General features: G+C 40.1%; 2 protein-coding genes and 1 long non-coding RNA gene across 6 annotated transcripts in view; 1 reads left to right on the forward strand and 2 right to left on the reverse strand.

The window, feature by feature from the left end:
- Nucleotides 1-8,345: 8,345 nt before the first annotated feature.
- On the reverse strand, nt 8,346-15,909 carry LOC133551102 (uncharacterized). 4 transcript variants are annotated; one of them, XR_009806422.1, is made up of 6 exons: nt 15,449-15,909; nt 11,685-11,895; nt 11,013-11,188; nt 10,694-10,935; nt 10,315-10,418; nt 8,346-8,596 (listed from the first exon to the last, which is right to left on the reverse strand). It is a non-coding gene; the product is annotated as an uncharacterized LOC133551102 (long non-coding RNA). The 4 variants fall into 4 exon arrangements; XR_009806420.1 differs by having other exon boundaries at nt 10,315-10,461; nt 10,556-10,935; XR_009806421.1 differs by lacking the exon at nt 10,694-10,935 and having other exon boundaries at nt 10,315-10,461; nt 15,449-15,904.
- Nucleotides 15,108-15,932, forward strand: LOC133551101 (dolichol-phosphate mannosyltransferase subunit 3-like). Its single transcript, XM_061897435.1, has 2 exons — nt 15,108-15,250; nt 15,467-15,932. Exon 2 carries the CDS (start codon nt 15,483-15,485, stop codon nt 15,759-15,761), a length of 279 nt encoding a protein of 92 aa, XP_061753419.1. The 5' UTR covers nt 15,108-15,250; nt 15,467-15,482; the 3' UTR covers nt 15,762-15,932.
- A 40,199-nt stretch (nt 15,933-56,131) lies between these two features.
- Nucleotides 56,132-60,855, reverse strand: part of LOC133551104 (ephrin-A1-like) — a 41,822-nt gene continuing 37,098 nt past the window's right edge. Inside the window, exon 5 of the mRNA XM_061897436.1 lies at nt 56,132-57,057. Coding sequence (XP_061753420.1) covers nt 56,927-57,057 — 131 coding nt within the window. The 3' untranslated portion in view covers nt 56,132-56,926. The remainder of the gene's footprint in view (nt 57,058-60,855) is intronic.

Consider the following 60,855-nt stretch of genomic DNA (forward strand, 5'->3'; position numbering starts at 1 on the left):
CAAATTGTTGTCTTTATTACTCAGTATTTACTATATTATTTGTATTTATTTATTGGGACTTAATTTATATTAAATCTAAACAAATTTAATGCACCATAATTTAATGTAATTTAATTAATGGCAGTAAGTTATAAACTTAAAAGTATGAGGAAAATGAAAGGGTTAGTTAGTGGGTCCTAAATAAAATAAAAAATAACATCTTCACACTATTCAAAGTGTTGTCTTTATTACTCAGTATTTACTATTTTATTTGTATTTATTTATTGGGACATCATTTATATTAAATCTAAACAAATTGAATGTACCATAATTTAATGTAATTTAATTCATGTCAGTAAGTTATACACTTAAAATCATGAGAAAAATTAAAAGGTTAGTGGGTCCTAAATAAAACAAAAAATAATATCTTCACACTATTCAAAGTGTTGTCTGTATTACTCAGTATTTACTATATTATTTGTATTTATTTATTGGGACTTAAATTAAATATTATATCTAAACAAATTTAATGTACCATAATTTAATGTCGTTTAATTTATGACAGTAAGTTAGAAACTTCAAATTATGAGAACAATGAAAAGGTTAGTTAGTGGGTCCTAAATAAAATATAAATAACATCCTCAAACTATTCAAATTTTTGTCTTTATTACTCAGTATTTATTTATTGGGACTTAATTTATATTAAATCTAAACAAATTCAATGTGCCATAATTTAACGTAATTTAATTTATGACAGCAAGTTAAGTCTTTATTACTCAGTATTTACTATATTATTTGTATTTATTTATATTAGATGTGAACAAATTTAATGTAATTTAAATGATTGTATAAAGTTAATATGATAGATGAAATAATCTATTCTAATTTTGATTAAAAAATCTTATGAATTGCAATAGGTAAATGTCAAAAGCATTTAAAGTTGAACAGAAAATGACAACAAGTCACATATTTAATAACAACGTTTCTTTTTGTCTCTCCCCCCCCCCACACACTGCACTTCCACCTGAACCCTGCACAGACACGGTGATGCATTTTTAGTCACCCTTTCCTCTTCCAGAAACACGTCTAATGAACAGCACCGCTCAGGAAACAGAGGCTTCCTGTTTTGGAGTCTTTTGTTATCTCTCTCTCTGGCTGCACGGACTTGAGACTTAATATGTGTCTCCACACTGACAGCGTTCATATTGACACAGGGAATATAAGATGGAAAGTCTTTACTGCTACACACAACCCCTAAAGTCACTTCACGGTCCTTTGCGGGTTCTTGCTGCTACAACTCCGGGCCCCTCTTGTGGGACCGCCTGTGATGCATTTGCGAGTTTGAAGGTGTTAGGGGGATTGAGAAAAAGTCTGGAGAAGCAACAGCTGGATTTAATGCACGATTAAGGTCACTGCTTGTTCAAACTGCACCTGCAAATCCCCCAAATGTCACCCCGTCTCTCTCTTTTCTCTGTAGTCCTCTCCTCTTTCCTCCTTTTTTCTTTCATTCCTGACCTCTGAACTAACTAACCCACATGTCCTCCTTACATCTTGTTCTCTACGTCTCTATATCAAGGTCTTGAGCCCGGCCGCCTGCCCGCCCGGCCGCCCGCTCCGCTTGCAGGCTGCTTGGCTGTGCCTGCCAAGCCCTCTCGGCTGGAGCGCAGGTTTCCTGAGAACTGGAACGGAACCCGAGCTGGCAGCAGCAGACCTGCGCCATGGGGAGGCCAGTGCCACTCCACTCAGTGCGGGACAGGCTGGTCCACATAATAAGACATGCAGGACGATATGATGCGTGTCATGACAGAGTGAAGGGGACTCCACTTGTATAAATATTACTCACAGCAGATGCAGAATACGATGCATGCAGGACACCGAAAAAGGAAAAAAAATTACCCTTAAAGGGGAACATTATCACCAGACCTATGTAAGCGTCAATATATACCTTGATGTTGCAGAAAAAAGACCATATGTTTTTTTAACCGATTTCCGAACTCTAAAATGGTGATTTTGGCGATTTAAACGCCTTTCAATTGTTCGCTGTCGGAGTGATGACCTTTCACCCGTGACGTCACAATGGGAAGCAATCCACCATTTCCTCAAACACATTACACACACAAGTCAAATCAGCTCTGTTATTTTCCGTTTTTTCGACTGTTTTCCGTACCTTGGAGACATCATGCCTCGTCGGTGTGTTGTCGGAGGGTGTAACAACACGATCAGGGACGGATTCGAGTTGTCTTACGTGGAGTGTGCATCGATTAGCACGGCATGCTAATCGATGCTAACATGGCAGAAATGGCAAGAATGTGTGGATATCCTGCGACACTCAAAGCAGATGCATTTCCAACAATAAAGTCAACAAAATCCCAAAGGTGAGTTTTGTTGATGTTATTGACTTATGTGCTAATCAGACATATTTGGTCACGGCATGACTGCCAGCTAATCGATGCTAACTCTATTTAGGCTAACTGTATGTACATTTGTAGCTATATTTGCATCGAGCCTTTCCCTCCACCCACATTTAATGCCAAACAAACACTTACCAATCGACAGATTTAAGTTGCTCCAGTGGTCAAAAGATGCAATCGTTGGTTAGAAGGCGATCGCCGAATAGCTTCAATAGCTATTCGCTCAACAGCTTCAGTTTCTTCTTCAGTTTCGTTTTCGCTATCTGCCTCCACACTCCAACCATCCGTTTCAATACATGCGTAATCTGTTGAATCGCTTAAGCCGCTAAAATCCGAGTCTGAATCCGAGCTAATGTCGCTATATCTTGCTGTTCTATCCGCCATGTTTGTTTGTATTGGTGTCACTATGTGACGTCACAGGAAAATGGACGGGTGGATTTACAGATAGCGAAAATCAGGTACTTCAAAGCCTTTTTTCGGGATATTCCATAATGGGTAAAATTTTTAAAAAAAACTTCGAAAAATAAAAAAAGCCACTTGGAACTGATTTTTATTGGTTTTAACCCTTCTGAAATTGTGATAATGTTCCCCTTTAAGAGTTCTCTAAAGTGAGAAAAACCCAAGTATTATACAAATCATACATTCCATCCATCCATCCATTTACTACCGTTTGTCCGTTTCAGGTTCGCGGGGGGCGCTGGAGCCTATCTCAGCTACATTCGGGCAGAAGGCGTCTTACACCCCGGACAAGTCGCCACCTCAGGGCCAACTCAGATAGACAGACAACATTCAGGGTCACATTCACACACTAGGGACCATTTAGTTTTCCCATTTTTGAGTTAATATATTTTTTTAAACTTTAAACAGAATCATATTGATCAATTAATTAATTAATTAATATTAGACCAGTTGATCTGCCGTTTCTTTTCTTTTTCTCCACTGTCCCACTCTCCCTTGTGGAGGGGGTCCGGTCCCGTGGCCATGGATGAAGTACTGGTTGTCCAGTGTCGGGACCCAGGATGGACCGCTCGTCCAGAGTCGGGACCAAGGATGGACCGCTCGTCCAGAGTCGGGACCCAGGATGGACTGCTCGCCTGTGTATCGACTGGGGACATCTCTGCGCTGCTGATCCGCCTCTGCTTGGGATGGTTTCCTGTTGGCTCCACTATGGCCGGGACTCTCGCTACTGTGTTGGATCCACTTCGGACTGGACTCTCACGGTTGTGTTGGATCTACTATGGATTGAACTTTCACAGTATCATGTTAGACCCGGTCGACATCCATTGCTTTCGGTCCCCTAGAGAGGGGTGGGGGGGAGGGGTGCCCACATATGCGGTCCTTTCCAAGGTTTCTCATAGTCATCATTGTCACTGTCACCAACGTCCCACTGGGTGTGAGTTTTCCTTGCCCTTATGTGGGCTCTACCGAGCATGTCGTTGTGGTTTGTGCAGCCCTTTGAGACACTAGTGATTTGGGGCTATATAAATAAACATTGATTGATTAATTGATAAATTATTTTTTTACGACCAAAATGTTGCCGGTTTAAAAATAAATAAATAATGCCCATAAAAAAAAAAACTTAAAAAAATGATTTGCTTATTGTGTGAATGCTCCAAAACATTCACACGTATGCTTTTTATTGTTATAATCAAACCCTGAGGTTTGACGATGACTGGCAGCAAAGTTGACTTTTTTCTTCTTATAGTGTCAGATATAGAACAGAAACGCACAGTCAAAAAATGTCAGCATCCTGAAAACTTCCCTGACACTATTGTTAAAGCCGTATGTGTGAATGCTCCAAAGCATTCACACATATGGTTTTCTACACCATCCATCCATCCATTTTCTACCGCTTATTCCCTTTTGGGGTCGCAGGGGGCGCTGGCGTCTATCTCAGCTACAATCGGGCGGAAGGTGCGGTACACCCTGGACAAGTCGCCACCTCATCACAGGGCCAACACAGATAGACAGACAACATTCACACTCACATTCACACACTAGGGCCAATTTAGTGTTGCCAATCAACCTATCCCCAGGTGCATGTCTTTGGAAGTGGGAGGAAGCCTGAGTACCCGGAGGGAACCCACGCATTCACGGGGAGAACATGACCTAAAAACTAAAATTAATAAAACAATTTGTGTTGATTTTTTAAAATCTGAATTCAAGAGAATCAGCACCTCCAAGTCCAAGTTCATGGTTCTCGCCCGGAAAAGGGTGGAGCGCCATCTCCAGGTTTGGGAGGACACCCTGCCCCAATTGGAGGAGTTCAAGTACCTAGGGGTCTTGTTCACGAGTGAGGGAAGAGTGAATCATGAGATCGACAGCCGGATCGGTGCGGCGTCTTCAGTAATGCGGACGCTGTATTGATCCATTGTGGTGAAGAAGGAGCTGAGCCGGAAGGCAAAGCTATCAGTTTACCGGTCGATCTACGTTCCCATCCTCACCTATGGGCATGAGCTTTGGGTTTTGACCGAAAAGGACAAGATCACAGGTACAAGCGGCCGAAATGAGTTTCCTCCGTCGGGTGGCGGAGCTCTCCCTTAGAGATAGGGTGAGAAGCTCTGCCATCCGGGAGGAGTTCAAAGTAAAGCTGCGGCTCCTCCACATCGAGAGGAGCCAGATGAGTTGGTTCGGGCATCTGGTCAGGATGCCACCCGAACGCCTCTATAGGGAGGTGTTTAGGGCACATCCAACCGGTTGGAGGCCACCGGGAAGACCCAGGACACGTTGGGAAGACTGTGTCTCTCGGCTGGCCTGGGAACGCCTCGGGATTCCTTGGGAAGAGCTGGACGAAGGGGCTGGGGAGAGGAAAGTTTGGGCTTCCCTGTTTAGGCTGCTGCCCCGGTGACCCGACCTCAGATAAGCGGAAGAAGATGGATGGATGGATGAATTCAGGATTAACAGCTACAATGAGCACGTTTTGTAGTGCACAGCTTTTCGAAGTTGGGTTTGAAGCATGATACTGATGCGTGATACTGATTAAGCACATACCCACGCAGCATCGCACCACGTCCCACCAGGGCCCGCCCCACTACTTGTGAAGGACTGGTTCATGTTAAGATGATCAAAAAAATGGCATTTTCAAGGGTTTTAATAGGACTTTTTAGTCACCAAGAATAAATGTGTCAGCTTTTGTGCAGCGTTGCCAATTTGAGCTAACTGAAAGAAAGATAGAGGAAAATTGCCCTATTTTTTTAAACTATATTCTTATAACCTATATTAATTTGACACAGTCAAAACTTCTTGAAAATAGAAGACTGAACAGGATCTTTTCAGGGTTAAAAACAAAAAAACAGCTGCACCACTTTGTCAAGTGCAGAGACGGAGACTTGCACTAATAACTCTGGTGCCGACATACGTAAACACTAACATCCTAAGAATAACTTTCCATGTTCCCCAAAGCATCACCATTATTTCTGCTTGGCACTTTGCTGCTCCCTATCCCCAACTAAATCAACCATGTTTATGTCTCCTACCACTCCTTATGTCACCCTGTGCCCCCAGCACCTGGACCGTTTAACACCACCAAGATCTGATTTGAACTGTGCTCCTGATGACCCCTGATGGAATTTCTTGTCGGATTTCTCTCTGGGGAATCGCATTAGGAACGGTTCAAACCTGGGTTTAATGGTAAACACTTTTCTAAATGATTTCCCTAAATGGAGGGGATAATGCGGAGACCATGTTAGAGGTGCTAATAGATGAGGGCGGGGTAATTAGAATAAATGGTTTTCTCTGTCTAACAGTTATTATGACCATACGATAATCTAGTGCAGTAATCATAGTTTTGCAGGTCTAATCATCATAACATTAGCCATATGGCAAACAGTATTATAGTTATTCAGTCACGACATCATTCTTTTATTGTTCACAACAAAAAGAAAACACTGTTGCATGTATAAAACAAACAGCTTGGGTCCACTTTGAAGCATTAAAGATGCTAAACGAATCCAATGGCTCAATATATGCAAAGCTAATATCCACATTTTAGCTTTCGGTTATAGATATAATGCAAATTAGCGTAATATCTTGTAACAGGGGGTGTCCAAACCTTTTCCACTGAGGTCTGCACTCTAAAAAAATGAAAGCATGCGTGGGCCATTTTAACATTTTTCATCTGCAAAGCTATTAGCGCCCCCCTCAACTTTGGTGAATGTTAAAGGTCCCTGGGAACCAAAAAGGGTGTCAGTCAATGAAGTGTTAAAATAAGTAATTCAAGTATTTTTTGATTTTTTTTAACACATATATATTTAAAATACAGGTTAAACGTTGGGACACACCTTTCTCATTCACAACACAACTGATGGGCCCAACCCCATTAATAAACCACGAAATTCCACTAATCAACCCTGATAGGGCACACCTGTGAAGTAAAAAACATTTAAGGTGAATAAGTCTTGAAGCTCATCAAGAGAATGCCAAGATTGTGCAAAGCAGTAATCAGAGCAAAGGATGGCTATTTTAAAGAAACTATATTATAAAACGAGTTTTCAGTTATTTCACCTTTTTTGTTAAGTACATAACTCAGCATGTTTTTGATGCTTTCAGTGACAATCTACAAGGTAAATAGTCATGAAAATAAAGAAAACGCATTGAATGAGATAGTGTGTCCAACATTTTGGCCTGTACTGTGTGTGTGTGTATATATATATATATATATATATATATATATATATATATATATATATATATATATATATATATATATATATATATATATATATATATATATATATATATATATTACACTCCTGGCCATGCACCATGTCATACATGTATTTAAATTCAACTGACCCACTTTCTTTTTTGCAGGCAACATACTTTAAGTTAAGAGTTCCAATAACACTGACTATTATCATGTTAAAGGCCTAATGAAATGAGATTTTCTTATTTAAACGGGGATTGCAGGTCCATTCTATGTGTCATACTTGATCATTTCACGATATTGCCATATTTTTGCTGAAAGGATTTAGTAGAGAACATTCACGATAAAGTTCGCAACTTTTGGTCGCTAAAAAAAAAGCCCTGCCTTTACCGGAAGTCGCAGACGATGACGTCACCCGTTAAGGGCTCCTCACATCCTCACATTGTTTTGAATGGGAGCCTCTAACAAAAAGAGCTATTCGGATCGAGAAAACGACAATTTCCCCATTAATTTGAGCGAGGATGAAAGATTCGTGTTGGAGGACATTGATAGTGACGGACTAGAAAAAATAAAAATAAAATAAGAAATCAAGTTAAAAAAAAGTGATTGCATTGGGACGGATTCAGATGTTTTTAGACACATTTACTAGGATAATTCTGTGAAATCCCTTATCTTTCTATTGTGTTTTTAGTGTTTTAGTGAGTTTAATAGTACCTGATAGTCGGAAGGGTGTATCCACGGGTGTCTTGAAGCCAGTGTCTGATGGAAGTCGACGGCAGCTGTATGTACGGCTCAAGCTCAGCTGATCTCTGGTAAGTGGCGACTTTTTACCACAATTTTCTCACCAAAAACTGCTGGTTGACATTTGGTCGGGATCCATGTTTGCTTGACCGCTCTGATCCATAGGAAAGCTTCACCTACAGGAAATTTAAACAAGCAATCACCGTGTGTTTGTGTGGCTAAAGGCTAAAGCTTCCCAACTAGATCTTTCTACTTTGACTTCTCCAATATTAATTGAACTAATTGCAAAAGACTCAGCAACACAGATGTCCAAAATACTGTGTAATTATGCGGTTAAAGCAGACGACTTTTAGCTGTGTGTGTGCGCAGCGCTAATATTTGCTTACAGTCCGTGACGTCACGCGTACACGTCATCATTCCGCAGCGTTTTCGACAAGAAACTCCCGGGAAATTTAAAATTGCAATTTAGTAAACTAAAAAGGCCGTATTGGCATGTGTTGCAATGTTAATATTTCATCATTGATATATAAACTATCCGACTGCGTGGTCGGTAGTAGTGGGTTTCAGTAGGCATTTAAAGCTTTCATTTATTAAAACTATACATACACAAATCAGGTGCCAACTTTAAATTGAAAGTACACTTTATCCACACATCTCGCAACCAGATAGAGAACATATTAGTGTCCTTCTTTTTCATTCTGTATAATCCCCTCATGCACTCCTTGTAGTCCAAGGCCTCCTGGTCTGGTCCATCAATGGCCACCTTACAACGGACATCCAAGTGCCTCTCCTTCAGTCTGTTGCGCAGAAGTGTCTTCACCTTAAACAAAACAAGTGATCATGCATTAAGTATTTTTGTATTTGTTCTAATACAGACATGAAGAATGATAGTGTTTTCAATCATATACAAACCCTGTTTCCATATGAGTTGGGAAATTGTGTTAGATGTAAATATAAACGGAATACAATGATTTGCAAATCCTTTTCAACCCATATTCAATTGAATGCACTACAAATACAAAATATTTGATGTTCAAACTCAAACATTATATATTATTTTGCAAATAATAATTAACTTAGAATTTCATGGCTGCAACACGTGCCAAAGTAGTTGGGAAAGGGCATGTTCACCACTGTGTTACATAACCTTTTCTTTTAACAACACTCAATAAACGTTTGGGAACTGAGGAAACTAATTGTTGAGCTTTGAAAGTGGAATTATTTTCCATTCTTGTTTTATGTAGAGCTTCAGTCGTTCAACAGTCCGGAGTCTCCGCTGTCGTATTTTACGCTTCATAATGCGCAACACATTTTTGATGGGAGACAGGTCTGGACTGCAGGCGGGCCAGGAAAGTACCTGCACTCTTTTTTTTTTTTTTTACAAAGTGACACGTGCTGAATGTGGCTTGGCATTGTCTTGCTGAAATAAGCAGGGGCGTCCATGAAAAAGACGGCGCTTAGATGGCAGCATATGTTGTTCAAAAACCTGTATGTACCTTTCAGCATTAATAGTGCCTTCACAGGTGTGTAAGTTACCCATGCCTTGGCCACTAATGCACCCCCATACCATCACAGATGTTGGCTTTTGAACTTTGCGTCGATAACAGTCTGGAAGGTTCGCTTCCCCTTTGGTCCGGATGACACGATGTTGAACATTTCCAAAAACAATTTCAAATGTGGACTCGTCAGACAACAGAACACTTTTCCACTTTGCATCAGTCCATCTTAGATGATCTCGGGCCCAGAAAAGCCGGAGGCGTTTCTGGATGTTGTTGATAAATGACTTTCGCTTTGCAGAGTAGAGCTTTGACTTGCACTTACAGGTGTAGCGACAAACAATATTTAGTGACAGTGGTTTTATGAAGTGTTCCTGAGCCCATGTGGTGATATCCTTTAGAGATTGATGTTGGTTTTTGATACAGTGTCGTCTGAGGAATCGAAGGTCACGGTCAATCAATGTTGGTTTCCGGCCATGCTGCTTTCGTGGAGTTATTTCTCCGGATTCTCTGAACATTTTGATGATATTATGGACCGTAGATGTTGAAATCCCTATATTTCATGCAATTTCACTTTGAGAAACGTTGTTCTTAAACTGTTTGACTATTTGCTCACACAGTTGTGGACAAAGGGGTGTACCTCGCCCCATCCTTTCTTGTGAAAGACTGAGCATTTTTTGGGAAGCTGTTTTTTTTATACCCAATCATGGCACCCGCCTGTTCCCAATTAGCCTGCACACCTGTGGGATGTTCCAAATAAGTGTTTGATGAGCATTCCTCAACTTTATCAGTATTTATTGCCACCTTTCCCAACTTCTTTGTCACGTGTTGCTGGCCTCAAATTCTAAAGTTAATGATTATTTGCAAAAATATCAGTTTGAACATCAAATATGTTGTCTTTGAAGCATATTCAACTGAATATGGGTTGAAAAGGATTTGCAAATCATTGTATTCCGTTTATATTTACATCCAACACAATTTCCCAACTCATATGGAAACGGGGTAAACATGAAGAATGATAGTGTTTTCAATCATATATTACAATTTTGAATGCAGAAAAGAGCCTCTCCATATCTGCAGTCTGGACAGAGGCTGTGAAGGCAATAGCAGCTGCAAGGCTATGGGTGGGATACGGCTCAGCAGATTCTGCAGATACAAGCCACAGAAGCACCTCTTTCAGGGATTTGGTCTGAATAAAAGTAGTGAAAACAAAGATGAATGCAAAATTATTCAGTAGAACCAAACTGTTGTGGTGGTGATACAGTTTATGTAAACTAATATACCGGTACTTGCAGTTTGATTTGGGAGAGTTCAAAAAGCCTCTCCATGTCCTTGAGACTGCTGATCCTACTACTGGAGGCCTGGTAGAACCAGAATATAGTTCCAAAAAGTCTGGCATATTTAGTGAGGTATTAAACTACCTTCAGCCCCTTAAAGCAGTCTGACACTGCCAGATTGAGACTGTGTGCCACGCAGTGGACAGTTATCAGCAGCGCCATCACTTGCAAAGGAGGCTAGCTTGTCGGTTGGCAGCATTTAGGCATCTTTGATGAGTCGCAGGATGCTGTCATACAGAGTTGCACCATCCCCAACAGACACTCTACCCAAATGTAGCACCCTGGTTTAGACTACAGTGCTTTCCACGTGGTTGGGTCATAAAAAGCTAAATATTTAGAAAAAAATCTTTCTTAGTTGAAGGAATTTTTAATACAATACATTTATAGTACAAAGTACTGTTACCTCACAACAAGACCCAGTTGCTTTGTGACAGAGATGTCGGTGGTCTTGTCACCCATTAATCCCTACACTGGGGATTTGGAGAACTCTGCCACCAACTGATCATCCAAAATGTAGCCAATGACCTCTACCATCTCATCAATTGTATGGCTGCTTGTGTATTTGGTGTTGGCACTGACCTTGGGGAAAACAGACAGTAATTAAGTTGGCCTACTTCATTTTTAAAACAATTGTGAAAAACATTGATTATACAAATATATAATAATATAACTAAATGAAAAATGTACATTCAAACCATCAAAATCCTGTCCTGCCTCTGATCCTCGCTATCACCAGTCCCTTGTGAACTACTTTCAGACCTGACAAAAATATCCTCATGTTGTCACCACCATGAATTATTACATTTTAACTGCCTGTTACATTAATTACTCTGCTCTGAAAAAACATAAACGTTACTTTGACACGGAGGAAACTTTTTTTTTTAAATAAACACAACATGCTTGTAATGTTCTCTTGGGATAACTCCTTTTAGTTGACCTTGCACCAGTCAATCCGTACCGTCATGAAACTCTACCTGATCCTATGTAAACCTCTAAGAAATTCTTCAATCAATCTATTATAATTAGTCAGTAAAGGTTGAAAACGAAGCTGACACTACTAGCTGTGTTCACTTACCAGAGACAAAATGTTCACAGCACAGTCTGTAGTTTTCTGTAGGAGTCGAGTGATCCCTCCGTATCATGCTCCGTATGGCAGAAATCCACTTGTCACTTATGCACAAAGTAGCGGGAAAAAACCCGATTTGATCCGTTTCTTCTTTGGTAGTTGCTTCAAGTCTTTATGGTGCACTGATGTCGATATAGCGCCTCCACAGTAGCCACTGCAACTGCAGTTAAAATACGTAGCTGTTAAAGAGGGACATCAATCGCTCAATCAACTTTACGCTGTGTTGAGCGATATCAATCGTTCTGGCTGGGGGGGCGGCACAAAATTAGCTGGAGGCGGCCGTCACGCAATCTTAAACGCAGGAAAAACCCCGTATATATACATACATATATACAGTCGCGATCAAAAGTTTGCATACACTTGTAAAGAAGATAATGTCATGTCTGTCTTGAGTTTCCAATGATTTATACAACTCTGTGATTGGAGCACATATTCATTCATGAAGTTTGATTCTTTTATGAACTTATTATGGGTCTACTGAAAATGTGACCAAATCTGCTGGGTCAAAAGTATACATACAGCAATGTTAATATTTGGTTACATGTCCCTTGGCAAGTTTCATTGCAATAAGGCACTTTTGGTAGCCACGCACAAGCTTCTGGTTGAATTTTTGGCCACTCCTCTAGGCAAAATTGGTTCAGTTAAGCTACATTTGTTGGTTTTCTGACATGGACTTGTTTCTTCAGCATTGTCCACACGTTTAAGTCAGGACTTTGGGAAGGCCATTCTAAAACCTTAATTTTAGCCTGATTTAGCCATTCCTTTACCACTTTTGACGTGTGTTTGGGGTCAAACACACGTCTGATGATTTTAGGTTGTCCTGAAAAATTTGGAGGTAATCCTAATTTTTCATTGCTCCATTTAAAGCACCAGTTCCATTGGCAGCAAAACAGGCCCAGAGCATAATACTACCACCACCATGCTTGACAGTGGGAAAGGTGTTCCTGGGATTAAAGGCTTCCCTTTTTGTCCTCCAAACATATTGCTGGGTATTGTGGTCAAACAGATACATTTTTATTTCATCTGACCACAGAAGTTTCCTCCAAAAGGTCTTATCTTTGTCCATGTGATGTCAGATGAAACAAAAATTAAGCTATTTGGCCACAATATCCAGCAATATGTTTGGAGGAGAAAAGTGTATGTAAACTTTTGATCGCGACTGTATATTTAGCGAGTATTCCGAGCCCAAGCGTCCACAAAGCACAAACATCATCTTAAAGCTCAGCTAAGCCAGGATGAAATGAAATGCAAATTTCCATCTTCATTTCCATTTCCCCAGTAGAATAAATGAGTACACTTGCAGCTTTGCACTTTTTTAAAGTATCCAACTCAACCACATAGACCTTGTAGAGGCGGTGAATTTTTATATTTATTTTGTAAAAGAAAGATCACCTGAATTTTATTTAAAAAATTATTCCAAGGTCAAATGAATCACAGTTTTTCATGCCTTAAGTTAAAAAGATGAGAAATTACTCATGTCGGTTCAATAAGGTCACACCAAACTTTCTGGAAATCCAGTTTAGATTTACCAACATGGAATTTATGAGTAAACCGACGAAAAAAGGCCTCAAAAAAGCAATTGAGCAAAAACACGCCTGAAGTCGGATGAAACAAAATTTGAGCTATTTTACCACAATACCCAGCAATATGTTTGGAGGATAAAAGGTAAGGCCTTCAATCCCAGGAACACCATTCCCACTGTCAAGCATGGTGGTGATAGTATTATGCTCTGGGCCTGTTTTGCAGCCAATAAAACTTCTGCTTTAAATGGGACAATGAAAAAGGAGGATTACCTCCAAATTCTTCAGGACAACCTAAAATCATCAGCCTGGAGGTTGGGTCTTAGGCGCAGTTGGGTGTTCCATCAGAACAATGAACCCAAACACATGTCAAAAGTGGTAAAGGAATGGCTAAATCAGGCTACAATGAAGGTTTTAGAATGGCCGTTCCGAAGTCCTGACTTAAAGGTGTGGACAATGCTGAAGAAACAAGTCCATGTCAGAAAAACAACAAATTTAGCTGAACTGCACCAACTTTGTCAAGAGGAGAGGTCAAAATGTAAGCAGACACTTGCCAAAAGCTTGTGGATGGCTACCAAAAGCCCCTTATTGCAGTAAAACTTGCCAAGGGACATGAAACCAAATATTAACTTTGCTGTATGTATCCTTTTGACCCAGCAGATTTGGTCACATTTTCAATAGAGCCGTAATAAATTCATAAAAGAACCAAACTTCATGAATGTTTTTTGTGACCAACAAGTATGTCCTCCAATCACTCTATCACAAAAAAAAATAAGAGTTGTAGAAATTATTGGAAACTCAAAACAGACATGACATTATGTTCTTTACAAGTGTATGTAAACTTTTGATCACGACTGTATATACATACATACACACAAACACACATATATATATATATATATTTATATATATATATGTGTGTGTATATATATAGATGTATATATATATATATACACATATTTATACATTGTATATATATATATGTATGTGTGTATATATATATATAGATGTATATATATATATATAGATATATATATATATATCTATATATATATATATATACATACATACATACATACACACATATTTATACATATATACATTTATATTTATACATATATACACACACACACACACACGCACGCACACACACACACACACACACACGCACGCACACACACACTATATCTGTTACATTCATGTTTTTGTTTTTGTTTTTTTGTTGTTGTTTGTTTTAAGCCCCCCCCACCACTTTTTTTTCAACCCTGCTTTTATGGCAAAAACACAAAAAAATTTAATATAAAATAAATGTGTTTTATTTTTTAGAATATGCTAAAGACCAGTAAAAAAAAAAAAAACTAGCTGCGGGAAGAAAAAGGTCTGACATTGACTTGTTTCTTCAGCATTGTCCACACGTTTAAGTCAGGACTTTGGGAAAGCCATTCTAAAACCTTAATTTTAGACTGATTTCGCCATTCCTTTACCACTTTTGACATGTGTTTGACCCCAAACACACGTCTGATGATTTCTGATGATTTATTTCATATTTTAACATTTGTCATTCTCTTTAGTTACCAATCATCAGTTGACTCCTGGTGTTTTGCATGTTGTGAATGTTGTCTGTCTATCTGTGTTGGCCCTGCGATGAAGTGGCGACTTGTCCAGGGTGTATCCCGCCTTCCACACGATTGTAGCTGAGATAGGCGCCAGCACCCCCCGCGACCCCAACAGGGAAAATGGATGGATGGTTATAAATGTGTATTAACAGCTGTGGGACTAAGGGGAAGGACATCTGTAAAATGCCTTGAGGCATTTATTCACTTCCCCCAATAAGCATCGTGTTCAAACTAATGTTAACTCTAGTGAATTTCTCCTCAAAAAGCTCCAATCTACGCCGGAACAGTCACACAGCACATTTAACTACATTCCCCATGATGCCTTTCTGTCTCTGACTTCATCTGTCCGCGCTAAACTGAGTTGGCCATCAGCAAAAAGGTAAACACATCGGTTTGTATTACTCCTTTTTTTTTAAAACCAACAACGAAATTTAACGCTAATTCAATTTTTTATTTTTGGTTTGTGGAGTTTTTTTTTGTTGTGCCATCGTCTATTGTTGCTGTTCCGCGTTTAAACGGATGTCCCCCGTCGCTATGCTAAGAGCTAAGCTAACTGTACTATGTGATTATGTGATACCTTTTTTGTGGACTTCAGGCCGGCTGCTGCCATCATGACCAAACTTCTGGAGTGGTTGTTCGGCGTTTCGGTCGTCTTGGCCGTCTGGGCGGTGGTGGCCTTCGACCTGTTGGACTTGGAAGTGCCGCGTCCTTACCGAGAGGTGGCTTGGCCCATGCCGCTGTACCTGCTTGTGTCCTTCGGCTGCTACTCCCTGGCCACGGTGGGCTTCCGGGTGGCCACTTTTAATGACTGTGACCAGGCTGCCGAGGAGCTCCAGAAGCAAATAAGAGAAGCTAAAGAGGACCTGAAGAGGAAAGGATTAAAGATGTAGAATAAAACAAACTATATATTTTTTGCAGACATCTGGACATGTACAGGACATGAGACTCTAAACAGCAATTTCAAATGTGATGTTGTTACCCATTTATCCATGAAATACCAAGTTATCTCATCCGAACATTCTTCTATCCTGATTCAGACATGATTAAATTATTTTTCTTGACCTTTTTTTTTTTTTTTAACTCCAGGCATGTAATTTTTCCGTCTAAAGTCGGAATTCCGTCTTTAAAGGCCTACTGAAATGAGATTTTCTTATTTAAACGGGGATAGCAAGTCCATTCTATGTGTCGTACTTGATCATTTCGCAATATTGCCATATTTTTGCTGAAATGATTTAGTAGAGAACATCGACGATAAAGTCCGCAACTTTTGGTGCTGACAAAAAAGCCCTGCCTTTACCGGAAGTCGCAGACGATGACGTCACAAGTGGGATGATTCCTCACATATTCACATTGATTTTAATGGGGGCCTCCAACAAAAAGTGTTATTCGGATCGAGAAAACGACAATTTCCCCATTAATTTGAGCGAGGATGAAAGATTTGTGTTCGAGGATATTGATAGCGACGGACTAGAAAAAAAAAAAATAAGTAAAAAAAAAAAACACGATTGCATTGGGATGGATTTGGATGTTTTTAGACACATTTACTAGGATAATTTTGGGAAATTCCTTATCTTTCTATTGTGTTGCTAGTGTTTTAGTGAGTTTAACAGTATCTGATAGTCAGAGGGGTGTCTTGACGCCAGTCTCTGAGGGAATTAGTCACGACAGAAGTTCCGCTGATCTCCGGTAAGAGGCGACTTTTTACCACAATTTTCTCACCTAAAACTGCCGGTCGACATGTAGTCGGGATCCATGTTCGCTTGACCGCTCTGATCCATAGTAAAGCTTCACCTCTGGGAATTTTAAACAATGAAACACCGTGTGTTTGTGTGGCTAAAGGCTACAGCTTCCCAACTCCATCTTTCTACTTTGACTTCTCCATTATTAATTGAACAAATTCCAAAATATTCAGCAACACAGATGTCCAGAATACTGTGTAATTATGCGATGAAAAGAAAAGACTTTTAGGCGCTATTGGTGCTGCGCTAATATGTCCCCTCCAACTCGGGATGTCACACGCACGCGTCATCATTCTGCGACGTTTTCAACCAGAAACTCCGCAGGAAATTTAAAATTGTAATTTAGTAAACTAAAAAGGCCGTATTGGCATGTGTTGCAATGTTAATATTTCAGCATTGATTTATAAACTATCAGACTGCGTGGTGGATAGTAGTGGGTTTCAGTAGGCCTTTAATTCTTCATTTTAGCTTCTGTTTTTTCGACGAAGAATATTTGTGAAATATTTCTTCAAACTTAAAATTCAAAAAAATTATTCTGGCAAATCTAGAAAATTTTTAGAATCAAATTTAAATCTTATTTCAAAGTCTTTTGATTTTTTTTTAAAAATTTTTGTTCTGGAAAATCTAGAAAAAATAATGATTTGTCTTTTTTAGAAATATAGCTTGGTCCAATTTGTTATATATTCTAACAAAATACAGATTGGATTTTAACCTATTTAAAACATGTCATCAAAATTTTAAAATTAATGTTAATCAGGAAAAATTACTAATGATGTTCCATTAATTATTTTATTTATTTTTTTCTAAAAGATTCGAATTAGCTAGTTTTTTTCTTCTTTTTTTCCGGTTGAATTTTGAATTTTAAAGAGTCAAAATTGAAGATAAACTATGTTTCAAAATGTAATTTTCTTTTTTTTTTCCTGTTTTCTCTCCTTTTAAACAGTTCAATTAAGTGTTTTTTCATCATTTATTCTCTACAAAAAACCTTCCGTAAAAGGAAAAAAAATGTACGACGGAATGACAGACAGAAATATCCATTGATATATATATATATATATATATATATATATATATATATATATATATATATATATATATATATATATATATTTTATCAAAGGTAAATTGAGCAAATTGGCTATTTCTGGCAATTTATTTAATTGTGTATCAAACTGGTAGCCCTCGGCATTAATCAATACCCAAGAAGTAGCTCTTGGTTTCAAAAAGGTTGGTTTTCCCTGGCGTAAAGTATAAAAGTATGGACATACACAGGTTACGTGGCATCATGCATGGTACATTCTGTCCACATTCCTACATATTACACCCACCTGGAAACATAACTTTCCACCTATGGAGTGGAACGAAGTTACGCAATTGCAACAGAAAAAAAGTGATTTAGTGGATGGGAATCAGATAGACTTCAGTAAAATTTGACAAGTCGGTTGCATAACCAATGTTGGGAAAGTTACTCAATACATACTACAGTCTATGGTTATCATTTTTAAGACAATTCTAATATGGACTCTTGTGGTATGCTACTACTGTGAAGTGGACTGAAGCAATATTTATTTATTTTTTTACTAACTCAAATACTTGCATATTAAACTCACAAAAAAAAGACAAGAATGCATGCAAATGGGGCGGCATAGCTCGGTTGGTAGAGTGGCCGTGCCAGCAACTTGAGGGTTGCAGGTTCGATTCCCGCTTCCGCCATCCTAGTCACTGCCGTTGTGTCCTTGGGCAAGGCACTTTACCCACCTGCTTCCAGTGCCACCCACACTGGTTTAGATGCAACATAGATATTGGGTTTCACTATGTAAAGCGCTTTGAGTCACTAGAAAAAAGCGCTATATAAATATAATACAATTCACATGTATTTTTTACTGTCTTTGACACAATTTTGTCAGCTTCCCAAAAACCGCAAACAAAAAAAGATCATAAATTCATATTTTTCGCCACTTTGAACAAGTCCATTAAAAATACTTCAGGCTGAAATATACTAAATATGATAGATCAAATATATTTTGCAAGATTTTAGGCTTTAAATGCCTACTGAAACCCACTACTACCCACCACGCAGTCTGATAGTTTATATATCAATGATGAAATATTAACATTGCAACACATGCCAATACGGCCTTTTTAGTTTACTAAATTGCAATTTTAAATTTCCAGGGAGTTTCTTATTGAAAACGTCGCGTAATGATGACGTGTACGCGTGACGTCACGGACTGTAAGGAAATATGAGCGCTGCACACACACACAGCTAAAAGTCATCTGCTTTAACGGCATAATTACACAGTATTTTGGAGATCTGTGTTGCTGAATCTTTTGCAATTTGTTCAATTAATATTGGAGAAGTCAAAGTAGAAAGATGGAGTTGGGAAGCTTTAGCCTTTAGCCACACAAACACACGGTGATTCCTTGTTTAAAATTCCCGGAGGTGAAACTTTACTATGGATCAGAGCGGTCAAGCGAACATAGATTTTTTTGTAGTCCGTCGCTATCAATATCCTCAAACACTAATCTTTCATCCTCGCTCAAATTAATGGGGAAATTGTTGTTTTCTCGGTCCGAATAGCTGGTTTTTTTTTAGGCTCCCATTAAAAACAATGTGAGGATGTGAGGAGCCATCAACGGGTGACGTCATCGTCTGCGACTTCCGGTAAAGGCAGAGCTTTTCTGTTAGCGACCAAAAGTTGCGAACTTTATCGTGGATGTTCTCTACTAAATCCTTTCAGCAAAAATATGGCAATATCGAGAAATGATCAAGTATGACAATTCTAATCTCATTTCAGTAGGCCTTTAAAGACAAGGATGACTACATATGTATGTAAAATGTTCATGTTTCAACTGCTATTTTATTTTTTCCACAGTGTTGGATGTTTTTTTTTTTAAACTGCAAACAAAATAAAAATCCCACTTTCAATGCATCCATCTAAACTTCTTCAGGCTTAAATATACTTTAATATATTTTGGAGGGTTAAGCCTAGCTGGGATATTAACATACATAACGCATACCAACCACATTGGGTTGAGTTTTTTTCTTGCCCTGATGTGGCTTGTGCAGCCCTTTGAGACACTCGTGATTTAGGGCTATATAAATAAGCTTTGATTGATTAATTGACAATTAATTGACGATTTATATCAAGCATTTTTAAATATTTTCTAAAACGTCAGTTTTTTTAAAAGACAAAATTGATCAGCTTTTTAAAAACTGCAATTACAAAAAACATTACATTTGACAATTTATTTCTACACTGTCAGATTTTTTTATTTTTTTTTCCAAGTCTAAACATATTAGCTTTCCAAAAAAAATCAGGAAAATATAGTAATTTTTTTCATTATATTAAATATTTAATTACAACTGAAAATGGATGTGGAGCATTTTTAAGTTATCTAGAGTTTCAGTGTTTTGTAAAGACAAAAAGATCAGTTTTCCAAAAACTGCAACAAAAAATGATGATGAGTCCATCTTTTAAAATGACTTTAGTCTGAAACACACACACATATAAATATATATATATATATATATATATATATATATATATATATATATATATATATATATATAAAATATATTTTTGAGGGTTTTAGCCCTTTCAGACTAAGATGTTTACATAACTCATAACTATTCAAAATGAGCTCTCCAAATATTTCAGGAAAAAATATAATCGTTTTTGTTCTTAATTTTATTAAATTTTTTAACTACAATTGACAATGAATTTAATGCATTTATATTTTTTCTACACAGTCATACTTTTTCAAACAGCAACATAAAAACCGACTAAACGAGATCATCTTTAACAATTACCAAATTGCTAAAGTGTACAAAGCTTTCCAAAAACGTTTCAGGAATACTTTCTTTATGTAATTAAATATTCAGTAACAATAGACAATTTATGTAATGCATTTTTTTTCCAACTGTGTGATTTTGTTGTCACAGAAAAATGTCAGCTTCCCAAAAACTGCAACACAAAAAGACTTAACTGAACAAGTAAACGTTTTAAAACTACTTAATGCTGAAATGTTCAAATTTAAATTTCTACATATACAATTTGCTTTAGGCCATTTATTCTATTTTTTATTAATGTTTTACAGTGTTATATTTGGTCTTTTTTTTTTTAATTTTTCCAAATTTTTGGGAATTTTTTTATTTATTTATTGTATTAAACAGACTATTAATTTAATGCTTTTTTTTTCTACAGATTTTTTTTTTAAAGAAAAAAATTATTGATTCCAAAAACCGCAACACCAAAAAAAAAAAATAACTAAACGAGCGCATCTTTTAAAACGACTTAATTCGGAGAAATATAAATATCAAAATTTATACAGATAGTTTATTTCAGGCTTTTTATTTCCTTTGTTTTAAATTTATATTTCACACCATCAGATTGGATTTAAGAACAAAAAAAATGTAATACTTCCAAAAATTTCAGGAAAAATATAACTTTTTTTGTTTGATTGAATTGACAATTGATTTAATGTTTGTTTTTTGTTTTTAAATTCTGTGTCAGATTTTTGTTGTTTTAAGACGAAAATATGAGCTTCCCAAAAACTGAAAAAATAAAATAAAATAAATAAAAATAAAAAACGACTAAATGAGTCCATCTTGCGTGGCGCAGTGGGAGAGTGGCCGTGCGCAACCCGAGGGGCCCTGGTTCAAATCCCACCTAGTACCAACCTCGTCACGTCCGTTGTGTCCTGAGCAAGACACTTCACCCTTGCTCCTGATGGGTGCTGGTTGGCGCCTTGCATGGCAGCTCCCTCCATCAGTGTGTGAATGTGTGTGTGAATGGGTAAATGTGGAAGTAGTGTCAAAGCGCTTTGAGTACCTTGAAGGTAGAAAAGCGCTATACAAGTACAACCCATTTATCATTTATCTTTCAAAACTACTTCAGACTGACGTATCCCTACCTAAATGTATACATATGGAATTTATTTCAGGCTTTTTAATTTATTCATTTAAACTATATTTTACACTGCTAAGATTAGGAAAAAAAAAAGCTTTTTTCTAATTGTAAAAATTTTTAAACGCTTTCCCCCCCCCCTACAGTTTTTTGGAGTAAAAATATTATCTCCTCAAAAACTGGAACAACAAAAACTAGTCCGTCTTTTAAAAGTACTTCATACTGATGTATCCGTACCTCAATTTATACATATAGAATATATTTCAGGCTTTTTAATGTATTCCTTTAAATTATATTTTACACTCTTGTGATTAGAAATAAAAAAGGAAACAATGTCAGTGTTTTTTTTTTCTAATTAATTATTTTTTTAATGAAAATTGATATAATGTTTTTTTTTTTTTCTACAGTGTCAGATTTTTGGGGAAACAAAAATATTTGCTCCCAAAAACATGCAACAAAAAAAATGAGTCCGTCTTTTATGAGTGCGTCTTTTAAAACTACTTCAAACGCATGTTTCCGCACCATATGGAATTTATTTCAGGCTTTTTAATTTATTCCTTTAAATTACATTTTACACTGTTATTATTGAGGGGGGGAAGCAAACAATGTTAGCTTTCCAAAAATTTCAGGAAAAATCCAGTGTTTTTATTTTATTTTATTTTTTAAATTTGATTTAATGATTTTTTTCTTCAATTTTTTGGAGACAAAAAATATTAGCTCCCCAAAAACAGCAACAAAAAATTAGTCCTTCTTTTAAAACTACTTCAAACGCATGTTCCCGCACCAAATGGAATTTATTTCAGGCTTTTAAATTTTTTCCTTTAAATTACATTTTACACTGTTATTATTGGGGGGGAAAAGCAAACAATGTTAGCTTTCCAAAAATTTCAGGAAAAATCCAGTGTTTTTATTTTATTTTATTTTTTTAATTTGATTTAATGTTTTTTTTCTTCAATTTTTTGGAGACAAAAAATATTAGCTCCCCAAAAACAGCAACAAAAAAATTAGTCCTTCTTTTAAAACTACTTCCGCTCCTCAATTTATACATATAGAATTTATTTCAGGCTTTTTAATTAATTCCTTTAAATTACATTTTTGACTGTTACGATTGAGAAAAAAAAAGCAAACAATGTCAGCTTTCCAAAAATTTCAGGAAAAATCTAGTGTTTTTATTTAATTTTTATTTGAAAATTGATGTATTGTTTTTTTTCTTCTACAGTGTCAGATTTTTTGGAGACAAAAATATTTGCTCCCAAAAACCTGCAACAAAAAAATGAGTCGGTCTTTTTAAAGTACTTTAAACGGATGTTTCCGCACCTCAATTTATACATATGGAATTTATTTCAGGCTTTTTAATGTATTAATTTAAATCTCCTCTCTGAGCTGCAACCTTACCGTGGTAGAGGAGTTTGCGTGTCCCAATGATCCTAGGAGCTATGTTGTCCGGGGGCATAAAGCCCCCTGGCAGGGTCTCCCAAGGCAAACAGGTTCTAGGTGAGGGATCAGACAAAGAGCAGCTCGAAGACCTTTATGAAGATGAAAAACCATGGACCCAGATTTCCCTCGCCCGGACGCGGGTCACCGGGGCCCCCCTCTGGAGCCAGGCCCGGAGGTGGGGCACGATGGCGAGCGCCTGGTGGCCGGGCCTGCTCCCATGGGGCCCGGCCGGGCACAGCCCGAAGAGGCAACGTGGGTCACCCCTCCAATGGGCTCACCACCCATAGGAGGGGCCATAGAGGTCGGGTGCATTGTGAGCTGGGCGACAGCCGAAGGCAGGGCACTTGGCGGTCCGATCCTCGGCTACAGAAGCTAGCTCTTGGGACGTGGAACGTCACGTCACTGGGGGGGAAAGAGCCTGAGCTAGTGCGCGAAGTCGAGAAATTCCGGCTGGATATAGTCGGACTCACTTCGACGCACAGCAAGGGCTCTGGAACCACTTCTCTCGAGAGGGATTGGACCCTCTTCCACTCTGGCGTTGCCGGCAGTGAGAGGCGACGGGCTGGGGTGGCAATTCTTGTTTCCCCCCGGCTCAAAGCCTGTACGTTGGAGTTCAACCCGGTGGACGAAAGGGTAGCCTCCCTCCGCCTTCGGGTGGGGGGACGGGTCTTGACTGTTGTTTGTGCTTATGCACCAAACGGCAGTTCAGAGTACCCACCCTTTTTGGGAACACTCGAGGGAGTACTGGAAAGTGCTCCCCCGGGTGATTCCCTTGTCCTACTGGGAGACTTCAACGCTCACGTTGGCAACGACAGTGAAACCTGGAGAGGCGTGATTGGGAAGAATGGCCGCCCGGATCTGAACCCGAGTGGTGTTTTGTTATTGGACTTTTGTGCTCGTCACGGATTGTCCATAACAAACACCATGTTCAAACATAAGGGTGTCCATATGTGCACTTGGCACCAGGACACCCTAGGCCGCAGTTCCATGATCGACTTTGTAGTTGTGTCATCGGATTTGCGGCCTCATGTTTTGGACACTCGGGTGAAGAGAGGGGCGGAGCTTTCTACCGATCACCACCTGGTGGTGAGTTGGCTGCGATGGTGGGGGAGGATGCCGGACAGACCTGGGAGGCCCAAACGCATTGTGAGGGTCTGCTGGGAACGTCTGGCAGAGTCTCCTGTCAGACAAAGTTTCAATTCCCACCTCCGGAAGAACTTTGAACATGTCACGAGGGAGGTGCTGGACATTGAGTCCGAGTGGACCATGTTCCGCACCTCTATTGTCGAGGCGGCAGATCGGAGCTGTGGCCGCAAGGTAGTTGGTGCCTGTCGGGGCGGCAATCCTAAAACCCCTTGGTGGACACCAGCGGTGAGGGATGCCGTCAAGCTGAAGAAGGAGTCCTATCGGGTCCTTTTGGCTCATAGGACTCCGGAGGCAGTGGACAGGTACCGACAGGCCAAGCGGTGTGCAGCTTCAGCGGTCGCGAAGGCAAAAACTCGGACATGGGAAGAGTTCGGGGAAGCCATGGAAAACGACTTCCGGACGGCTTCGAAGCGATTCTGGACCACCGTCCGCCGCCTCAGGAAGGGGAAACAGTGCACTATCAACACCGTGTATGGTGCGGATGGTGTTCTGCTGACCTCGACTGCGGATGTTGTGGATAGGTGGAAGGAATACTTCGAAGACCTCCTCAATCCCACCAACACGTCTTCCTATGAGGAAGCAGTGCCTGGGGAATCAGTGGTGGACTCTCCTATTTCTGGGGCTGAGGTCGCTGAGGTAGTTAAAAAGCTCCTCGGTGGCAAGGCCCCAGGGGTGGATGAGATCCGCCCGGAGTTCCTTAAGGCTCTGGATGCTGTGGGGCTGTCTTGGTTGACAAGACTTTGCAGCATCGCGTGGACATCGGGGGCGGTACCTCTGGATTGGCAGACCGGGGTGGTGGTTCCTCTCTTTAAGAAGGGGGACCGGAGGGTGTGTTCCAACTATCGTGGGATCACACTCCTCAGCCTTCCCGGTAAGGTTTATTCAGGTGTACTGGAGAGGAGGCTACGTCGGATAGTCGAACCTCGGATTCAGGAGGAACAGTGTGGTTTTCGTCCTGGTCGTGGAACTGTGAACCAGCTCTATACTCTCGGCAGGGTTCTTGAGGGTGCATGGGAGTTTGCCCAACCAGTCTATATGTGCTTTGTGGACTTGGAGAAGGCATTCGACCGTGTCCCTCGGGAAGTCCTGTGGGGAGTGCTCAGAGAGTATGGGGTATCGGACTGTCTTATTGTGGCGGTCCGTTCCCTGTACGATCAGTGCCAGAGCTTGGTCCGCATTGCCGGCAGTAAGTCGAACACATTTCCAGTGAGGGTTGGACTCCGCCAAGGCTGTCCTTTGTCACCGATTCTGTTCATAACTTTTATGGACAGAATTTCTAGGCGCAGTCAAGGCGTTGAGGGGTTCCGGTTTGGTAACCGCAGGATTAGGTCTCTGCTTTTTGCAGATGGTGTGGTCCTGATGGCTTCATCTGACCGGGATCTTCAGCTCTCGCTGGATCGGTTCGCAGCCGAGTGTGAAGCGACCGGAATGAGAATCAGCACCTCCAAGTCTGAGTCCATGGTTCTCGCCCGGAAAAGGGTGGAGTGCCATCTCCGGGTTGGGGAGGAGACCCTGCCCCAAGTGGAGGAGTTCAAGTACCTAGGAGTCTTGTTCACGAGTGAGGGAAGAGTGGATCGTGAGATCGACAGGCGGATCGGTGCGGCGTCTTCAGTAATGCGGACGTTGTACCGGTCCGTTGTGGTGAAGAAGGAGCTGAGCCGGAAGGCAAAGCTCTCAATTTACCGGTCGATCTACGTTCCCATCCTCACCTATGGTCATGAGCTTTGGGTCATGACCGAAAGGATAAGATCACGGGTACAAGCGGCCGAAATGAGTTTCCTCCGCCGTGTGGCGGGGCTCTCCCTTAGAGATAGGGTGAGAAGCTCTGCCATCCGGGAGGGACTCAAAGTAAAGCCGCTGCTCCTCCACATCGAGAGGAGCCAGATGAGGTGGTTCGGGCATCTGGTCAGGATGCCACCCGAACGCCTCCCTAGGGAGGTGTTTAGGGCACGTCCAACCGGTAGGAGGCCACGGGGAAGACCCAGGACACGTTGGGAAGACTATGTCTCCCGGCTGGCCTGGGAACGCCTCGGGATCCCCCGGGAAGAGCTAGACGAAGTGGCTGGGGAGAGGGAAGTCTGGGTTTCCCTGCTTAGGCTGTTGCCCCCGCGACCCGACCTCGGATAAGCGGAAGATGATGGATGGATGGATGGAATCATTTAAATTACATTTTAGACTGTTACAGTTGGGAGAAAAAAAAAGCAAACAATGTCAGCTTTCCAAAAATTTCAGGGAACATTTTGTGTTTTTATTTATTTTTATTTAAAATTTGATATAATTTTTTTTTTCTTCATTTTTTTGGAGACAAAAATATTAGCTCCCCAAAAACAGCAACAAAAAAATGAGTCCGTCTTTTAAAACTACTTCAAACGCATGTTTCCGCACCTCAATTTACACATATGGAATTTATTTCAGGCTTTTTAATGTATTCCTTTAAATTACATTTTACACTGTTATTATTGGGAGAAAAGCAAACAATGTTAGCTTTCCAAAAATTTCAAGAAAATTCCAGTGTTTTTATTTAATTTATTTAAATTAGATTTAATGTTTTTTTTTCTTCAATTTTTTGGTGACAAAACTATTAGCTCCCCAAAAACGACAACAAAAAATTGAGTCCGTCTTTTAAAACTACTTCAAACGGATGTTTCCGCTCCTCAATTTATACATATGGAATTCATTTCAGGCTTTTTAATTAATTCCTTTAAATTATATTTTAGGCTGTTACGATTGAAAAAAAAAAAGCAAACAATGTCAGCTTTCCAAAAATTTCAGGAAAAATCTAGTGTTTTTATTTTATTTTTATTTGAAAATTGATTTATTGTTTTTTTTTTTCTTCTACAGTGTCAGATTTTTTGGAGACAAAAATATTAGCTCCCCAAATACTGCAACAAAAAATGAGTCGGTCTTTTTAAAGTACTTTAAACGGATGTTTCCGCACCTCAATTTATACATTTGAATGAAAGAAACAGTTCTTCTACATGTGTCCAAAGATAGAATACAACATGTAAGTGTAAAAAAACAACATTATGATTTGTACATTTTCAGAATGTGCTTCTTCTATTTTTAAACACAGAAAACAATCTGAAGGTGTCTTAATTTTTAAGTTATCGTGCAGGGATTTTACCAGGTCGGCCCACTTGGGATTAGATTTTTCTCCATGTGGCCCCCGATCTAAAAGGAGTTTGACACCCCTGTTGTACAGTGTCAGATTTTTTTGAAGACAACAATATTAACTGCCCAAAAACTGCAACCCCCCCCCCTTTGAGTCACTAGAAAAAAGCGCTATATAAATATAATACAATTCACATGTATTTTTTACTGTCTTTGACACAATTTTGTCAGCTTCCCAAAAACCGCAAACAAAAAAAGATCATAAATTCATATTTTTCGCCACTTTGAACAAGTCCATTAAAAATACTTCAGGCTGAAATATACTAAATATGATAGATCAAATATATTTTGCAAGATTTTAGGCTTTAAAGGCCTACTGAAACCCACTACTACCCACCACGCAGTCTGATAGTTTATATACTAAACGACTGAAACAAACATAAATTAAATATATTTCAAAGGCTTTAAAACTTGAAAACTAGGATGTTTACAGAATTTCTAACCCTTACAAGGCATTTAAAGTTTTTCCACACTGTCAGATTTAAAAAAAAAAGAGACACAAAAATTCAGTTTACAAAAAAATTCAGGAAAATCTAGCAATTTTTAATTTCCTTTTTATATTTTCACCCTGAAATCTGTGTTACAAACTAACTACTTTTTAAATATTTTTTGTTTTAATCCTTTAAAACAGTGGTTCTCAACCTTTTTTCAGTGATGTACCCCCTGTGAACATATTTTTAATTCAAGTACCCCCTAATCAGAGCAAAGCATTTTTGGTTGAAAAAAGGAGAAAAAGAAGTAAAATACAGCACTATGTCATCAGTTTCTGATTTATTAAATTGTATAAATGTGCAAAATATGGCTCATTTGTAGTGGTCTTTCTTGAACTATTTGGAAAAAAAGATATAAAGATAAATACAAACTTGTCGAAAAATAAACAAGTGATTCAATTATAAATAAAGATTTCTACACATAGAAGTAAATCAACTTAAAGTGCCCTCTTTGGGGATTGCAATAGAGATCCATCCTGATTCATGCACTTAATTCCAAACATTCCTTCACAAAAAAATAAATCTTTAACATCAATATTTATGGAACATGTCTACAAAAAATCAAGCGGTCAACACTGAATATTGCATATTTGTATTTGTTGTTCACAGTTTGTGAACTTACATTCATATTTTGTTGAAGTATTATTCAATTAATAGATTTATAAAGCATTTTTGAATTGTTGCCATTTTTATAATATTTTAAAAAAAATCTCACGTACCCCTTGGCATACCTTCAAGTACACCCAAGGGTACGCGTACCCCCATTTGAGAACCACTGCTTTAAAACACTACTTTAGTCAACATGTGCTGTAATCTGGTATTATAATTAAATAGATACAATTACTGGTAATGCATTACACACACACACACACACACACACACACCTTCACGCACACACCTGCCAAAGAGATTATTATAGTGAAAACCTGGTATTTGGACCCCTATATAAACCTATAGGCCCCCTGCTGTGCACACCTACAGTACTTACCAAGGCAAAGTATACGTTCCTGTCAGAAAAGGTTAGCTCAGAATGTGTGGTGAAGCTAATCTAATGTTGGCACGTCTGTTGTGTGGGAAAAGCTTGCTTATGCTCATTTTCCCCTGCTGTGCATAAACAAAGTGTAGCTGGGCCAAAGGCATCATTACGCCCGTTCAAACGCTCCTGTAACTTTAGAGGAAATGCGACAAAAAAAACAAAAAAAAATCGCAGTTGGCAGTGTGATGTGTTTGGCTGGTGGTGCAAAAAAACCCCCCAAAAAAACACCTAACACCCGAGCCTTTACTCCCCCCTCCCTCCCTGACAATGTCTGCAAGCTGTTGCCCGAGCAGACGGCATGAAAGGCAACCTGTTATTTACCAGGAGAATCTTCCTCCCTGGCGGTTACACCAAAGGCCTTCCCGGGTAGGCAGCGGTGTTCTCCGCTTGTCGCCACACGTGAAACATTTCATCGGGCTCCTTTGTCGTCTCTACGGTCTGACTTTGAAGACGCCCGTCTGTTACTGTACGTCCCTTTTTACCCCCCCACTCGCACGCTTCGGCATGAATCACATAGAAGGCAACGTCTCTGTGAGAAGAGACTTACTGTCACCAAATAATGGTGGGATTCGATTCGGAAGTGTCAGGTTTGTTTGTGTTTTATTTTTTCCTCTGTGTGTTTAGAGTTTCCTGTCCTTAGTCCAATTTTGGTTCAGCTTCCTGTTCGTCTCCCTGAGTGCTTTGTTTCCCCTCAGCTGCGGCTGATTGGCACCTGGCCACACCTGGTGTCAATCAGCCCGCTCCTATTTTACCTGCTTTGTTCCTCCAGTCAGTGCTGGATTATTGATTCGTCGATGTCACTTCTTGTCGCTCTTGTGACTCTTGTCGTGTCGTACCTTGTCTTGTCTATGCAGCGTTGCAGTAAGCTATGTTTGATTGCGGTTTTTAGCTTACTGCCTTTTGTTCCCTGCTTCCAAGTTTGTTTTTATATTACACGTACGACTTCTGGCTTCATGGTGGCAGAGGGCTTAGTACGTCTGCCTCACAATACAAAGGTCCTGCAGTCCTGGGTTCAATCCCAGGCGCGGGATCTTCCTGTGTGGAGTTTGCATGTTCTCCCCGTGAATGCGTGGGTTCCCTCAGGGTACTCCGGCTTCCTCCCACTTCCAAAGACATGCACCTGGGGATAGGTTGATTGGCAACACTAAAATTGCCCTTAGTGTGTGAATGTGAGTGTGAATGTTGTCTGTCTATCTGTGTTGGCCCTGCGATGAGGTGGCGAAGTGGTGTACCCCGCCTTCCGCCCGATTGTAGCTGAGATAGGCGCTAGCGCCCCCGTGACCCCAAAAGGGAATAAGCGGTAGAAAATGGATGGATGCATGTACGACTTCTGTTTCCTGCTCGATTCTTGCTAGCGTCCATGCTAAGTTCCCTTTTGTTTTCTAGCTCTCATGCTAGCTCCCTTAGTTTTTTATCCGCCTCGTGCGCGCTTTGTGTTAGTACCCTTTTGTTTGTTCTTGTTTAGTTTTAATTAAATCATGTTTTCTCACTCCATGCCTGCCTCCATCTCTTCATCTTGGGGTTCGTCAACAACAAACTTTGACAGGAAGAGGCACACACTGCAATATTAAAATAGCAAATTATGTCTTCTGTGACTGAGGGATAGGTTGATTGGCAACACTAAATTGGCCCTGGTCTGTGAATGTGAGTGTGAATGTTGTCTGTCTATCTGTGTTGGCCCTGTGATGAGGTGGCGACTTGTCCAGGGCGTACCCCGCCTTCCGCCCAATTGTAGCTGAGATAGGGACCAGCGCCCCCCGCGAACCCAAAGGGAATAAGCGGTAGAAAATGGACTGTAACACAACATAAACAGAACGGAACAAATACACACAATCCCACGCAACCCTGACTCTTCCTGGCTATATTTTACACTCCGCTAGCACCAAACCCCGCTTACCCCCCCATGCGTCGGTTGAGGTGGGTGGGGTTACTGGGTGCGGGGGGGTATAATATAGCCAGGAAGAGTCAGGGTTGCGTGGGATTGTGGGTATTTGTTCTGTTCTGTTTATGTTGTGTTACAGTGAGGATATTCTCCCGAAATGTGTTTGTTATTCTTGTCTGGTGTGGGTTCACAGTGTGGCGCATATTAGTAAGAGTGTTAAAGTTGTTTATATCACAACTTTCAGTGTAACCTGTGTGGCTGTTAAGTAAGTATGCCTTGCAATCTCGTACATGTGATGACAGAAGCAGCAAAATGCATGCGTCCGGCTGGCGCGCAGATAGCATGGCGTAAAATCGGGCGCGATGACATGTCGCAGAGGATGTTAAAAGTGAAGCCAACAAGGCACGCCCTCAATATTGTTGTCCGAGTGAAAATCGGAGACTATTAGCCCCGGGAGGCACCAAAATCCGGAAACCTCACGAAATAATTGGGGGGGGGGGGGGGGGGTTTGGCGATTATGCAGCTGAACCACATCAGAGTGGTCAAAGAGCCGCGTGCGGCCCCGGAGCCGCGGGTTGCCGACCCCTGTGCTAGAGAATGGAGAGTGCTTACTCCGCATGTCAACATCTCTGTTCGGTGCCACACGCCCACACCATCAAAATGCCGAGGCAAACATTTCCAGATCAACATCATATGAAAAATATAGTCAACAACAAGAGGAGATAATGTCCGCAGTAACCTACCACACAGCAAAGGACATCCACTATTTGATTTCCTATTATGCAGCTCATTTTTATTTGACAGTTATTGAAATATCTTGTGTGACATCATGCACAAAAGTGCACTTTATTTGTTTTAAACTATTATAGTGGCATTCTGTACAAAAGGTGCACTTTAATTTAGTGTTGTTTTGATATCTTGGTGACATCATGCACAAAAGTGCACTAATAGCTTGTTTTAAAATGTCTCTGACAATATTGCACTTTCTGTTTTGAAATGACATGAATGTTTGTGCCACTGCTTATTAACTGTTTAATAAATACAGTTTTGGTCAATTGCCTTAGTTGTGATTTCCCTCTCTGCATGAAATTTTATAATGAGCTGATATTAATGCAGTATGAAGAAGAATGTTTTAATGTAGACACATAGATTATATGCTTCAAATGTTCATTCAAGGCTAAGGCAAAATATTGAGATATATATATCCTGTATCGCGATATGGCCTAAAAATATTGAGATATTACAAAAAAGGCCATATCGCCCAGCCCTAATTCAAGGTGTAATAAAGTGCTATATACTGTAAATACAGACCCTTTATTACAGAGGTGTCAAATTTGTTTTCACTGAAAGCCACATCGCAGTTATGTTTGACCCCAATTCTTTAATGCATTTATTTTATTATTATTTTTCATTTAGTTTTTAACTAAAATGCAAAAAAAATACGGTAAATTGCAATAATTTCATCTCAAAATTAATGTATATTATTGTAAATGGGAAAACAGTACTGCTGTTTTTATGGTTTAAAAAAAGGCAGCTCAAATGCCAAAATTTTACTCCAAATGTTTTTTTTTTTTTTTTTTTTTTTTTACTGTAAATTAAAAAACTGCAATTTTACAGTAGAATTTTGGCACCAGAGTTGCCAGTTTGTTTTTTGTTTTTTATCGCAAATCAACAATTAAATGTTTCTGTATATTATTGTAAATGCCCAAAAGGCACGACAGTTTATTACAGTAAAACAAGTATTTTTTTCTTTCATTTAGAGAAAAATGCTGTGAAAAAACACAGTAAATTTTACAACATTACCATAAAATCTATTGCTACTTCTACATTGCTTGCACACAATTTGATGGCTAACTTGCTTTGAAATCATTATTATTAGTATTTATTTCTATTTAAAAATGGTTTGAATGTTTGATAATATCGTTTTGCATAATTAGACAATATTTAAGTTAACATAATTTGCGATTACATGGGGTACATTTATTTTTCTCCCAAAATAGAAATAAATTAAATTTGGTAGGAAACGTTACAGTACTTTATTTATACACATTATTCCCAGGCTTTCGAGGGCCAAATAAAATGGCGGGTCACATTTGGCCCCCGGGCCTTGAGTTTGATACCCGAGCTTTATTAGGTTATGGGTTCATGTGAAGATGTTGAAAATCAAGTCAAATCAATTACTTAAAAAAAAACACACAGCCTAATAATTCCTCTATTTGTAGTGTGAAACATGTGTATTAAAAGATAAAATACAAAAGTATAGCATTATTATACTTGCGTGAAAGATTGCTTCAAATGTGGAAATGTGATTCATATACAGTCATACTTGCCAACCCTCCCGGATTTTCGCTCCCGAAAACCTCCCGGAAGAAATTTTCTCCCGAAAATCTCCCGAAATTCAGCAGGAGCTGCAGGCCACGCCTCCCCCCCAGCTCAAACATGCACGGTTCGAACCTTGAAAAGGAGGATTGCAGGCGGATCTGACGGCATTTAAAGTCATTTTTAAAAACGACTGCTAATCCTCCTACTTTTCGGCCGGACGACCGCAGAGAATTAAAGTAAGAACACTCCGGAGGCAGAAGTTCATTAAGAGGGGCGGACTCACCGGCTCTCAGCCATGTTTCCGTCACACAGAGGAAGTCAAGTCCGCGGGAAGTGAAGAAATCCTTCAGAATAAACGTTTTGTTTGTCAAAGATCTTTCGTTCGCAAGACCGAACCTGGCGGGGGGCAGCATGTCCAAGGGCGCAGCTAATCCAGGTGGGGCCCGACACACAGCCCGCAGGTGGCGGGGGAGAGGACCCACGAGGCGGGAAAGGAAAGGCAGGAATTAGGCCAGGTGAAAAGGCTGACCGGGACGTCGAAAAACCAACGTCGAAGTTGATCATATCAGTGGGAAAGGGGCAAAGATCCAACAGTGTTTGGCGGTCATACACAAGCAGTGAGCTGACAGAGACGAAAATAGAAGCAAACAACACAAAAACTAACAGAGCTGACAGCGAGAGACGGCAGGGCAAAGCACATACTGGCGCCATCTTCTGGAAACTCAGAAGTGACGTTACTAAAAATAGTGAAAGGTAGGTGTTTTTTGTTTTTTTTAGTAACCAGCAAGCACAGTACAGTAAACCACGCCTCTTCCCCATCCCCCACTTCCCGAAATCGGAGGTCTCAAGGTTGGCAAGTATGTATACAGTACATGTGCAAATGAAGGGGGTGCATAAATCCCGAAGGGGGAGTACGCCTCGCCAGAACACAGTATGTGTCAACATGTCTTCTTCATTATTTCTAAGCCACTAGCTGGTTACACAGCATTCTACAAAGTGACTTCCTGTTCATGCCAAATAAGTTTCTAAATAAAAATAATAAAATATATGATATGGCGATAGTTTTTCCTTAGGATTTAGGCTGTCAACAGCCACCTATGTCAACCAGTACGAGGGGGCGTCATGATAAGCGGGTGCCATTATAATAAAAAAAAGAAAAAAAGAAAAGAACAAAATAGAGTAATCGACAAGAAACTTTAATCTGTCTGTACAAAATCCTACTCGCTCCCCTGTGAGAACAGACTCCAGGATTAACATATGAACAGAAAGCTGCCACAAGCTAATTAGTTAGCAAGAGAATGCTAATCCTTTTGTTGTTTACGTATGTCTGGCATTCACAGCAGACTCACTTATTTCACACCTAAAATCACGTGTGATAAGTATTGGTTTGCTAACGTTCGTTTGTGGCTTGTTGTGTTCATTTGATTGCCGGAGATAGGATAATACAAATAAATAAATAACATATTAACAGAACCACATAAAAAATACTAACATGAGAATGGAATCAAATAAGATCAATTTAAACGATAGGATTATGAACATTATAAATAACATGAAAACATGGTAACTCTTCAATTACTCCCCCCGCCCCCCAACCTTCCGGTGCCCCTCAGCACTTGCCATGTGGCCCATAGCTAAAACTGCCATATATATATATATATATATATATATATATATATATATCCATCCATCCATCCATTTCCTACCGCTTATTCCCTTTTTTGGGGTTGCGGGGGGCGCTGGCGCCTATTCACACACACACACATGTATATGTATACATACACACACACACACGTATATATATACATACACACACATATATATATATATATATATATATATATATATATATATATATATATATATATATATATATATATATATAGTATATATATATACATATACTGTATTGTAATGCCCGCGGTGTTGAAGGAGTCACACAGACGAGGATGCGCCGTTCAATCGCTTTATTAACAAGCGGTAACTTCTTGTAGTACCAAAATAATGCACACACATACACGAGCTGCTGTTAGCCACAACTCACGCTCACACACACTGACACTTTTCCGCCCCTCACACCCGCATGCGCATTCACCACACTCTTAAAGACACAGTACACAAATACAAATATCACAGATATTACACTGCCTCCCCCTTTATGAAGCCCCTCGCCCCGAGGGGTCAACCACAAAATCCCTGAACCTTGGCGGTCTACGCCTATGTCTCTGTGGCCGGCCCTGTTCTAACTCAGGTCCATCAACACGTGGCGCTGGCGGCTGAACAGGAACAACAATAGTGGAAAATGGGGAACTTTGATCCACTAACTGTCCAGTGCCATCTGGTGAGACAGGTGCCGCCTCAAACTGGGGAACTTCTCTACCCCTGTAGGGTGCCAAACGGTCTCTATGCAAAACAACCTTTCGGCCCTTAGGGGACACTGCAATTCTATATACTACTTCTCCCACCCTCTCTAGCACCCTACACGGACCGTCCCAATGACTGTCCAACTTGGGGCAGCGTCCTTTTTTTCTTTTTGGCGTGTACACCCAGACCAGTTCGCCAGGCCTAAAGTCCCGGCCCTTGCTCCGCACGTCATGGTTCCTCTTTTGCCTTAAACCAGCCTTCTCCAACTGGTGTCGCGCAAAGGAATGTGCTGCTTCCATCCGATCTTGCAACTTCCGAGCATATTCCAGTCCCGGTTGATCCTTGGTGCTGCCTGGTGGTCTCCCAAATGCCAACTCAGCAGGTGTACGGATCTCCCGACCCAACATCAGCAGGGCAGGGGTGCAGCTTGTGGAACTTTGAACCGCGGAGCGGTATGCCATCAGCACTAGAGGAATATGACGGTCCCAGTCATGCTGATGGTTAGCGGTGAGGATTGCCAGCTGCTGCTGCATGGTGCAGTTAAACCGCTCTACCAGTCCATCACTTTGCGGATGCAAAGGAGTCGTGCGTGTCTTTTGCATGTCCAGTCTTTCACACAGGGCAGCAAAAACTCTGGATTCAAAATTCCTGCCCTGGTCGCTGTGAAGGATATCTGCAGTTCCGAAGCGACTGAACATGCCCTCTAGCAAGGCATCAGCCACGGTCTCTGCTTCTTGGTCCGGCAGCGCGTAAGCCTCCGGCCACTTGGTGAAGTAATCCATCGCACAAAGCACATACTTGTTTCCTTTGTCTGTTACGGGAAAAGGGCCCATAATGTCCACAGCTACCCTCTCCATGGGTGCTCCAACCCCTTGCTGCTGAAGTGGTGCGTGTGACCGGTCCTGGGGTCTTGTAGGCTGCGCACTCATCACAGCGCCGACAGAAGTCCTCCACGTCCCGCCGGTGCTGACCCCAGTAGAACCCTTGGCGCAACCGGCGGAGCGTTTTTGAGCTACCAAAATGCCCTGAGCCCATGCCCCCATGACATGCCTTCAGCACTGTGTCCCTCAGAGTCTTAGGCACCACCACTTGCCATCTCTCCTCCCCGGTGGCCGGCTCTTTCCATGCACGCTGCAGTACACCGTCGCTGATGCGCAGCAGAGCAAATTTACTCCACAAGCCCTTGGTGCCGACTGACAGTCCCAACACGCCTTCCCAGGGTGGTCTCCTGCCACTCTGGACCCAATGCCGCACTGGTTCGAGATCGCTGTCCTCTGCCTGCCTGGTCGCCCATTCTGTGGCGTCCACAGTCTCCAAAGTGCAGCATGAAGGCCCTTCAGCGGTCTCATCTCCGCGCAGCTCTTTCTCTCTGGCATCGCGCCGGTCACAGTAGCTACAGCCCTCAATAGCACACGGCCGCCGAGAGAGAGCGTCTGCATTGGCGTGCTGCGCCCCGGCCTGATGACACACACTAAAGTGGAAAGACTGCAGCTCCTCCAGCCATCGTGCCACCTGACCCTATGATTCTCGAAATGACATTAGCCATTGTAGTGCTGGATGGTCTGTTCTGATGGTGAAGGACACGCCACACAAGTAGTACTTGAAATGGCGTACAGCTAACACAACAACTAACAGTTCACGTCTGGTCACACAGTACCGCCGCTCACTCTTGTTGAAGGTGCGGCTGAAGTAAGCCACCACCCGCTCACCTTCTGGACCCACCTGCGACAGCACTGCGCCCATACCAACATTACTGGCGTCTGTATCCAGCACAAAAGGCATAGCTGGATCTGGAGTGGTGCATTCATGAGGGCCTTCTTGAGACTAGAAAATGCTCCCTGACAGTCTGGCGTCCACACGAACATCTGATTGTTCTGGAAAAGGTTAAACAACGGTGCGCCACTGCAAGAAAATCCCTTCACGAACCGCCGATAATATGAGGCAAGTCCCAAGAAGCTTTTTAGCTGCTTCTGGTCCTTCGGAATTGGCCAGTCTTTTATAGCTCTGATCTTCTCCTCCAGTGTGCTGATGCCCCTTCCGTCCACCTTGTGGCCCAGAAACTCCACCTCACGCCGCATGAAATGGCACTTCTCTGGGTGTAGTTTTAGTCCAGCTGCAGCAATCCTTCCCAGCACCAGCCTCAAGGAATCAAGGGCTGACTGAAAGGACCGTCCATGGACGAGGACATCGTCCAAATAGACCAAGCACTCTTGCCTGGGGATGTTAGCGAGCACTGTGTCCATCAGTCGCTCAAATGTCCCTGGTGCGTTGCAGAGTCCAAAGCTCATGACCTTGAATTGCCAGTGCCCCCTGGTGGTGCAGAACGCTGTCTTCTGCCGTGACTCAGGGGTGAGTGGGACCTGCCAGTACCCACTGCGCAGGTCGAGCAACGAGAACCATGAGGACCCTGCCACCAGGTCCAACGTCTCATCGACTCGCGGGAGTGGGTAACAATCTTTTTTTGTCACCTTATTCAGGGGCCTGTAGTCGACACAGAACCGCGGCCTTGTGCTGTTCTTCCTGGGAACCATGACCACGCCAGACGCCCACGGACTGTCAGAGGGTTCTATGATCCCCGCTTCTAGCATGGCGTGGACCTCCCTATCAGCTGCTTCCTGCCTGATCATGGGGAGGCGACGGGGGCGCACCTTGACTGGCCGCAGATCCCCAGTGTCGATGTGGTGTTCGACCAGATGGGTGAGACCCACCTCATTTTCATTGAGGGCGAAAATGTCCTTAAAGTCCCACAGTACATGCCACAGTCGCTCGCGCTGCTCCCCTTCGAGGCCGACGCAGTTCTTTTCGCAGATGAAGCGGACCGCTACCGTCCGGTCCTCCCCTTGCTGTTGTTGGTTATGCGCTGCTGTTGGGAGTGGCCTGGATGACGCCGCTTCCCGCTTTGGGCTTGATTCTTCAGGGCGAGCGGACTCTGCCCCCATTACCGATGGCTGCTGCGTGGTGGGTGATGTCCTCTTGGCTGCGAGCTCCCCTATTGCCTCCTCTCTCTCTATGGAGGGCCTGACAGCCCCTTCCCAGGTTGTCGGACTGGCGACTGCGGTGTTGACGGACACAGCCACAGTTCGTTCAGTAGGAGCGGTCAGCTTTACTCGCTGGCCACTTGGCAGAATGAGCACAGCAGACCCCATGTCTATAACACACCTCGTGGCTTTTAAAAAGTCTCGACCAAGTATACATGGGTCGCTCACATCCGCCACCCAAGCGGAAAATGTCGCTGACAAGCCTCCGATTATGAACATAAAAGTTGCTTTGCCTTTCATCTGGGCAACTTCCCCAGTCACTGTCTTTAATCTGGTGAGACTTGGTTCTACAACGGTTCCAGCTGGAACAACGTCCGGTCTCACAATTGTGGCTGAAGATCCAGTATCCACCAGGGCTGTGCAGGCTACATTCCCAATCTGCACGCACACATGACATGGGTCCCCCACTTCTGTCCAGCCCACAGTCACAACAGTCTCATCACTTGAGGCTGGTGCTCCCGGTAACTGGCTAAAGGGGTCCGTGTCGTCCGGGCTACACGGACCCTCTCCCGTTTCCCTGCTGGCCCTTCCTGTTTGGACAGCGCCGCAGCAAGTGGCCAAGTTGTCCACACCCCCAGCAGACAGCGGTGGACGCTCGTCTGTCCTTCTTGTCCTCATACTGGGTTGAGCGGGTCTGTAGCGCACATACAAGTTCCTCCACCCACGCCGGTCTTTGCTCTGCACCCTGCGTAAATGATGCAGCCGAAACTGGGCGGGAAGATGTCTCAGGTGCCGCCCCAGTGGCGATCTCACTCTCCATGGCGAGTTCAAGTGCATCTGCCAGGGCAGTAGGGTGGGCAAGCTGGACGCGCAAGCGCAATTCATCCGGTTTAAGAGCTTGGATGAATTGATCACGTATCAGTTCATTTTGGATTGCGTCCGGCATTCCGATATACGCACGACGACCCAGCCTCTCGATCCCATGAGCAAGGCACCGAAGCGACTCACCGGGCAGCCTGTCACGGTGCTTGAACTCACAGCGCAAAGAGTCTCTCAAGTCAAACTCTCCAAAACGCCTTTGCAGCGCAGCAACCAGCGCACTGCAATCAAGTCTTTCTCCCGGGTTCAGCAGGAGCAAACAGGACGCAGCTTCTTCAGTCAGTGACAAAGCCAACTGTATTGCTCTCACCTCATCAGTCCAGCCTGCTTTATTAGCCACAAGCTCAAACTGGATTTTATAAGCCTCCCAGCTTCCTTTCCCTGAAAACTTCAGTGTTCTCAATGCTTCACACACAAGCTCACGGGCGCCGCCATGTTTGTTTACATTCGGCGGCGGCGGCGCATGCGCTCCTGCGCCATGACGCCGCTCCGTCATGGGGACACTGTTGTCCATGTGGCGCGAAACGCCGGCTTCATGGCGTCCGTGCTGGACGCAGGATGCGTCCGGCATGTCAATCGCACACTCTCCAGTTCCTTTCTCTACCTTCACTCGAGCGCTGAGGTCGGCGAACATCCTCTATCCATAGGCAGCGGGTTCAAACCGAAGCACTTCTGACACCAATGTAATGCCCGCGGTGTTGAAGGAGTCACACAGACGAGGATGCGCCGTTCAATCGCTTTATTAACAAGCGGTAACTTCTTGTAGTACCAAAATAATGCACACACATACACGAGCTGCTGTTAGCCACAACTCCCGCTCACACACACTGACACTTTTCCGCCCCTCACACCCGCATGCGCATTCACCGCACTCTTAAAGACACAGTACACAAATACAAATATCACAGATATTACACTATGTACGTATGTATATATACACATACATATATATAAATGTATATACATACATACATATATCTATAAATATACATACATACATATATACACATACACATATATATACATATACATACATACATATACATACATACATATATATATAAATATATATATATATATACACACATATATATATATATATATATATATATATATATATATATATATATATATATATACATATATACATATATATATATATATATATATATATATATATATATATATATATATATATATATATATATATATATATATATATATACATACATACATACATACATACATACATACATATATATACAAGGTTCAAGGTTCAACTTTATTGTCCCCGTGGGGAAATTGGTCTTGGACACAGTGCATCATTGCTTTCTTAACATACACAAAAACAACAGAACAAAAACATAAGCACAGACACAACCACAACCAGACAACAAACATTTAAACATCAGAACATGGAGCTTGATAGACATAAGTGGCACTTTGATGTAGGCATAAAATCTACAGTATGGCAGTATGGAGATACAGATAAAGTACCAGTGTGCATTGCAATAGAGCTCATGGATAAAGTGCTGTGTGCTAAAGTGTTTAGTTATAAAGTGCTATGTGCTAAAAAAGTGCTAAAAGATATATATATATATATATATATATATATATATATATATATGTACATATACATATATACATATATATATATATATATATATATATATATATATATATATACATATATATATATATATATATATACACATATATATATATATATACACGTATATATATATACACATATATATATATATACACATATATATATATATATATATATATATATATATATATATATATATATATATACATATATATATATATATATATATATATATATATATATATATATATATATATATATATACATACATATACACATATACTGTACCTGTAATGTAAGTCTTTAATGGTTTGACAGCCCTAAAATATAATAGGTGTGCTAGGGAGGCTTTTTTTTAAACGTGAGAAGTAAACACTATGGCGGTTGGCATGAAGTCAACTCAAATCTTTTATTGCTTCTCTCGTCTTGTGGCGACTGCAAAAAGGGAAAAAAAAAAAAAAGACCTCGAGTAACGCGACGAAGGAGACAGTTAAGTGGCGCCCTGCTCACGCGGCGTGCTGTGAAAGTAGATTTGAGCTGTGCGACAATCTCTAAGAAAGTCCGTTGGAATGCCAGCGAACAAACTCCAAGCCAGAAATAAAGAAAGAGAGAGAGTCAGCATGCAATCTTTAGTACGGATTTATAGTCAGCAAGGCGGCCTTCTCCTTTTAGACTCGACTTCACGCATGTTTAAATGTACGCTTCAGTCCGCAATTCTTCAGACAATGGCAGTGTTGGGTCTTTTATGTGTGCTTATTGATCATGTGACTGTCGTGAAGTAGAAATGACCAAATAAAATGGCTGACTTCAGGCGTGTTTTTGCTCAATTGGTTTTTCGAGGCCTGTTTTCGTCGGTTTACTCATAAAATCCATGTTGGTAAATCAAAGCTGGATATCCAGAAAGTTCTGTGTGGCCTTGTTGAACTGACATGAGTAATTTCTCAACTTTTTAGCCTAAGGCATGAAAAACTGGGATTCATTTGACCTTGGAATAAAAAAATTATATTAAATTCAGGTGATCTTTCTTTTATAAAATAAATATAAAAATTCACCGCCTCTACAAGGTCTACGTGGTTGAGCTGGATACTTCCAAAAAGTGCAAAGCTGCAAGTGTACTCATTTATTCTACTGGGGAAATGGAAATGAAGATGGAAATTTGCATTTTTTCATTTTCATCCTGGCTTAGCTGAGCTTTAAACTGATGTTTGTGTTATGTGGACGCTTGGGCTCGGAATACTCGCTAAATATACAGTCGCAAACTAAATTATAAATACACTTTTCTCCTCCAAACATATTGTGGCCAAACATCTTAATTTTTGTTTCATCTGAGATCAATGGACAATGATAAGACTGTCACGATGAGGGGGTTTTCGCAACTTCCTGCGAGGATTGTTCTCCCGGGATGCAATCGGACTTTTCCAGGACAAAGGTAGCAGGTAGGAACATATTTATTATAAATCTAACTACACAGGACAAAACTCAGGAACTAAAACAAAAGGAAAGCGTAAGGATTGCATGTGAGGCTAAGGAACATAAAACTTAACGCAGGAAAAATACGCTAAAACTTAGACTAAACTATGGACATAGAAAACAACTAAACAAACTACGGCATAGAATGAACAAGACTTACTGCGGCATGAATGAAGCAATGGCATAAAACGAGCATGAAAAGATAAATGTCGCCAGGTCGACTAACTGGCAAAAACAGGCTTAAATAATAGTCTCTTAATTAGAGCAGGTGCGTGTCCCGAACACGTGAGGCAGGTGAAACTAATATGTCACCATGGTAACTAAAAGAGTCCAAAACAAACAGAAAATAACAAAAACATAATCCAGACCACAGATCATGACAAAGCCCTTCTGGAGGAAATTGCTGTGGTCAGATAAAATAAAAATTGAACGGTTTGGCCACGATACCCAGCAATATGTTTGGAGGAGAAAAGGTGAGGCTTTTAATCCCAGGAACACAATCCCTACCGTCAAACGTGGTGGTGGTAGTATTATGCTCTGGGCCTGTTTTGCTGCCAATGGAACTGGTGCTCTAAAAGGGACACTGAAAAAAGAGGTTTCTGTCAGGCTTTCCCCTGACAGTTTGTCTATGTTTCATTTTTTTCCTCTACATTTCCTCTGTGCTTAGTATCTCCTGTCTTTAGTTCCTGTCTACTGCTCTTATTTTGTCAGCTTCCTGTCTTGTTCCCTGAGTGCTGTGTTCCTCCTCAGCTGTGGCTGATTGGCACCTGGCCACACCTGTTGCCAATCATCCCGCTTCTATTTGTACCTGCTTTGTCTTGTGTCAGTTGCTGGATCATTGTATTGTCGTTGCCACATGTCACTCTTGTTGCGTCGTTTTGTTACAGCTACTACCTGTCGTGCTACATTTTGTCCTGGTCGTCGTAGCGGTAAGCTGTTTCTGTTAGCATTAGCCATTTCCAGTTTTTCCTGTTTGCTACCCGCTAGCTTTTTTGTTTGTTGCTAGTTTCTATGCTAAAGACCCTTAGTTTGTTATTCGGCCCATGTGCATGCTTTTTATTTGTTCTTGTTCTATTATTTAAATTAAATCATGTTTTCCCATTCAATGCCGGCCTCCTTCTCTGCATCATGGGGTTCGTCAACAAATACCTCTGACAGTTTCCCTCCAAATTCTTCAGGACAACCTAAAATCATCAGCCCGGAAGTTGGATCTTGGGCGCAGTTTGGTTTTTCCAATAGGACAATGACCCCAAAAACGTCAAAAGTGGTAAAGGAATGGCTAAATCAGGCTAGAATTAAGGTTTTAGAACGGCCTTCCCAAAGTCCTAACTTAAACATGTGGACAATGCTGAAAAAACCAGTCCATTTCAGAAAACCAACGAATTTAGCTGAACTGCACCAATTTTGTCAAGAGGAATGGTCAAAAATTCAACCAAGAGCTTGTGGATGACTACCAAAAGCTACCATAAATTCATAAAAGAATCAAACTTCGTGAATTTTTTTCGTGACCAATAAGTATGTGCTCCAATCACTCGATCACAAAAAAAAATAAGAGTTGTAGAAATTACTGGAAACTCAAGACAGATATGACATTATGTTCTTTACAAGTGTATGTAAACTTTTGATTGCGACTGTAACTACAAAGCTGCTAAATCGGTAAATAAAGGAAAATAACTTTAAACTATTAATATTATTAACTATTCCTATGTACATAAATTATAGATATATAAATTCTAATAAATACAAAAAATCCTTAAAATAATAATCGTTTAATAAATAAAATTATAAAAAATACAATTGATCAAGGATTTTTATTCAAAAATAGTTTTGTGTTAGATTTTTGGCTGAATAAACTATATATTAATGTAAAAAAGGCAAACTATCAGGTATTTGAAACATGTAAAAATGAAAAACCAAAAAAACAAAACTATATTACATCTTACATTGTTTTCCTTCTATCCATTTCCTACTGCTTATCCCCTTCGGGGTCGTGGGGGGTGCTGCAGCCTATCTCAGCTACAATCGGGCGGAAGGCGGTTTACACCCTGGACAAGTCCCAACCTCATCACAGGGCATCTCACATTGTTTTCATTATTTAATTTTTTATTCATATTATTTCCAGTCCATCGGTCTTATTTTGTGTTCCACTTCCCGTTTGCGTCCATGTGCCTCTGGCACTTGCCCCCTGATTGGCAAACAGGACACGACTGTCCCTGGTTTCCAATCAGAAAGCTTCTTCTTATGCCTTTTATCTTTTCTGGACAGTGCTGGTCTCATTTTGCTTTTGAAGCTACACATCTTGAATTTTTGTATGACCTGCTTTTTCCTTAATGAAAAAGGAGCTTCTTCCAAGCACTTACCTGCCGTATCTGCATGCCGGGGTCCAGACATGCACCAGAATGGTATAAAACATTTAAATAAATGTAAACAATTTTTTTTTAAACATTTAAGTGTTGTAAATTTTACGGTTTCACGCGTTCTACAACAAAAAAATGAAGCATTTACGGACATTTGGTATTTGAAAATTTTAACGGGGAACATTATCACCAGACCTATGTAAGCGTCAATATATACCTTGATGTTGCAGAAAAAAGACCATATGTTTTTTTTTTACCGATTTCCGAACTCTAAAAGGGTGAATTTGGCGAATTAAACGTCTTTCAATTGTTCGCTGTCGGAGCGATGACCTTTCACCCGTGACGTCACAACAGGAAGCAATCCGCCATTTTCTCAAACACATTACACACACCAAGTCAAATCAGCTCTGTTATTTTCAGTTTTTTCGACGTTTTCCGTACCTTGGAGACATCATGCCTCGTCGGTGTGTTGTCGGAAGGTGTAACAACACCATCAGGGACGGATTCAAGTTGTCTTCCGTGGTCACGGCATGCTAATCGATGCTAACATGCTATTTAGGCTAGCTGTATGTACATATTGCATCATTATGCCTCATTTGTAGCTATATTTGCATCCAGCCTTTCCCTCCATCCACATTTAATGCCAAACAAACACATACTAATCGACGGATTCAAGTTGCACCAGTTGTCAAAAGATGCGAAAGCCCCTCGTTTGTTCTGTTCTGTTGTGGCGATGCTACGATAGAGATGTGTGGATATCCTGCGCCACTCAAAGCAGATGGATTTCCAACGATAAAGTCAACGAAATCACAAAATTGAGTTTTGTTGATGTTATCGACTTATGTACTAATCAGACATATTTGCGGACGGCATGACTGCAAGCTAATCGATGCTAAAATGCTATTTAGGCTAGCTGTATGTGCATATTGCATCATCATGCCTCATTTGTAGCTATATTTGCATCCAGCCTTTCCCTCCACCCACATTTAATGCCAAACAAACACATACCAATCGACAGATTCAAGTTGCACCAGTTGTCAAAAGATGCAATCGTTGGTTAGAAGGCGATCGCCGAATTCGTCCCCGTTGCCGTTGTCTGTCATGATATAGCTCAATAGCTTCAGTTTGTTCTTCAATTTCGTTTTTGCTATCTGCCTCCACACTCCAACCATCCGTTTCAATACATACCAATCGATGGATTCAAGTTGCACCAGTGTCAAAAGATGCGAAAGTCCCTCGTTTTTTCTGCACATTTTACCGACAATAGCGATGCTACGACAGAGATGGCAAGAATTTGTGGATATCCTGCGACACTCAAAGCAGATGCATTTCCAACGATAAAGTCAACAAAATCACAAAGGTGAGTTTTGTTGATGTTATTGACTTATGTGCTAATCAGACATATTTGGTCACGGCATGACTGCCAGCTAAATGATGCTAATATGCGATTTAGGCTAGCTGTATGTACATTTGTAGCTATATTTGCATCCAGCCTTTCCCTCCACCCACATTTAATGCCAAACAAACACTTACCAATCGACTGATTCAAGTTGCTCCAGTGGTCAAAAGATGCAATCGTTTGTTAGAAGGCGATTGACGAATAGCTTCAATAACTATTCGCTCAATAGCTTCAGTTTCTTTTTCAGTTTCGTTTTCGCTATCTGCCTCCATACTCCAACCATCCGTTTCAATACATGCGTAATCTGTTGAATCGCTTAAACCGCTGAAATCCGAGTCCGAATCGGAGGTAATGTCGCTATATCTTGCTGTTCTATCCGCCATGTTTGTTTGTATTGGCATCACGCAGTGACATCACAGGAAAATGCACGGGTGGATATAGCGATGGTTAAAATCAGGCACTTTGAAGCAGTTTTTCGGGATATTGCGTGATGGGTAAAATTTTGAAAAAAACTTCGAAAAATAAAATAAGCCACCGGGAACTGATTTTTATTGGTTTTAACCCTTCTGAAATTGTGATTATGTTCCCCTTTAAAAGCGTCTTTTATGGCCAACACTCTCTTATTCCCTCACTGTTTGCAGCAAAAAGACGAAGTGAGAGGTGTCACATTTATTACATTTGCAGCCCGAAACACCAAAGAAAAATCCAACAGGGGCTGACATTGTGAGGACAAGGCTGACGTTTGGCCCCAGCGACACTTTTTAAAGCATTTTTAAGCGTCTCGGTGACACGGCTGCAAGCAAATCCATCTGGACAGGCGGAGACTTAAAAAAAAAAAAAAAAAAAATGAGAGGTTATCATTTTTCTGAGAGAGAAAGAATGCGTTCACAAACACACACACACACATGCACACACATGCACACAAACACAGACGTAAAAACCTCAGAGTAATCTTGCAATGCACGGATAAAAACTGGAACTATTAGTCGTTTGGAGTTCCAGTGACCCCACATTAATCCATTGAACACCGCACAACACTACTTGAAACTAACTAAAAGTACATAAAACCATATATTAAACTAAATAAACTAAACTAGTTTAAATGTAATAAATGAAAAAAACCTAAACTAAATAAAACTGAAGCCAAACATGACAAACCAAAACAGTCCAAAAAAAAAAAGAAAAGATAAGAACACAAAATGAAAAGAAACTAAATATAATTTCATCCATACATCTATTTTCTACCGCTTATTCCCTTTGGGGTCGCGGGGGGCGCTGGTGCCTATCTAAGCTACAATCCGGCGGAAGGCGTTGTACACCCCTGGACAAGTCGCCACCTCATCACAGGGCCAACACAGATAGACGAACAACATTCACACTCAAATTCACACACTAGGGCCAATTTTTAGTGTTGCCAATCAATTAAATACAACTAAATTAAACTAAACTGTAATAAAACAAAAACAAAATAACCTCAAACTAGTCTGAATAAAATAAAACAAAAACAAGACAAAATAAACAAATACAATACAACTAAACCAAAAAAAAAAAAACTAAACAAAAAAATACAAAAAATTCCATCCATTAATTTCGTACCGCTTGTCCCTTATGGAGTCACGGGGAGTGCTGGAGTCTATCCCAGTTGCACACAGGCGGAAGGCGCTCACATTCACAGACTAGGGCCAATTTTTAGTGTTGCCAATCAATTAAATACAACTAAATTAAACTAAACTGTAATCAAACAAAAACAAAATAAACTCAAACTAGTCCAAATAAAATAAAACAAAAACAAGACAAAATAAATAAATCAGAATAAAACTAAACCAAACAAAATAAAACAAAACAAAAAAACTAATTAGAAAAAACAAAACTCCATCCATCCATCCATTTTGTACCGCTTGTCCCTTATGGAGTCGCATGGGTGCTGGAGCCTATCCCAGCTCCACACGGCGGAAGGCGCTCACATTCACACTCTAGGGCCAATTTTTTGTGTTGCCAATCAATTAAATACAACTAAATTAAACTAAACTGTAATCAAACAAAAACTAAATAAACCCAAACTTGTCTAAATAAAATAAAACAAAAACAAGACAAAATAAACAAATACAATACAACTAAACAAAAAAAAAAATACAAAAAACTCCATCCATTCATTTCGTACCGCTTGTCCCTTATGGAGTCATGGGGGGTGCTGGAGCCTATCCCAGCTGAACACGGGCGGAAGGTGCTCACATTCACACACTAGGGCCATATTTTAGTGTTGCCAATCAATTAAATACAACTAAATTGAACTAAACTGTAATCAAATAAAAACAAAATAAAGTCAAACTAGTCTAAAATAAAATACAACAAAAAAAAGACAAATTAAACAAAAATAGAATAAAACTAAACCAAACAAAATAAAACAAAACAAAAAATAAATAAAATAAAACTGAACTCCATCCATCCATTCATTTTGTACCGCTTGTCCCTTATGGAGTCACGGGGGGTGCTTGAGCCCATCCCAGTAGCACACGGGCGGAAGGTGCTCACATTCACACACTAGGGACAATTTTTAGTGTTGCCAATCAATTAAATACAACTAGATTAAACTAAACTGTAATCAAACAAAAACAAAATAAACTCAAACTAGTCTAAATAAAATAAAACAAAAACAAGACAAAATAAACAAATACAATACAACTAAACCAAAAAAAAAAAAATTCATAAAAAAATACAAAAAACTCCATCCATCCATTTCGTACCGCTTGTCCCTTATGGAGTCATGGGGGGTGCTGGAGTCTATCCCAGCTGCACACGGGCGGAAGGCGCTCACATTCACACATTAGGGCCAATTTGTGAAATGACATAATCTCCCACGGCACGCCAGACTGTATCTCACGGCACACCAGTGTGCCGCGGCACAGTGGTTGAAAAACACTGGTGTAAGTCCTCCACTTTTTTTACATGTACACTTCTCCAAAGTATTCAACATACAAACACTAGCAACACTAGCATTTTAGCTATGTTAGCCACAGTGCTAACATTACCCTCACAATTTGACAGCAACATCAACATTACATCATCAAATTGACTGAAAACACTAGCAACACTAACATAGCTATGTTAAATGTGGAGTCTTACCCAAATCCCAGCGTGGTATTTAAGATCATCTTATGATATGAGGGGGTGGTTACATTTTGGCTTTGGCTCCCCATTGTTGTGTGTATCAATGTTTATGTCCTGGGGAACTAAGCAATATATAATTGGTTCCACCCTGTCTGCCTAGTTTCTCCACTTATTTCTCTGCATTTTAAATATTAATAAGAGTAGTGTTACTACTAGTAGTGTTACTTAAAATAACAATATCGCAGTGGCCTAGTGGTTAGAGCAGGGGTCACCAATGCGGTGCCCGCGGGCACCAGGTAGCCCGTAAGGACCAGATGAGTCGCCCGCTGGCCTGTTCTAAAAATAGCTCAAACAGCAGCACTTACCAGTGAGCTGCCTCTATTTTCAACATTTTATTTATTTACAAGCAAGCTGGCCTCGCTTTGCTCAACATTTTTAATTCTAAGAGGGACAAAACTTAAATAGAATTTGAAAATCCAAGAAAATATTTTAAAGACTTGGTCTTCAATTGTTTAAAAAAATTCTTTTTTTTTTACTTTGCTTTTTATAACTTTCAGAAAGACAATTTTAGAGAGAAAAAAAACAACCTTAAAAAGGATTTTAGGGTTTTTAAACACATATACCTTTTTACCTTTAAAATTTTTTTTCTTCTTTCCTGACAATTTAAATAGTAAAGTAAATTTGTGTAAAGAATAATAAATACATTTTAATTTAATTCGTGATTTTAGCTTCTGTTTTTTCGACAAAGAATATTTGTGAAATATTTCTTCAAACTTATTATGATTAAAATAAAAATAAAAAATGTCTGGCAAATCTAGAAAATTTGTAGAATCAAATTTAAATCTTATTTCAAAGTCTTTTGAATTTTCTGGAAAATCTAGAAGAAATAATGATTTGTCTTTGTTAGAAATATAGCTTGGTCCAATTTGTTATATATTCTAACAAAGTGCAGATTGGATTTTAACCTATTTAAAACATGTCATCAAAATTCTAAAATTATTCTTAATTAGGAAAAATTACTAATGGTGTTCCATAAAAAATTTTTTTTATTTTTTTCCAAAAAGATTCGAATTAGCTAGTTTTTCTATGCATTTTTTTCAGTTGAATTTTGAATTTTAAAGAGTGGAAATTGAAGATAAACTAGATTTCAAAATTTTATTTTCATTCTTTTCGTGTTTTCTCCTCTTTTAAACCGTTCAATTAAGTGTTTATTTCATCATTTATTCTCTACAAAAAAACTTTCCGTAAAAGGAAAAAAAAATGTACGACGGAATGACAGACAGAAATACCCATTTTTTAATATATATAGAAATACCGTCTAAACATCACAAAATGCCACTAATTCAGTCAGCCGTTGTGAATATTCTGCTCCGAAGGTTTTCAGTAATTTCTGTAGATTGACGTCACTGGAGCAACATTTACGTACTCTGACCATAGTATCAGATCAGTCATACTGGAAATACGCAACAATTAGAGAGATGTGATTTTTATCATTCACAATCTCTATATAAGACATGAACTTATACGGTTTCCTTTGTTTATGCATTCTAAGTCATGAATAACTAAAGGCATAAATAGTCCGCAAACAATGTCGTCAATGGGGGCTCTCTATTTTGTTCACAAAACCCTCTAAATAACCATTCAAAACACGTGACCTGAATTATTATAAGCGGTAACGCAGACAAACTATTTTTTGGCAGCGAATTGATAGCACACAGCTCAGTAGCCCTCTGCTGGTTTACTGTTAGCTGGCTGAGATGTTCTGTTGCTCACGCATCATCGCATTTTGTTTGTTCAAGATTATAAATCATGCCTCTAATCTGGATATTAGGAGGATTTAGTCATACATCTGGAATGGGAGACTGTGCTTTCTGCTCCGCCGCTCCCAGTCTGTGGAACACTCTCCCTGACCACCTGAGGGCACCACAGACGGTGGATGCTTTAAAAAAAAGGCTTGAAAACTCTTCTTTTTAAAAAAGCCTTTTTATAGATATATGCATACTAGTTCTCGCGATCCTGAACAGGACAAGCGGTATAAAATGGATGAATGTGTGTGTGTGTGTGTGTGTGTTTTGATGATTATGCAATTTAAGAAGAAAATCAGAGTCTGTTTTCCTTTTAATTGTCATTTGTGTCATGACGTGAGGCATTTGTGAGGGGTTCATGTACTATTAGAAGGAAAGTTTCCCTGTTCTTGAAGGGATTCTTCAGGAAAATCCCCTGAAGAGCAGGGAAACCAGGGAAACAGGCTTGTCTGGATGAAATAGCCTCTGTGTTTTTTTTCTGACCTGACGTATATATATATATATATATATATATATATATATATATATATATAAAGGATGGAAAGTGTAAGGATGGAAAGGACAATGCAGGTACAAAAAAGACTAAAAATGTACCGTAGTAGCAATACAAAATGTAACATATATGTAATATTTACATAATATATGTAAAGTATACAGTATGATATATACTGATATATTATTTTATATGTTAATATCATATATACAATATATAACAATTACCATGTACAATATCACAGTATATTTAACAGCTGCAGCATAAAATAGAGAGTAGATCCAGCAGAAAATAGACATTAATAACAAAGAGAGGTATATATATTGTCAAGGCGTGGACTTGGGAGTAGTATTTTTTTCCCGTGGTGCAACGCGATTGGAATGGACATGGCGTGAAGGTAATGACATCTTTTAATTAATAACTCAAAAAAGGTACAAACGAAAAACGCTCACAGAGGATGTACAAAAACTTGGCTATGAAAACAAAGACTTGCACTAAAGCAAAACTATGGTCGTAAAACAAAACTTGTAAACTATGGCGTGAATTAAGACTTGGACCGAGAAAAGAGTATGAAAAAGGCAGCATGGTTCATCAGCATGGACTAAGAGGGTGGTAGAGGGTGATGTCGTCAGGCTGACTGCCTGGCAACTACAGGCTTAAATAGTGGTTTTATAAACAAACAAGAGTGCGCAAAAACAGGAACTAATGGAGTCAAAAACCAAAACAGAACATAACTAAACAAACATGATCACAAAGACATGACAAATGTATATATATATATATATATATATATATATATGTTTTAGCTTTTTTTTAAATATATGTTAAAGTTCTGATCCGTGCTATAAAAAGAAAACATGGATCTTCTTCGGTTTAGTTTTGCAAAAGTGGTTTCTCTGTCGAGTCACTTTTCGTGAAAAGTGAATCTGCACTTGTGCAAGCTGTACACTGACTACTCTACTTCCTAAATAACCGAACCCAAGGCAGACTCTGCCCTCAGGATGTTTCTCCGTGTTTGCTCTCCTGTCTGCCGGCTAACATTTTACTGCGGCATTCAAGGGCGCAACACTTGTTTTACTCGCGCACTTACACTCACGCGAGCGGACAAAACAATAAAAACTTGACAAGACCGTGGTCAGTCAATGGAGACACTCGTAGGACAGTTAAGAGCCTGCTGTAATTTACCCCCCCCCCCCTTTGGAAACGTCAGCGGTGGCACCAGTTTTTGGTGCTACAGCTGTTTTTACTGTCACGGCCATAAAGATCTCCTGGGAAGGAGGAGAGGAGGACGCGAGGTGCAGACGAGTAGGGGTCATGGCGGTGTGTTTTCAGAGGGGGAGGGGGCGGGGTCACGGCTTTAAGTGGCAAAAGGCAGTCAAACTGTAAACATTAGCACCTCCATTGTTGCTTTTCTACACTCCCAAGGCACGTTAACTTGATTATAAATCCTGTCACATTAAGGGAATCCGCCAAAATCCGAGCGAAAGATGACTCAAGTCTACCACCTCATCCAGTCGCTATCAAAAACATACTGAAAAGGCTCTAAAACGGGGGTCCCTAAACTTTTTGACTACAGGGCCGCATTGGGATAAAAAAATATTTTCTATATATATATACAGTATATATATATATATATATATATATATATATATATATATATATATATATATATATATATATATATATATATATATATATATATATATATATATATATATATATATGGCTTCACGGTGGAAGAGGGGTTAGTGCGTCTGCCTCACAATACGAAGTTCCTGCAGTCCTGGGTTCAAATCCAGGCTCGGGATCTTTCTGTGTGGAGTTTGCATGTTCTCCCCGTGAATGCGTGGGTTCCCTCCGGGTACTCCGGCTTCCTCCCACCTCCAAAGACATGCACCTGGGGATAGGTTGATTGGCAACACTAAATTGGCCCTAGTGTGTGAATGTGAGTGTGAATGTTGTCCGTCTATCTGTGTTGGCCCTGCGATGAGGTGGCGACTTGTCCAGGGTGTACCCTGCCTTCCGCCCGATTGTAGCTGAGATAGGCGCCAGCGGCCCCCGCGACCCCGAAAGGGAATAAGCGGTAGAAAATGGATGGATGGATGGATATATATATATATATATATATATATATATACACATACTTACATACATATATACATATATATGTATGTATGTATATATATATATATATTACATACACTTGTAAAGAACATAATGTCATGGCGTTCTTGAGTTTCCAATCATTACTACAACTCTAATATTTTTGTGATGGAGTGATTGGAGCTCATACTTGCTGGTCACAAAAAACATTCATGAAATTTGGTTCTTTTTGGGAATTTATTATGGCTCGACTGAAAATGTGACCAAATCTGCTGGTGTCCCTTGGCAAGTTTCTCTGCAATAAAGCGCTTCTGGTAGCCATCCACAAGCTTCCGGTTGAATTTTTGACCACCTCTCTTGGCAAAATTGGTGCAGTTCAGTTAAATTTGTTGGTTTTCTGACATGGACTTGTTTCTTCAGCAATGTCCACACGTTTTAAGGGGAACATTATCACCAGACCTATGTAAGCGTCAATATATACCTTGATGTTGCAGAAAAAAGACCATATGTTTTCTTTAACCGATTTCCGAACTCTAAAAGGGTGAATTTGGCGATTTAAACGCCTTTCAATTGTTCTCTGTCGGAGCGATGACCTTTCACCCGTGACGTTACAACGGGAAGCAATCCACCATTTTCTCAAACACATTACACACACAAGTCAAATCAGCTCTGTTATTTTCCATTTTTTCGACTGTTTTCCGTACCTTGGAGACATCATGCCTCGTCGGTGTGTTGTCGGAAGGTGTAAAAACACCATCAGGGACGGATTCAAGTTGTCTTCCGTGGTCACGGCATGCTAATCGATGCTAACATGCTATTTAGGCTAGCTGTATGTACATATTGCATCGTTATGCCTCATTTGTAGCTATATTTGCATCCAGCCTTTCCTTCCACCCACATTTAATGCCAAACAAACACATACTAATCGACGGATTCAAGTTGCACCAGTGTCCAAAGATGCGAAAGTCCCTCGTTTGTTCCGCACATTTTACCGACGATAGCGATGCTACGACAGAGATGGCAAGAATTTGTGGATATCCTGCGACACTCAAAGCAGATGCATTTCCAACGATAAAGTTAACGAAATCACAAAGGTGAGTTTTGTTGATGTTATTGACTTATGTGCAAATCAGACATATTTGGTCACGGCATGACTGCCAGCTAATCGATGCTAACATGCTATTTAGGTTAGCCGTATGTACATTTGTAGCTATATTTGCATCCAGCCTTTCCTTCCACCCACATTTAATGCCAAACAAACACTTACCAATCGACAGATTCAAGTACATTAGTGGTCAAAAGATTCAATCGTTGGTTAGAAGGCGATCGCCAAATAGCTTCAATAGCTATTCGCTCAATAGCTTCAGTTTCTTCTTCAGTTTCGTTTTCGCTATCTGCCTCCACACTCCAACCATGCATTTCAATACATGCGTAATCTGTTGAATCGCTTAAGCCGCTGAAATCAGAGTCTGAATCCGAGCTAATGTCGCTATATCTTGCTGTTTTATCCGCCATGTTTGTTTGTATTGGCATCACTATGTGATGTCACAGGAAAATGGATGGGTGGATTTAAAGATAGCGAAAATCAGGCACTTTAAAGCCTTTTTTCGGGATATTCCATGATGGGTAAAATTTTGAAAAATTCTTCGAAAAATAAAATAAGCCATTGGGAACTTGGAACTGATTTTTATTGGTTTTAACCCTTCTAAAATTGTGATAATGTTCCCCTTTGAAGTTAGGACTTTGGGAAGGCTCTTCTAAAACCTTAACTTGTTTTATACATTAACTAAAGCATACAATTAAGAAAAATACTTTATATGAAAAACACTTTGAACCAATAAATGACAATACAATTGTATTGAAATAGTCATGAGATTTTCAGGATAATTAAAAAAAAACTACTGAGAATTATCAACTTTTTTTCTTAAAAAAATATCTATACATAATATATGCTAATATAAATTACAACCATAAAAGAAAACAGAATATATAAATCAAGCAAAATAAATTAAAAACGTACAGAATAGGTTAAAATTGTCTTGAAATAGTCACATGACATTTTCAGGGTAATAAAAAGTATTTCATATTTTTGCTATAAAGAGGATTTTAAAAAATTGTCTGTCAAAAAATATGGTAAACAAAACACAAAAAAATATATATTAAGCAAAAGTCACACGTTATTGAAGATTTTTAAATTTTGCAACAATAAATGGAGGATTTTAAAAAATCTAAATATACTATACAGTGTGCTAATATAAAATATAAATATTAAGTAAGCAAAAGTAAACAAAACATGTACTGTAAACAGTGAAAATATAACATTGCTGTAATAAACCCCGCAAACTGAGCCAATAAATCTCAACTCAAGTTTTTGAAAATATTTTTGTTGTTTATTCCACATGAAAATTTCACATTAGTCATATTTATCAAACATTTTTGTTTTTATATAATCTTCTATTTATTTACATATCATACACTTGTCTTACTTACACATGTACAAAAAAAAAAAAGTCGGTAGCAAGTTTTTCTTTTTTCGCTTTTCTTAAAAAAACAACAAAAAAAAACTAAAAAAAAAATCGGACTTCATTGGTCGGCATTTGTGTTGTGCTTCGTTGTTCCCGCCAGCCTGTTAGGGGATGATGCGGATGTAGATGCTATGGTCAAATTAATAATCTAAATAGTGGGGATAGTTTATCATTTTTTTTTAGCTTTAAAAAAAAAAAAGCCAATAAAGAAAGAAGGCCAGCCTCTCTTTAAAAAAAAAACTAAACAAAAAAAAACACAAGTCAGTGTTTACTTTTGGCAGTGAATACTTTTTGTTTTACCACACACACACACACACACGCACACACACGCACACGCACACACACGCACACACACGCACACACACATCCGTATGTTGTTATATACAGTAAACCTCCCGAATGTCATAACTTATCTTCACATCATGTACAACAGGTTTTTCTAAGGGATTCAGCTGATGATGCCTTTCTTTCTCCATGTGTAGTGCTACAGTATTGACGGCTGTTGCCATGGCAACAGCTTCCATGTCTGCTACATAAAAAATAAAAACCAAAAAAAAGTCATCATTTATGATGTCAAATGCCACGTTACAATAATAATAATACCAAACACGAAAGTGGTGGGTGGATTTAGTGTACAAGATGGGAGAGATGACCAATCTTTGGCTCAGAAGAGTTTGATAAGAGTCCTTTTTTCGGGGTTATCTCATTCAGTTCTTGATTGTTCTTCAGGCAGGGTCCTCGAAAAAAGCAAGTGTCCCTCGAGCACGTCTGTCTATTCTCCGCCCCGTGGCCGGCACTGGGGGAGATCAACTTTTTTTTCATGGAGTCCTAGTGCAGCAGGAGCAGCAGGGACAAGGGGGCGACGAGCCACAGGACGCAGAGCGAGGACGGCGCCGTCGCCGGCGAGTTGGTCCGCACGCTCTTCTGGACCTCGGGGAGGCTGACCACCGGGTCGTCTGCTGGAAGGCGGAAAGAAGAGATGGAAGTTAGCGCCACGCAGGTGGTAAGGTACAGTTCGGCAATCAGTAGTTTTGTTATGCATGGACGGCAACTGCGGCACAGTGGAGTGCAGTACTGGGCTGTGACCAGCAGAGGCGCTGACAAGCAAGATGCTTGGCATGTTCTACATTAGGCCAAGTAGTCTTCTTATGGGCCTGCTGCAATGCAGTGCAAGCAGCCCATATTATTATTGCTCATACTTCAACTTTTATTATTATTCTTTTTATTGTTCCGAAACGAACCCCCACATATGTCATACCACGGGGTACCCAGACTATGGCCGGATCCGGCCCGCCAGCGTGCAAAATCCAGCCAGCAGGTTAAATAAAATAAAATAAATTTTTTTTTTTTTTTTTTATATCTATCCTTTCTTATCCATTTTCTGGCCAATTTTTTTTTTTTCAACCCAATGCGGTCCCCCCGAGTCAAAAAGTTTGGGGACCCCTGTGTTATACAGTCGGAAAGGTCACGTTCCGTTTTGGTCTAATTCCGCAGCCATTACAGTCGGACAACTCGGTATTTAAAACATGCTAACTCTATGCATGTTTACGTTAGCGTGCTAGCATGCTGGCATTAAAGTGCTAGCTTTTTGAGCTAATTTTGCAATTAATTACCCTAGAATCAGGCCCACCAGTGTGCAAAATACGGCATGTGTAAGTCCCAAGTTAAAAAAAAAAAAAAAATCATATATACAGTGGGGCGAAAAAGTATTTAGTCAGCCACCGATTGTGCAAGTTCTCCCACTTAAAATGATGACAGAGGTTTGTAATTTTCATCATAGGTACACTTCAACTGTGAGAGACAGAATGTGAAAAAAAATCCAGGAATTCACATTGTAGGAATTTTAAAGAATTTGTGTGTAAATTATGGTGGAAAATAAGTATTTGGTCAAGCATTCAAAGCTCTCACTGATGGAAGGAGGTCTTGGCTCAAAATCTCACGATACATGGCCCCATTCATTCTTTCCTCAACACGGATCAATCGTCCTGTCCCCTTAGCAGAAAAACAGCCCCAAAGCATGATGTTTCCACCCCCATGCTTCACAGTAGGTGTGGTGTTCTTGGGATGCAACTCAGTATTTTTCTTCCTCCAAACACGACGAGTTGAGTTTATACCAAAAAGTTCTATTTTGGTTTCATCTGACCACATGACGTTCTCCCTATCCTCTGCTGTATCATCCATGTATCCATTTTGGTATATTCTGGGTTTTATCAAATAAATTTCTCCCAAAAATGCGACTTACACTCCAATGCGACATATATGTTTTTGTCCTTTTTATTATGCATTTTCGGCCGGTGCGATGTATACTACGGAGCGACTTATAATCCGAAAAATACGGTAACTGCGTTTAGTTTGACTTAGGTTTCAACATACAACATTACCATTGTAATAGGAATTTAAAAAGTTCAGTCTCAGAGCAACACTTAAAAATAAAATCACAAAAATAAACTATCCTACGAAATCCTAATGTGGTTTGTGTTTACGTACTAAAATATGCGCTCCTTAGTTTTGCTCCGAACATTTCAACAAAACTCTTGACTTTAATAACAAAAAGCAAACATCTTAGTTCTACGACCGAAAAACTAAATGTGGGCGAACAAATTCGTTCCAATCCAGTCGGAAGACGAAAACATTTAATGTGTATTTATAATCGAAAACGTGACTTACTATATAATGTTTTAAAAGAGAACATGGCCGACAACCTGAAGTTAGCACATTTTGATGCGTAGTAATAGTTTAACTGGAATGTCTAAAGAAGCTGAACGAGGGTATATCGCCACCTAGTGTCGTGGAAGCAAATATTTAAAGAAAAAAATCTGTTTGGGGGCAGGTATATACATTTTTAGGAACACTAATACAAAACCTCACAACAATGTCTGATTGAATGCTAAAAACGTTATAACAGACCGCCATAAAAAATACGGAACTTTTTAATTTTTTGAATGAATGAGACGCCCAATTTCCATGAAAATAAAGAATGTGGGATTTACAATATTACCTACAAATGATAAAATACTGAATATTGACAAAACATGAATGTCACATTTTATAATCAAGCGAAACGCAACAAAAATGCAACAAACAGCGAAATATGAACGCGAAAGGTAAAAAAAAAAAAACTACCTACAATCTGATAAATCTGATATCAATCAATCAATGATTATTTATATAGTTTTAAATCACTAGTGTGTCAAAGGGCTGCACAAACCACAACACAAACCACTACGACGTCCTCGGTAGAGCCCACATAAGGGCTAGGAAAACTCACACCCAGTGAGACGTCGGTGACAATGATGACTATGAGAAACCTTGGAGAGGACCGCATATGTGGGCAACACCCCCCCTCTAGGGGACCGAAAGCAATAGATGTCGAGCGGGTCCAACATGATAATGTGAAAGTTCAATCCATAGTGGATCCAACACAGCCGTGAGAGTCCAGTCCCAACCATATATCACTAAGCTTTAGAACTTTCTTGTAAATATCTCCTTCCGCATCTGTCCATGACACCCGCATTTCAGGCTGGCCGCTCTGGAAACACTCTGTGGAAACGCTCCCCACCCACACTGCCTGGTGCCTCGTCTGAGCTGCCGTGACTTAGACTTAGATGACCATAGTAACTAGTATATCATGAAAAAGCGCAGACTCCAACCATTGAAATACTTTGTATAGTTCCAAGACTTACGATCATTTAAAAACATCACTGCACATCGTACAGTTTCCATCTTAAACAGGGGTCTCAAACACATGGCCCGCGGGCCAATTGCGACGTTATTTTGCGGCCCGCACCTTAATATGAAAATTTAATGTTGGTGCGGCCAGCGACTTTTATATGAATGGCGCTTTAGAGCGTCATACTTGTATACCCTCGATTTTTTCGGAAGTCTCCCAATTTTCAGTTTACCTCCAAGGGTAATCATTCTCCCAAATTTCACTCAATCAACAGTATTAAGGGGGCAACGTGGAGGCACTGCCTTTAGAGTCCGCTACAACCTGTGCAATAAGCATGCCAGCCCAGCCATATGTTGTATTTGGCTTCTGTAAACGCAGAGAGCGACTGCAAGGCATACTTGATCAACAGCCACACAGGTCACACTGAGAGTGGCCGTATAAACAACTTTAACACTGTTACAAATACGCGCCACACTGTGCGCCCACACCAAACAAGAATGACAAACACATTTTGGGAGAACATCCGCACCGTAAGACAACATACATACAACAGAAGAAATACTCAGAATCCCATGTAGCCCTAACTCCTCCGGGCTACAATATACACCCAAAGATCGCGAGAGATGGTAAGTATGTTGCTAAGGCGGGAAAGCCATTCAAAGAAGGTGAATCCATTAAAAAGTGCATGTTAGATTTTTTAAAGAAATCTTTTCTTGCGGCCCGGCCTCACCCAGTTTCTGCATCCAGTGGTCCCCAGGTGAATTGAGTTTGAGACCCCTGATCTTAAAGATCAGGGGTCGGTATAGCTCGGTTGGTTGAGTGGCCGTGCCAGCAACTTGAGGGTTGCAGGTTCGACTCCCGCTTCCGCCATCCTAGTCACTGCCGTTGTGTCCTTGGGCAAGACACTTTACCCACGTGCTCACAGTGCCACCCACACTGGTTTAAATGTAACTTAGATATTGGGTTTCACTATGTAAAGCGCTTTGAGTCACTAGAGAAAAGCGCTATATAAATATAATTCACTTCTGCGCTAAAAAAAAAAATGTCCGGCGGGCCATGCGGCCCCCAGATAGTAGCCTGCCCAGGT

Source organism: Nerophis ophidion, linkage group LG04 (genome assembly GCF_033978795.1).
Source record: "Nerophis ophidion isolate RoL-2023_Sa linkage group LG04, RoL_Noph_v1.0, whole genome shotgun sequence".
In the NCBI taxonomy this organism is placed as follows: Eukaryota; Metazoa; Chordata; class Actinopteri; order Syngnathiformes; family Syngnathidae; genus Nerophis; species Nerophis ophidion.

Bases quoted from the DNA above. Each gene is read 5' to 3' on its own strand.
- LOC133551101 (XM_061897435.1), top strand. From the start codon at position 15,483: ATGACCAAACTTCTGGAGTGGTTGTTCGGCGTTTCGGTCGTCTTGGCC.